Here is a 72,089-nt window from a genome sequence, read left to right as displayed (position 1 = left end):
TTTTTTTTTTGGGTGCGAAAAAAAAATGTTCTCCAATCTTCTTGAAACTCTGGATTTTGATAGAGGGCCATGGGACTTACACCTGAGTGCAAAAATGGAGGCTCTAGACCCTTCCAGAGCTGAGATATCGAAACTCAAAATTTCGACCAGAAAAAAAAACGACAGTGTTACCCCTTACGTTTTTTTTTGGGTGCGAAAAAAAAGTTTCTCCAATCTTCTTGAAACTCTGGATTCTGATAGAGGGCCATGAGACTTACACCTGAGTGCAAAAATGGAGGCTCTAGACCCTTCCAGAGCTGAGATATTGAAACTCAAAATTTCTACCAGAAAAAAAAAACGACAGTGTTACCCCTTACGTTTTTTTTGGGGGGTGCGAAAAAAAAGTTTCTCCAATCTTCTTGAAACTCTGGATTCTGATAGAGGGCCATGGGACTTACACCTGAGTGCAAAAATGGAGGCTCTAGACCCTTCCAGAGCTGAGATATCGAAACTCAAAATTTCTACCAGAAAAAAAAACGACAGTGTTACCCCTTACGTTTTTTTTGGGGGTGCAAAAAAAAAGTTTCTCCAATCTTCTTGAAACTCTGGATTCTGATAGAGGGCCATGGGACTTACACCTGAGTGCAAAAATGGAGGCTCTAGACCCTTCCAGAGCTGAGATATCGAAACTCAAAATTTCTACCAGAAAAAAAACGACAGTGTTACCCCTTACGTTTTTTTTTGGGGGGTGCGAAAAAAAAGTTTCTCCAATCTTCATGAAACTCTGGATTCTGATAAAGGGCCATGGGACTTACACCTGAGTGCAAAAATGGAGGCTCTAGACCCTTCCAGAGCTGAGATATCGAAACTCAAAATTTCGACCAGAAAAAAAAACGACAGTGTTACCCCTTACGTTTTTTTTTGGGGTGCAAAAAAAAAGTTTCTCCAATCTTCTTGAAACTCTGGATTCTGATAGAGGGCCATGGGACTTACACCTGAGTGCAAAAATGGAGGCTCTAGACCCTTCCAGAGCTGAGATATCGAAACTCAAAATTTCGACCAGAAAAAAAAACGACAGTGTTACCCCTTACGTTTTTTTTGGGGGGTGCGAAAAAAAAGTTTCTCCAATCTTCTTGAAACTCTGAATTCTGATAAAGGGCCATGGGACTTACACCTGAGTGCAAAAATGGAGGCTCTAGACCCTTCCAGAGCTGAGATATCGAAACTCAAAATTTCGACCAGAAAAAAAAACAACAGTGTTACCCCTTACGTTTTTTTTTGGGGTGCAAAAAAAAAGTTTCTCCAATCTTCTTGAAACTCTGGATTCTGATAGAGGGCCATGGGACTTACACCTGAGTGCAAAAATGGAGGCTCTAGACCCTTCCAGAGCTGAGATGTCGAAACTCAAAATTTCGACCAGAAAAAAAAACGACAGTGTTACCCCTTACGTTTTTTTTTTGGGGTGCGAAAAAAAATGTTCTCCAATCTTCTTGAAACTCTGGATTCTGATAGAGGGCCATGGGACTTACACCTGAGTGCAAAAATGGAGGCTCTAGACCCTTCCAGAGCTGAGATATCGAAACTCAAATTTTCGACCAGAAAAAAAAACGACAGTGTTACCCCTTACGTTATTTTTTTGGGTGCAAAAAAAAAGTTTCTCCAATCTTCTTGAAACTCTGGATTCTGATAGAGGGCCATGGGACTTACACCTGAGTGCAAAAATGGAGGCTCTAGACCCTTCCAGAGCTGAGATATTGAAACTCAAAATTTCGACCAGAAAAAAAAACGACAGTGTTACCCCTTACGTTTTTTTTTTGGGGGGTGCGAAAAAAAAGTTTCTCCAATCTTCATGAAACTCTGGATTCTGATAAAGGGCCATGGGACTTACACCTGAGTGCAAAAATGGAGGCTCTAGACCCTTCCAGAGCTGAGATGTCGAAACTCAAAATTTTGACCAGAAAAAAAAACGACAGTGTTACCCCTTACGTTTTTTTTTTGGGTGCGAAAAAAAAATGTTCTCCAATCTTCTTGAAACTCTGGATTTTGATAGAGGGCCATGGGACTTACACCTGAGTGCAAAAATGGAGGCTCTAGACCCTTCCAGAGCTGAGATATCGAAACTCAAAATTTCGACCAGAAAAAAAAACGACAGTGTTACCCCTTACGTTTTTTTTTGGGTGCGAAAAAAAAGTTTCTCCAATCTTCTTGAAACTCTGGATTCTGATAGAGGGCCATGAGACTTACACCTGAGTGCAAAAATGGAGGCTCTAGACCCTTCCAGAGCTGAGATATTGAAACTCAAAATTTCTACCAGAAAAAAAAAACGACAGTGTTACCCCTTACGTTTTTTTTGGGGGGTGCGAAAAAAAAGTTTCTCCAATCTTCTTGAAACTCTGGATTCTGATAGAGGGCCATGGGACTTACACCTGAGTGCAAAAATGGAGGCTCTAGACCCTTCCAGAGCTGAGATATCGAAACTCAAAATTTCTACCAGAAAAAAAAACGACAGTGTTACCCCTTACGTTTTTTTTGGGGGTGCAAAAAAAAAGTTTCTCCAATCTTCTTGAAACTCTGGATTCTGATAGAGGGCCATGGGACTTACACCTGAGTGCAAAAATGGAGGCTCTAGACCCTTCCAGAGCTGAGATATCGAAACTCAAAATTTCTACCAGAAAAAAAACGACAGTGTTACCCCTTACGTTTTTTTTTGGGGGGTGCGAAAAAAAAGTTTCTCCAATCTTCATGAAACTCTGGATTCTGATAAAGGGCCATGGGACTTACACCTGAGTGCAAAAATGGAGGCTCTAGACCCTTCCAGAGCTGAGATATCGAAACTCAAAATTTCGACCAGAAAAAAAAACGACAGTGTTACCCCTTACGTTTTTTTTTGGGGTGCAAAAAAAAAGTTTCTCCAATCTTCTTGAAACTCTGGATTCTGATAGAGGGCCATGGGACTTACACCTGAGTGCAAAAATGGAGGCTCTAGACCCTTCCAGAGCTGAGATATCGAAACTCAAAATTTCGACCAGAAAAAAAAACGACAGTGTTACCCCTTACGTTTTTTTTTTGGGTGTGGAAAAAAAATGTTCTCCAATCTTCTTGAAACTCTGGATTCTGATAGAGGGCCATGGGACTTACACCTGAGTGCAAAAATGGAGGCTCTAGACCCTTCCAGAGCTGAGATATCGAAACTCAAATTTTCGACCAGAAAAAAAAAACGACAGTGTTACCCCTTACGTTTTTTTTTTGGGTGCGAAAAAAAAGTTTCTCCAATCTTCTTGAAACTCTGGATTCTGATAGAGGGCCATGGGACTTACACCTGAGTGCAAAAATGGAGGCTCTAGACCCTTCCAGAGCTGAGATATCGAAACTCAAAATTTCTACCAGAAAAAAAAAACGACAGTGTTACCCCTTACGTTTTTTTTGGGGGGTGCGAAAAAAAAGTTTCTCCAATCTTCTTGAAACTCTGGATTCTGATAAAGGGCCATGGGACTTACACCTGAGTGCAAAAATGGAGGCTCTAGACCCTTCCAGAGCTGAGATATCGAAACTCAAAATTTCGACCAGAAAAAAAAACGACAGTGTTACCCCTTATGTTTTTTTTTGGGGTGCAAAAAAAAAGTTTCTCCAATCTTCTTGAAACTCTGGATTCTGATAGAGGGCCATGGGACTTACACTCGAGTGCAAAAATGGAGGCTCTAGACCCTTCCAGAGCTGAGATATCGAAACTCAAATTTTCGACCAGAAAAAAAAACGACAGTGTTACCCCTTACGTTTTTTTTGGGGGGTGCGAAAAAAAAGTTTCTCCAATCTTCTTGAAACTCTGGATTCTGATAGAGGGCCATGGGACTTACACCTGAGTGCAAAAATGGAGGCTCTAGACCCTTCCAGAGCTGAGATATCGAAACTCAAAATTTCGACCAGAAAAAAAAAACGACAGTGTTACCCCTTACGTTTTTTTTTTTTGGGTGCGAAAAAAAAGTTTCTCCAATCTTCTTGAAACTCTGGATTCTGATAGAGGGCCATGGGACTGACACCTGAGTGCAAAAATGGAGGCTCTAGACCCTTCCAGAGCTGAGATATCGAAACTCACAATTTCGACCAGAAAAAAAAATGACAGTGTTACCCCTTACGTTTTTTTTTTTTTGGGTGCGAAAAAAAAATGTTCTCCAATCTTCTTGAAACTCTGGATTCTGATAGAGGGCCATGGGACTTACACCTGAGTGCAAAAATGGAGGCTCTAGACCCTTCCAGAGATGAGATATCGAAACTCAAATGTTCGACCAGAAAAAAAAACGACAGTGTTACCCCTTACGTTTTTTTTTTTTGGGTGCGAAAAAAAAGTTTCTCCAATCTTCTTGAAACTCTGGATTCTGATAGAGGGCCATGGGACTTACACTCGAGTGTGCAAAAATGGAGGCTCTAGACCCTTCCAGAGCTGAGATATCGAAACTCAAAATTTCTACCAGAAAAAAAAACGACAGTGTTACCCCTTACGTTTTTTTTTTTGGGTGCAAAAAAAAGTTTCTCCAATCTTCTTGAAACTCTGGATTCTGATAGAGGGCCATGGGACTTACACCTGAGTGCAAAAATGGAGGCTCTAGACCCTTCCAGAGCTGAGATATCGAAACTCAAATTTTCGACCAGAAAAAAAAACGACAGTGTTACCCCTTACGTTTTTTTTTTGGGTGCGAAAAAAAAGTTTCTCCAATCTTCTTGAAACTCTGGATTCTGATAGAGGGCCATGGGACTTACACCTGAGTGCAAAAATGGAGGCTCTAGACCCTTCCAGAGCTGAGATATCGAAACTCAAAATTTCTACCAGAAAAAAAAACGACAGTGTTACCCCTTACGTTTTTTTTTTGGGTGCAAAAAAAAAGTTTCTCCAATCTTCTTGAAACTCTGGATTCTGATAGAGGGCCATGGGACTTACACCTGAGTGCAAAAATGGAGGCTCTAGACCCTTCCAGAGCTGAGATATCGAAACTCAAAATTTCTACCAGAAAAAAAAACGACAGTGTTACCCCTTACGTTTTTTTTGGGGGGTGCGAAAAAAAAGTTTCTCCAATCTTCTTGAAACTCTGGATTCTGATAAAGGGCCATGGGACTTACACCTGAGTGCAAAAATGGAGGCTCTAGACCCTTCCAGAGCTGAGATATCGAAACTCAAAATTTCGACCAGAAAAAAAACGACAGTGTTACCCCTTACGTTTTTTTTTGGGGTGCAAAAAAAAAGTTTCTCCAATCTTCTTGAAACTCTGGATTCTGATAGAGGGCCATGGGACTTACACCTGAGTGCAAAAATGGAGGCTCTAGACCCTTCCAGAGCTGAGATGTCGAAACTCAAAATTTCGACCAGAAAAAAAAACGACAGTGTTACCCCTTACGTTTTTTTTTTGGGGTGCGAAAAAAATGTTCTCCAATCTTCTTGAAACTCTGGATTCTGATAGAGGGCCATGGGACTTACACCTGAGTGCAAAAATGGAGGCTCTAGACCCTTCCAGAGCTGAGATATCGAAACTCAAATTTTCGACCAGAAAAAAAACGACAGTGTTACCCCTTACGTTTTTTTTTTGGGTGCAAAAAAAAAGTTTCTCCAATCTTCTTGAAACTCTGGATTCTGATAGAGGGCCATGGGACTTACACCTGAGTGCAAAAATGGAGGCTCTAGACCCTTCCAGAGCTGAGATATTGAAACTCAAAATTTCGACCAGAAAAAAAAACGACAGTGTTACCCCTTACGTTTTTTTTGGGGGGGTGCGAAAAAAAAGTTTCTCCAATCTTCATGAAACTCTGGATTCTGATAAAGGGCCATGGGACTTACACCTGAGTGCAAAAATGGAGGCTCTAGACCCTTCCAGAGCTGAGATGTCGAAACTCAAAATTTCGACCAGAAAAAAAAACGACAGTGTTACCCCTTACGTTTTTTTTTTGGGTGCGAAAAAAAAATGTTCTCCAATCTTCTTGAAACTCTGGATTTTGATAGAGGGCCATGGGACTTACACCTGAGTGCAAAAATGGAGGCTCTAGACCCTTCCAGAGCTGAGATATCGAAACTCAAAATTTCGACCAGAAAAAAAAACGACAGTGTTACCCCTTACGTTTTTTTTTTGGGTGCGAAAAAAAAGTTTCTCCAATCTTCTTGAAACTCTGGATTCTGATAGAGGGCCATGGGACTTACACCTGAGTGCAAAAATGGAGGCTCTAGACCCTTCCAGAGCTGAGATATTGAAACTCGAAATTTCTACCAGAAAAAAAAACGACAGTGTTACCCCTTACGTTTTTTTTTTGGGGTGCGAAAAAAAAGTTTCTCCAATCTTCTTGAAACTCTGGATTCTGATAGAGGGCCATGGGACTTACACCTGAGTGCAAAAATGGAGGCTCTAGACCCTTCCAGAGCTGAGATATCGAAACTCAAAATTTCTACCAGAAAAAAAAACGACAGTGTTACCCCTTACGTTTTTTTTTTGGGGTGCAAAAAAAAAGTTTCTCCAATCTTCTTGAAACTTTGGATTCTGATAGAGGGCCATGGGACTTACACCTGAGTGCAAAAATGGAGGCTCTAGACCCTTCCAGAGCTGAGATATCGAAACTCAAAATTTCTACCAGAAAAAAAACGACAGTGTTACCCCTTACGTTTTTTTTTGGGGGGTGCGAAAAAAAAGTTTCTCCAATCTTCATGAAACTCTGGATTCTGATAAAGGGCCATGGGACTTACACCTGAGTGCAAAAATGGAGGCTCTAGACCCTTCCAGAGCTGAGATATCGAAACTCAAAATTTCGACCAGAAAAAAAAACGACAGTGTTACCCCTTACGTTTTTTTTTGGGGTGCAAAAAAAAAGTTTCTCCAATCTTCTTGAAACTCTGGATTCTGATAGAGGGCCATGGGACTTACACCTGAGTGCAAAAATGGAGGCTCTAGACCCTTCCAGAGCTGAGATATCGAAACTCAAAATTTCGACCAGAAAAAAAAACGACAGTGTTACCCCTTACGTTTTTTTTGGGGGGTGCGAAAAAAAATGTTCTCCAATCTTCATGAAACTCTGGATTCTGATAGAGGGCCATGGGACTTACACCTGAGTGCAAAAATGGAGGCTCTAGACCCTTCCAGAGCTGAGATATCGAAACTCAAAATTTCGACCAGAAAAAAAAACGACAGTGTTACCCCTTACGTTTTTTTTTGGGGTGCAAAAAAAAAGTTTCTCCAATCTTCTTGAAACTCTGGATTCTGATAGAGGGCCATGGGACTTACACCTGAGTGCAAAAATGGAGGCTCTAGACCCTTCCAGAGCTGAGATGTCGAAACTCAAAATTTCGACCAGAAAAAAAAAACGACAGTGTTACCCCTTACGTTTTTTTTTTTTGGGTGCGAAAAAAAAATGTTCTCCAATCTTCTTGAAACTCTGGATTCTGATAGAGGGCCATGGGACTTACACCTGAGTGCAAAAATGGAGGCTCTAGACCCTTCCAGAGATGAGATATCGAAACTCAAATTTTCGACCAGAAAAAAAAACGACAGTGTTACCCCTTACGTTTTTTTTTTGGGTGCGAAAAAAATTTTTTTCCAATCTTCTTGAAACTCTGGATTCTGATAGAGGGCCATGGGACTTACACTCGAGTGCAAAAATGGAGGCTCTAGACCCTTCCAGAGCTGAGATATCGAAACTCAAAATTTCTACCAGAAAAAAAAACGACAGTGTTACCCCTTACGTTTTTTTTTTTGGGTGCAAAAAAAAGTTTCTCCAATCTTCTTGAAACTCTGGATTCTGATAGAGGGCCATGGGACTTACACCTGAGTGCAAAAATGGAGGCTCTAGACCCTTCCAGAGCTGAGATATCGAAACTCAAAATTTCGACCAGAAAAAAAAACGACATTGTTACCCCTTACGTTTTTTTGGGGGTGTGCGAAAAAAAAGTTTCTCCAATCTTCATGAAACTCTGTATTCTGATGAAGGGCCATGGGACTTACACCTGAGTGCAAAAATGGAGGCTCTAGACCCTTCCAGCGCTGAGATATCGAAACTCAAAATTTCGACCAGAAAAAAAAACGACAGTGTTACCCCTTACGTTTTTTTTTGGGGTGCAAAAAAAAAGTTTCTCCAATCTTCTTGAAACTCTGGATTCTGATAGAGGGCCATGGGACTTACACCTGAGTGCAAAAATGGAGGCTCTAGACCCTTCCAGAGCTGAGATGTCGAAACTCAAAATTTCGACCAGAAAAAAAAACGACAGTGTTACCCCTTACGTTTTTTTTTTGGGTGCGAAAAAAAATGTTCTCCAATCTTCTTGAAACTCTGGATTCTGATAGAGGGCCATGGGACTTACACCTGAGTGCAAAAATGGAGGCTCTAGACCCTTCCAGAGCTGAGATATCGAAACTCAAATTTTCGACCAGAAAAAAAAAACGACAGTGTTACCCCTTACGTTTTTTTTTTTGGGTGCGAAAAAAAAGTTTCTCCAATCTTCTTGAAACTCTGGATTCTGATAGAGGGCCATGGGACTTACACCTGAGTGCAAAAATGGAGGCTCTAGACCCTTCCAGAGCTGAGATATCGAAACTCAAAATTTCTACCAGAAAAAAAAACGACGGTGTCACCCCTTACGTTTTTTTTGGGGGGTGCGAAAAAAAAGTTTCTCCAATCTTCTTGAAACTCTGGATTCTGATAGAGGGCCATGGGACTTACACCTGAGTGCAAAAATGGAGGCTCTAGACCCTTCCAGAGCTGAGATATCGAAACTCAAAATTTCGACCAGAAAAAAAAACGACAGTGTTACCCCTTACGTTTTTTTTTTGGGTGCGAAAAAAAAGTTTCTCCAATCTTCTTGAAACTCTAGATTCTGATAGAGGACCATGGGACTTAGACCTGAGTGCAAAAATGGAGGCTCTAGACCCTTCCAGAGCTGAGATATCGAAACTCAAAACTTCGACCAGAAAAAATAACGACAGTGTTACCCCTTACGTTTTTTTTGGGGGTGCGAAAAAAAAGTTTCTCCAATCTTCTCAAAACTCTGGATTCTGATAGAGGGCCATGAGACTTACACCTGAGTGCAAAAATGGAGGCTCTAGACCCTTCCAGAGCTGAGATATCGAAACTAAAAATTTCGAGCAGAAAAAAAAACGACAGTGTTACCCCTTACGTTTTTTTTTTTGGGTGCGAAAAAAAAGTTTCTCCAATCTTCTTGAAACTCTGGATTCTGATAGAGGGCCATGGGACTTACACCTGAGTGCAAAAATGTAGGCTCTAGACCCTTCCAGAGCTGAGATGTCGAAACTCAAAACTTCGACCAGAAAAAATAACGACAGTGTTACCCCTTACGTTTTTTTTGGGGGTGCGAAAAAAAAGTTTCTCCAATCTTCTCAAAACTCTGGATTCTGATAGAGGGCCATGAGACTTACACCTGAGTGCAAAAATGGAGGCTCTAGACCCTTCCAGAGCTGAGATATCGAAACTCAAAATTTCGACCAGAAAAAAAAACGACATTGTTACCCCTTACGTTTTTTTGGGGGTGTGCGAAAAAAAAGTTTCTCCAATCTTCATGAAACTCTGTATTCTGATGAAGGGCCATGGGACTTACACCTGAGTGCAAAAATGGAGGCTCTAGACCCTTCCAGCGCTGAGATATCGAAACTCAAAATTTCGACCAGAAAAAAAAACGACAGTGTTACCCCTTACGTTTTTTTTTGGGGTGCAAAAAAAAAGTTTCTCCAATCTTCTTGAAACTCTGGATTCTGATAGAGGGCCATGGGACTTACACCTGAGTGCAAAAATGGAGGCTCTAGACCCTTCCAGAGCTGAGATGTCGAAACTCAAAATTTCGACCAGAAAAAAAAACGACAGTGTTACCCCTTACGTTTTTTTTTTGGGTGCGAAAAAAAATGTTCTCCAATCTTCTTGAAACTCTGGATTCTGATAGAAGGCCATGGGACTTACACCTGAGTGCAAAAATGGAGGCTCTAGACCCTTCCAGAGCTGAGATATCGAAACTCAAATTTTCGACCAGAAAAAAAAACGACAGTGTTACCCCTTACGTTTTTTTTTTTGGGTGCGAAAAAAAAGTTTCTCCAATCTTCTTGAAACTCTGGATTCTGATAGAGGGCCATGGGACTTACACCTGAGTGCAAAAATGGAGGCTCTAGACCCTTCCAGAGCTGAGATATCGAAACTCAAAATTTCTACCAGAAAAAAAAACGACGGTGTCACCCCTTACGTTTTTTTTGGGGGGTGCGAAAAAAAAGTTTCTCCAATCTTCTTGAAACTCTGGATTCTGATAGAGGGCCATGGGACTTACACCTGAGTGCAAAAATGGAGGCTCTAGACCCTTCCAGAGCTGAGATATCGAAACTCAAAATTTCGACCAGAAAAAAAAACGACAGTGTTACCCCTTACGTTTTTTTTTTGGGTGCGAAAAAAAAGTTTCTCCAATCTTCTTGAAACTCTAGATTCTGATAGAGGACCATGGGACTTAGACCTGAGTGCAAAAATGGAGGCTCTAGACCCTTCCAGAGCTGAGATATCGAAACTCAAAATTTCGACCAGAAAAAAAAACGACAGTGTTACCCCTTACGTTTTTTTTGGGGGTGCGAAAAAAAAGTTTCTCCAATCTTCTCAAAACTCTGGATTCTGATAGAGGGCCATGAGACTTACACCTGAGTGCAAAAATGGAGGCTCTAGACCCTTCCAGAGCTGAGATATCGAAACTCAAAATTTCGAGCAGAAAAAAAAACGACAGTGTTACCCCTTACGTTTTTTTTTTTGGGTGCGAAAAAAAAGTTTCTCCAATCTTCTTGAAACTCTGGATTCTGATAGAGGGCCATGGGACTTACACCTGAGTGCAAAAATGGAGGCTCTAGACCCTTCCAGAGCTGAGATATCGAAACTAAAAATTTCGAGCAGAAAAAAAAACGACAGTGTTACCCCTTACGTTTTTTTTTTTGGGTGCGAAAAAAAAGTTTCTCCAATCTTCTTGAAACTCTGGATTCTGATAGAGGGCCATGGGACTTACACCTGAGTGCAAAAATGTAGGCTCTAGACCCTTCCAGAGCTGAGATGTCGAAACTCAAAACTTCGACCAGAAAAAATAACGACAGTGTTACCCCTTACGTTTTTTTTGGGGGTGCGAAAAAAAAGTTTCTCCAATCTTCTCAAAACTCTGGATTCTGATAGAGGGCCATGAGACTTACACCTGAGTGCAAAAATGGAGGCTCTAGACACTTCCAGAGCTGAGATATCGAAACTCAAAATTTCGAGCAGAAAAAAAAACGACAGTGTTACCCCTTACGTTTTTTTTTTTGGGTGCGAAAAAAAAGTTTCTCCAATCTTCTTGAAACTCTGGATTCTGATAGAGGGCCATGGGACTTACACCTAAGTGCAAAAATGGAGGCTCTAGACCCTTCCAGAGCTGAGATGTCGAAACTCAAAACTTCGACCAGAAAAAATAACGACAGTGTTACCCCTTACGTTTTTTTTGGGGGTGCGAAAAAAAAGTTTCTCCAATCTTCTCAAAACTCTGGATTCTGATAGAGGGCCATGAGACTTACACCTGAGTGCAACAATGGAGGCTCTAGACCCTTCCAGAGCTGAGATATTTGCTCTTTTCCAAACCATATACTTCCCTATTGGTTAGTATGGGAAAAAGAGAAAGAGTATGTATGAATCCAAAAGAGTAGGCGAGAATTACCTGGGTGACGTACTAATTTGTTATTTGTAAATCTATAAAGTAACTAAACATGATACATATTTAATTTGTCCCTTATTAGTGTTGATAATTTTAGGAACATTTAAGATGGATAAAAAGTGAGTTAACACATCAACCTCAGCCTGTAAATGCAGTGTTGAGCTCATAAATCACAGAAGTAATGTGAATCTGTCTGTATGTTAGAGGGACAGAAGAACACACGTGTTTATCCGGTGAAGAGAGGTTCATGATGCTGAATGCTGTCATCAAAGGCTTTGAGTGTGTATACTACAGAAATGGATAACAAAATCTATTAAATCTTAAGTTGTAGTTCACTTGAATTATTGTAATATCAAACAGAGAAATTACAACACTTTTCTGAGTCTTGATTTCTGTGCATTTGCTGCAGAGCTTTTGTGGTGGAGCAGGACCTGCAAGGAAAGATGATGCAGCATTTGTTTGGGGGGGGAAAAAAGTTTTTAGGGATTTTACTCAAATATAAAGTAAGGTTATTTTTAAGACATAAATCAAAGGACATTGTGATGTTAAAATGACTGTTTTTGTGTAATGTTTGTGCATTTTTGCAGGATCTGAAATGTCTGCAGACTCGTGTGAGCACTGAGGATGAGGAGCCCAGAGCTGAATCCTGGAAGTGGTGCCATGGATGAATCCCTCCATCTCTCCATCTGCCCTTACAAGACTCTCCATCTCTCCACCTGCCCTTATTGCCTCAGTTTGTGAAGCGCAGTGCAGCAACAAGCTCCGGCACGAAGGCACAGTCACTTGTGGTGAATTCAGTAGAATAAAGCTGCAGAATGGGAACCGCTGAGTTGAGATGGCAGTAGGGTTTTGGGTTCAGCGCCTGTAAATACATGCTTGTAGGTTGAATAAAGCTTTGTTTCATGTGTTGTTGAACGTGTATATGCATTTGTTTATTGTGCTGGTTACTTTATTTGTTCTTTTACTCATTTATTCATGTTTCTTATTGTTGTCCATATATAAAATATACTGTAATTATTGAATTAATGTATGCATTAATTCATCGATTGACTGACAATTGAGATGTTTCACTGCATTTAGAAAGATAAATGTATTTATGCATAACTTATGTCATATGACAAAACAAATTACATTTTGCTTGTTATATTGAATTATATTTTTTGTATATAAAAAGTTATATAATTAAGTATTGGTCAGCATTTAATATTATTATTTTGTTAGTATATGTTATTTTTAGTATAAAATCAACAGTTTTCTCCAAAAGAGATCTCTGCCCGTCTCCTTTGTGCAGACATTGCAAACGCAGAGGAAAACTGTTCTATGTTGTGCTGTCGAGTTACTGATGTTATGAAGTGTTAGTGCACCTGTCGCTCATATAATTTAAACTTATAAACTTATTACATACAAGATCATGGAAAGATACCATTACAGTCATAATGACAAAACAGAAAGCATAAAGATCATTGGTGTGTGTACACCATAATATGACATCATAATATAATATTTATACACAGGAAAAAGGGACAATAACAAGGCTATATATCTTTAAATAGTTCTTCAAAATACATAAAAAATGTTGTTGTTGTTATAAATCTGAGGGATGAAACGAGGTAAATTCATCAAGAAAAGGAGTAAAACTTAAAGGAGAAACTTTTTGGGTACAAAATAAAGAAATTAACAACATATATTCAAGAGGTGACTATTTGGGGGTTTCTTAATAAAAAAAATCGTTATAAGAATAACACTGTTGGTCACATTAGTAGGGTTTAAAATAAAACAACTCAAATCAACCTTAAATGTATTCACAAAGTAAATGGGCAGCTGTTTCTTCAACAATACCACAACAAAATTAGCAAGTTTCATCAATATGTCGAGATTTTATAGATAGATGAATTAAACGTATCGTTCATATGTTTAAAGGTGTTGCGCTTGTGATAACGCGTCGGAGGTCACATGATAACATCAACATGGCAGATGTCCGGTTCACATTCATACTCAACGAGATTTGGTTATAAAGTACCTACTCTTTTAGCGCTCGTTGAGTAAGTACTTGTTGAAATTATGTACCTACTCATTGAGCATGCGGTTTGGAACGCAGCCATCGAGATCCCACGTAGCCCGCCTGCAATCTATTGAATGGGGATTTGGATAGTGCAATTTTGGACATTTTAATTAAAGTTCCTGTCATGATAAAACTATTTTACTACACTCAGGGGGGTCCCCTGAGTCTGTGGCACCAAGCCCCATCCCATAATTCCACCGTCCACGAACCCACTATTTTTATAATGGCATAAATGCTATGTGGGATCTCAATATCTCAGCTCTGGACGGGTCTAGAGCCTCCGTTTTTGTACTCAGGCCTAAGTCCCATGACCCTCTATCAGATTCCAGAGTTTAAAGACGATCAGAGAAACTCAAAATTTCGACCCAAAACAAAAAACGACAGTGTTACCCCTGTCGTTTTTTTTTTCGGTGCGAAAAATTAAGTTTCCCCAATCTTCTCAAAACTCTGGATTCTGATAGAGGGCCATGAGACTTAGACCTGAGTGCAAAAATGGAGGCTCTAGACCCTTCCAGAGCTGAGATATCGAAACTCAAAATTTCGACCAGAAAAAAAAAACGACAGTGTTACCCCTTGCGTTTTTTTTTTGGGGTGCGAAAAAAAAGTTTCTCCAATCTTCTTGAAACTCTGGATTCTGATAGAGGGCCATGGGACTTACACCTGAGCGCAAAAATGGAGGCTCTAGACCCTTCCAGAGCTGAGATATCGAAACTCAAAATTTCGACCAGAAAAAAAACTACAGTGTTACCCCTTACGTTTTTTTTTTTGGACGAAAAATTAAGTATCCCCAATCTTCTTGAAACTCTGGATTCTGATACAGGACCATGGGACTTACACCTGAGTGCAAAAATGGAGGCTCTAGACCCTTCCAGAGCTGAGATATCGAAACTCAAAATTTCAACCAGAAAAAAAAAACGACAGTGTTACCCCTTACGTTTTTTTTTTTGGGGGTGCGAAAAAAAAGTTTATCCAATCTTCTTGAAACTCTGGATTCTGATAGAGGGCCATGGGACTTACACCTGAGTGCAAAAATGGAGGCTCTAGACCCTTCCAGAGCTGAGATATCGAAACTAAAAATATCGACCAGAAAAAAAAAAAACGACAGTGTTACCCCTTACGTTTTTTTTTTTTGGGGTGAAAATTAAGTTTCCCCAATCTTCTCAAAACTCTGGATTCTGATAGAAGGCCATGAGACTTAGACCTGAGTGCAAAAATGGAGGCTCTAGACCCTTCCAGAGCTGAGATATTGAAATTCAAAATTTCGACCAAAAAAAAAAAACGACAGTGTTACCCCTTACGTTTTTTTTTTTGGGGCGAAAAATTACGTTTCCCCAATCTCCTCAAAACTCTGGATTCTGATAGAGGGCCATGAGACGTAGACGTGAGTGCAACAATGGAGGCTCTAGACCCTTCCAGAGCTGAGATATCGAAACTCAAAATTTTGACCAGAAAAAAAAACGACAGTGTTACCCCTTACGGTTTTTTTTTGGGTGCGAAAAAAAGTTTCTCCAATCTTCTTGAAACTCTGGATTCTAATAGAGGGCCATGAGACTTAGACCTGAGCGCAAAAATGGAGGCTCTAGACCCTTCCAGAGCTGAGATATCAAAACTCAAAATTTCTACCAGAAAAAAAAACGACAGTGTTACCCCTTATGTTTTTTTTTTTTTTGGACGAAAAATTAAGTATCCCCAATCTTCTTGAAACTCTGGATTCTGATACAGGGCCATGGGACTTACACCTGAGTGCAAAAATGGAGGCTCTAGACCCTTCCAGAGCTGAGATATCGAAACTCAAAATTTCGACCAGAAAAAAAAACGACAGTGTTACCCCTTACGTTTTTTTTTTGGGTGCGAAAAAAAAGTTTCTCCAATCTTCTTGAAACTCTGGATTCTGATAGAGGACCATGGGACTTACACCTGAGTGCAAAAATGGAGGCTCTAGACCCTTCCAGAGCTGAGATATCGAAACTAAAAATATCGACCAGAAAAAAAAAACGACAGTGTTACCCCTTACGTTTTTTTTTTTTGGGGTGAAAAATTAAGTTTCCCCAATCTTCTCAAAACTCTGGATTCTGATAGAGGGCCATGAGACTTAGACCTGAGTGCAAAAATGGAGGCTCTAGACCCTTCCAGAGCTGAGATATCGAAACTCAAAATATCGACCAGAAAAAAAAAACCGACAGTATTACCCCTTACGTTTTGTTTGGGGGGCGAAAAATGAAGTATCCCCAATCTTCTTGAAACTCTGGATTCTGATAGAGGGCCATGAGACTTAGACCTGAGTGCAACAATGGAGGCTCTAGACCCTTCCAGAGCTGAGATTTTGAAACTCAAAATTTCGACCAAAAAAAAAAACGACAGTGTTACCCCTTACGTTTTTTTTTTTGGGGCGAAAAATTACGTTTCCCCAATCTCCTCAAAACTCTGGATTCTGATAGAGGGCCATGAGACGTAGACGTGAGTGCAACAATGGAGGCTCTACACCCTTCCAGAGCTGAGATATCGAAACTCAAAATTTTGACCAGAAAAAAAAACGACAGTGTTACCCCTTACGTTTTTTTTTGGGTGCGAAAAAAAGTTTCTCCAATCTTCTTGAAACTCTGGATTCTGATAGAGGGCCATGGGACTTACACCTGAGTGCAAAAATGGAGGCTCTAGACCCTTCCAGTGCTGAGATATCGAAACTCAAAATTTCGACCAGAAAAAAAAACGACAGTGTTACCCCCTACGTTTTTTTTTTTGGGTGAAAAATGAAGTATCCCCAATGTTCTCAAAACTCTGGATTCTGATAGAGGGCCATGAGACTTATACCTGAGTGCAACAATGGAGGCTCTAGACCCTTCCAGAGCTGAGATATTGAAACTCAAAATTTCGACCAGAAAAAAAACGACAGTGTTACCCCTTACGTTTTTTTGGGGTGCGAAAAAAAGTTTCTCCAATCTTCTTGAAACTCTGGATTCTGATAGAGGGCCATGAGACTTAGACCTGAGCGCAAAAATGGAGGCTCTAGACCCTTCCAGAGCTGAGATTTCGAAACTCAAAATTTCGACCAGAAAAAAAAACGACAGTGTTACCCCTTACGTTTTTTTTTTTTGGGTGCGAAAAAAAAGTTTCTCCAATCTTCTTGAAACTCTGGATTCTGATAGAGGGCCATGAGACTTAGACCTGAGTGCAAAAATGGAGGCTCTAGACCCTTCCAGAGCTGAGATATCGAAACTCAAAATTTCGACCAGAAAAAAAAACGACAGTGTTACCCCTTACGTTTTTTTTTTGGGGGCGAAAAATTAAGTTTCCCCAATCTTCTCAAAACTCTGGATTCTGATAGAGGGCCATGAGACTTAGACCTGAGCACAAAAATGGAGGCTCTAGACCCTTCCAGAGCTGAGATATCGAAACTCAAAATTTTGACCAGAAAAAAAAAACGACAGTGTTACCCCTTACGTTTTTTTTGGGGGGGCAAAAAATTAAGTATCCCCAATCTTCTTGAAACTCTGGATTCTGATAGAGGGCCATGAGACTTAGACCTGAGTGCAACAATGGAGGCTCTAGACCCTTCCAGAGCTGAGATATTGAAACTCAAAATTTTGACCAGAAAAAAAAACGACAGTGTTACCCCTTACGTTTTTTTTTTTTTGGGTGCGAAAAAAAAGTTTCTCCAATCTTCTTGAAACTCTGGATTCTGATAGAGGGCCATGGGACTTACACCTGAGTGCAAAAATGGAGGCTCTAGACCCTTCCAGAGCTGAGATATCGAAACTCAAAATTTCAACCAGAAAAAAAAAAGACAGTGTTACCCCTTACGTTTTTTTTGGGGGGTGAAAAATTAAGTTTCCCCAATCTTCTCAAAACTCTGGATTCTGATAGAGGGCCATGAGACTTAGACCTGAGCGCAAAAATGGAGGCTCTAGACCCTTCCAGAGCTGAGATATCGAAACTCAAAATATCGACCAGAAAAAAAAAACGACAGTGTTACTTACCCCTTACGTTTTTTTTTTTGGGTGCGAAAAAAAAAGTTTCTCCAATCTTCATGAAACTCTGGATTCTGATAGAGGGCCATGGGACTTACACCTGAGTGCAAAAATGGAGGCTCTAGACCCTTCCAGAGCTGAGATATCGAAACTCAAAATTTCGACCAGAAAAAAAAAACGACAGTGTTACCCCTTACGTTTTTTTTTTTTGGGCGAAAAATTAAGTTTCTCCAATCTTCTTGAAACTCTGTATTCTCATAGAGGGCCATGGGACTTACACCTGAGCGCAAAAATGGAGGCTCTAGACCCTTCCAGAGCTGAGATATCGAAACTCAAAATTTCGACCAGAAAAAAAACTACAGTGTTACCCCTTACGTTTTTTTTTTTGGACGAAAAATTAAGTTTCTCCAATCTTCTTGAAACTCTGGATTCTGATAGAGGGCCATGGGACTTACACCTGAGTGCAAAAATGGAGGCTCTAGACCCTTCCAGAGCTGAGATATCGAAACTCAAAATTTCAACCAGAAAAAAAAAAAACGACAGTGTTACCCCTTACGTTTTTTTTTTTGGGGTGAAAATTAAGTTTCCCCAATCTTCTCAAAACTCTGGATTCTGATAGAAGGCCATGAGACTTAGACCTGAGTGCAAAAATGGAGGCTCTAGACCCTTCCAGAGCTGAGATATTGAAACTCAAAATTTCGACCAAAAAAAAAAAACGACAGTGTTACCCCTTACGTTTTTTTTTTTGGGGCGAAAAATTACGTTTCCCCAATCTCCTCAAAACTCTCGATTCTGATAGAGGGCCATGAGACGTAGACGTGAGTGCAACAATGGAGGCTCTACACCCTTCCAGAGCTGAGATATCGAAACTCAAAATTTTGACCAGAAAAAAAAACGACAGTGTTACCCCTTACGTTTTTTTTTTGGGTGCGAAAAAAAGTTTCTCCAATCTTCTTGAAACTCTGGATTCTAATAGAGGGCCATGATACTTAGACCTGAGCGCAAAAATGGAGGCTCTAGACCCTTCCAGAGCTGAGATATCAAAACTCAAAATTTCTACCAGAAAAAAAAACGACAGTGTTACCCCTTACGTTTTTTTTTTTGGGTGCGAAAAAAAAGTTTCTCCAATCTTCTTGAAACTCTGGATTCTGATAGAGGGCCATGGGACTTACACCTGAGTGCAAAAATGGAGGCTCTAGACCCTTCCAGAGCTGAGATATCGAAACGAAAAATATCGACCAGAAAAAAAAAAAAAAGACAGTGTTACCCCTTATGTTTTTTTTTTTTGGACGAAAAATTAAGTATCCCCAATCTTCTTGAAACTCTGGATTCTGATACAGGGCCATGGGACTTACACCTGAGTGCAAAAATGGAGGCTCTAGACCCTTCCAGAGCTGAGATATCGAAACTCAAAATTTCGACCAGAAAAAAACAACAACAGTGTTACCCCTTACGTTTTTTTTTTGGGTGAAAAATGAAGTTTCCCCAATCTTCTCAAAACTCTGGATTCTGATAGAGGGCCATGAGACTTAGACCTGAGCACAAAAATGGAGGCTCTAGACCCTTCCAGAGCTGAGATATCGAAACTCAAAATTTCGACCAGAAAAAAAAACACGACAGTGTTACCCCTTACGTTTTGTTTGGGGGGCGAAAAATGAAGTATCCCCAATCTTCTTGAAACTCTGGATTCTGATAGAGGGCCATGAGACTTAGACCTGAGTGCAACAATGGAGGCTCTAGACCCTTCCAGAGCTGAGATTTTGAAACTCAAAATTTCGACCAAAAAAAAAAAACGACAGTGTTACCCCTTACGTTTTTTTTTTTTGGGGCGAAAAATTACGTTTCCCCAATCTCCTCAAAACTCTGGATTCTGATAGAGGGCCATGAGACGTAGACGTGAGTGCAACAATGGAGGCTCTACACCCTTCCAGAGCTGAGATATCGAAACTCAAAATTTTGACCAGAAAAAAAAACGACAGTGTTACCCCTTACGTTTTTTTTTGGGTGCGAAAAAAAGTTTCTCCAATCTTCTTGAAACTCTGGATTCTGATAGAGGGCCATGGGACTTACACCTGAGTGCAAAAATGGAGGCTCTAGACCCTTCCAGTGCTGAGATATCGAAACTCAAAATTTCGACCAGAAAAAAAAACGACAGTGTTACCCCCTACGTTTTTTTTTTTGGGTGAAAAATGAAGTATCCCCAATGTTCTCAAAACTCTGGATTCTGATAGAGGGCCATGAGACTTATACCTGAGTGCAACAATGGAGGCTCTAGACCCTTCCAGAGCTGAGATATTGAAACTCAAAATTTCGACCAGAAAAAAAACGACAGTGTTACCCCTTACGTTTTTTTGGGGTGCGAAAAAAAGTTTCTCCAATCTTCTTGAAACTCTGGATTCTGATAGAGGGCCATGAGACTTAGACCTGAGCGCAAAAATGGAGGCTCTAGACCCTTCCAGAGCTGAGATTTCGAAACTCAAAATTTCGACCAGAAAAAAAAACGACAGTGTTACCCCTTACGTTTTTTTTTTTTGGGTGCGAAAAAAAAGTTTCTCCAATCTTCTTGAAACTCTGGATTCTGATAGAGGGCCATGAGACTTAGACCTGAGCACAAAAATGGAGGCTCTAGACCCTTCCAGAGCTGAGATATCGAAACTCAAAATTTTGACCAGAAAAAAAAAACGACAGTGTTACCCCTTACGTTTTTTTTGGGGGGGCAAAAAATTAAGTATCCCCAATCTTCTTGAAACTCTGGATTCTGATAGAGGGCCATGAGACTTAGACCTGAGTGCAACAATGGAGGCTCTAGACCCTTCCAGAGCTGAGATATTGAAACTCAAAATTTTGACCAGAAAAAAAAACGACAGTGTTACCCCTTACGGTTTTTTTTTTTGGGTGCGAAAAAAAAGTTTCTCCAATCTTCTTGAAACTCTGGATTCTGATAGAGGGCCATGGGACTTACACCTGAGTGCAAAAATGGAGGCTCTAGACCCTTCCAGAGCTGAGATATCGAAACTCAAAATTTCAACCAGAAAAAAAAAAGACAGTGTTACCCCTTACGTTTTTTTGGGGGGGTGAAAAATTAAGTTTCCCCAATCTTCTCAAAACTCTGGATTCTGATAGAGGGCCATGAGACTTAGACCTGAGCGCAAAAATGGAGGCTCTAGACCCTTCCAGAGCTGAGATATCGAAACTCAAAATATCGACCAGAAAAAAAAAACGACAGTGTTACTTACCCCTTACGTTTTTTTTTTTGGGTGCGAAAAAAAAAGTTTCTCCAATCTTCATGAAACTCTGGATTCTGATAGAGGGCCATGGGACTTACACCTGAGTGCAAAAATGGAGGCTCTAGACCCTTCCAGAGCTGAGATATCGAAACTCAAAATTTCGACCAGAAAAAAAAAACGACAGTGTTACCCCTTACGTTTTTTTTTTTTGGGCGAAAAATTAAGTTTCTCCAATCTTCTTGAAACTCTGTATTCTCATAGAGGGCCATGGGACTTACACCTGAGCGCAAAAATGGAGGCTCTAGACCCTTCCAGAGCTGAGATATCGAAACTCAAAATTTCGACCAGAAAAAAAACTACAGTGTTACCCCTTACGTTTTTTTTTTTGGACGAAAAATTAAGTTTCTCCAATCTTCTTGAAACTCTGGATTCTGATAGAGGGCCATGGGACTTACACCTGAGTGCAAAAATGGAGGCTCTAGACCCTTCCAGAGCTGAGATATCGAAACTCAAAATTTCAACCAGAAAAAAAAACGACAGTGTTACCCCTTACGTTTTTTTTTTGGGGGTGCGAAAAAAAAGTTTATCCAATCTTCTTGAAACTCTGGATTCTGATAGAGGGCCATGGGACTTACACCTGAGTGCAAAAATGGAGGCTCTAGACCCTTCCAGAGCTGAGATATCGAAACTAAAAATATCGACCAGAAAAAAAAAAAACGACAGTGTTACCCCTTACGTTTTTTTTTTTGGGGTGAAAATTAAGTTTCCCCAATCTTCTCAAAACTCTGGATTCTGATAGAAGGCCATGAGACTTAGACCTGAGTGCAAAAATGGAGGCTCTAGACCCTTCCAGAGCTGAGATATTGAAACTCAAAATTTCGACCAAAAAAAAAAAACGACAGTGTTACCCCTTACGTTTTTTTTTTTGGGGCGAAAAATTACGTTTCCCCAATCTCCTCAAAACTCTCGATTCTGATAGAGGGCCATGAGACGTAGACGTGAGTGCAACAATGGAGGCTCTACACCCTTCCAGAGCTGAGATATCGAAACTCAAAATTTTGACCAGAAAAAAAAACGACAGTGTTACCCCTTACGTTTTTTTTTTGGGTGCGAAAAAAAGTTTCTCCAATCTTCTTGAAACTCTGGATTCTAATAGAGGGCCATGATACTTAGACCTGAGCGCAAAAATGGAGGCTCTAGACCCTTCCAGAGCTGAGATATCAAAACTCAAAATTTCTACCAGAAAAAAAAACGACAGTGTTACCCCTTACGTTTTTTTTTTTGGGTGCGAAAAAAAAGTTTCTCCAATCTTCTTGAAACTCTGGATTCTGATAGAGGGCCATGGGACTTACACCTGAGTGCAAAAATGGAGGCTCTAGACCCTTCCAGAGCTGAGATATCGAAACTAAAAATATCGACCAGAAAAAAAAAAAAAAGACAGTGTTACCCCTTATGTTTTTTTTTTTTGGACGAAAAATTAAGTATCCCCAATCTTCTTGAAACTCTGGATTCTGATACAGGGCCATGGGACTTACACCTGAGTGCAAAAATGGAGGCTCTAGACCCTTCCAGAGCTGAGATATCGAAACTCAAAATTTCGACCAGAAAAAAACAACAACAGTGTTACCCCTTACGTTTTTTTTTTGGGTGAAAAATGAAGTTTCCCCAATCTTCTCAAAACTCTGGATTCTGATAGAGGGCCATGAGACTTAGACCTGAGCACAAAAATGGAGGCTCTAGACCCTTCCAGAGCTGAGATATCGAAACTCAAAATTTCGACCAGAAAAAAAAACACGACAGTGTTACCCCTTACGTTTTGTTTGGGGGGCGAAAAATGAAGTATCCCCAATCTTCTTGAAACTCTGGATTCTGATAGAGGGCCATGAGACTTAGACCTGAGTGCAACAATGGAGGCTCTAGACCCTTCCAGAGCTGAGATTTTGAAACTCAAAATTTCGACCAAAAAAAAAACGACAGTGTTACCCCTTACGTTTTTTTTTTTGGGGGCGAAAAATTACGTTTCCCCAATCTCCTCAAAACTCTGGATCCTGATAGAGGGCCATGAGACGTAGACGTGAGTGCAACAATGGAGGCTCTACACCCTTCCAGAGCTGAGATATCGAAACTCAAAATTTTGACCAGAAAAAAAAACGACAGTGTTACCCCTTACGTTTTTTTTTGGGTGCGAAAAAAAGTTTCTCCAATCTTCTTGAAACTCTGGATTCTGATAGAGGGCCATGGGACTTACACCTGAGTGCAAAAATGGAGGCTCTAGACCCTTCCAGTGCTGAGATATCGAAACTCAAAATTTCGACCAGAAAAAAAAACGACAGTGTTACCCCTTACGTTTTTTTTTTGGGTGAAAAATGAAGTATCCCCAATGTTCTCAAAACTCTGGATTCTGATAGAGGGCCATGAGACTTATACCTGAGTGCAACAATGGAGGCTCTAGACCCTTCCAGAGCTGAGATATTGAAACTCAAAATTTCGACCAGAAAAAAAACGACAGTGTTACCCCTTACGTTTTTTTGGGGTGCGAAAAAAAGTTTCTCCAATCTTCTTGAAACTCTGGATTCTGATAGAGGGCCATGAGACTTAGACCTGAGCGCAAAAATGGAGGCTCTAGACCCTTCCAGAGCTGAGATTTCGAAACTCAAAATTTCGACCAGAAAAAAAAACGACAGTGTTACCCCTTACGTTTTTTTTTTTTTGGGTGCGAAAAAAAAGTTTCTCCAATCTTCTTGAAACTCTGGATTCTGATAGAGGGCCATGAGACTTAGACCTGAGTGCAAAAATGGAGGCTCTAGACCCTTCCAGAGCTGAGATATCGAAACTCAAAATTTCGACCAGAAAAAAAAACGACAGTGTTACCCCTTACGTTTTTTTGGGGGGGGCAAAAAATTAAGTATCCCCAATCTTCTTGAAACTCTGGATTCTGATAGAGGGCCATGAGACTTAGACCTGAGTGCAACAATGGAGGCTCTAGACCCTTCCAGAGCTGAGATATCGAAACTCAAAATTTTGACCAGAAAAAAAAAACGACAGTGTTACCCCTTACGTTTTTTTTTTTTGGGTGCGAAAAAAAAGTTTCTCCAATCTTCTTGAAACTCTGGATTCTGATAGAGGGCCATGAGACTTAGACCTGAGTGCAAAAATGGAGGCTCTAGACCCTTCCAGAGCTGAGATATCGAAACTCAAAATTTCGACCAGAAAAAAAAACGACAGTGTTACCCCTTACGTTTTTTTTTGGGGGGCGAAAAATTAAGTTTCCCCAATCTTCTCAAAACTCTGGATTCTGATAGAGGGCCATGAGACTTAGACCTGAGCACAAAAATGGAGGCTCTAGACCCTTCCAGAGCTGAGATATCGAAACTCAAAATTTTGACCAGAAAAAAAAAACGACAGTGTTACCCCTTACGTTTTTTTGGGGGGGGCAAAAAATTAAGTATCCCCAATCTTCTTGAAACTCTGGATTCTGATAGAGGGCCATGAGACTTAGACCTGAGTGCAACAATGGAGGCTCTAGACCCTTCCAGAGCTGAGATATTGAAACTCAAAATTTTGACCAGAAAAAAAAACGACAGTGTTACCCCTTACGTTTTTTTTTTTTGGGTGCGAAAAAAAAGTTTCTCCAATCTTCTTGAAACTCTGGATTCTGATAGAGGGCCATGGGACTTACACCTGAGTGCAAAAATGGAGGCTCTAGACCCTTCCAGAGCTGAGATATCGAAACTCAAAATTTCAACCAGAAAAAAAAAACGACAGTGTTACCCCTTACGTTTTTTTTGGGGGGTGAAAAATTAAGTTTCCCCAATCTTCTCAAAACTCTGGATTCTGATAGAGGGCCATGAGACTTAGACCTGAGCGCAAAAATGGAGGCTCTAGACCCTTCCAGAGCTGAGATATCGAAACTCAAAATATCGACCAGAAAAAAAAAACGACAGTGTTACCCCTTACGTTTTTTTTTTTTTGGGTGCGAAAAAAAAGTTTCTCCAATCTTCATGAAACTCTGGATTCTGATAGAGGGCCATGGGACTTACACCTGAGTGCAAAAATGGAGGCTCTAGACCCTTCCAGAGCTGAGATATCGAAACTCAAAATTTCGACCAGAAAAAAAAAAACGACAGTGTTACCCCTTACGTTTTTTTTTTTTGGGGCGAAAAATTAAGTTTCTCCAATCTTCTTGAAACTCTGGATTCTGATAGAGGGCCATGGGACTTACACCTGAGCGCAAAAATGGAGGCTCTAGACCCTTCCAGAGCTGAGATATCGAAACTCAAAATTTCGACCAGAAAAAAAACTACAGTGTTACCCCTTACGTGTTTTTTTTTGGACGAAAAATTAAGTATCCCCAATCTTCTTGAAACTCTGGATTCTGATACAGGACCATGGGACTTACACCTGAGTGCAAAAATGGAGGCTCTAGACCCTTCCAGAGCTGAGATATCGAAACTCAAAATTTCAACCAGAAAAAAAAACGACAGTGTTACCCCTTACGTTTTTTTTTTTGGGGGTGCGAAAAAAAAGTTTATCCAATCTTCTTGAAACTCTGGATTCTGATAGAGGGCCATGGGACTTACACCTGAGTGCAAAAATGGAGGCTCTAGACCCTTCCAGAGCTGAGATATCGAAACTAAAAATATCGACCAGAAAAAAAAAAAACGACAGTGTTACCCCTTACGTTTTTTTTTTTGGGGTGAAAATTAAGTTTCCCCAATCTTCTCAAAACTCTGGATTCTGATAGAAGGCCATGAGACTTAGACCTGAGTGCAAAAATGGAGGCTCTAGACCCTTCCAGAGCTGAGATATTGAAACTCAAAATTTCGACCAAAAAAAAAAAACGACAGTGTTACCCCTTACGTTTTTTTTTTTGGGGCGAAAAATTACGTTTCCCCAATCTCCTCAAAACTCTGGATTCTGATAGAGGGCCATGAGACGTAGACGTGAGTGCAACAATGGAGGCTCTACACCCTTCCAGAGCTGAGATATCGAAACTCAAAATTTTGACCAGAAAAAAAAACGACAGTGTTACCCCTTACGTTTTTTTTTTTGGGTGCGAAAAAAAGTTTCTCCAATCTTCTTGAAACTCTGGATTCTAATAGAGGGCCATGATACTTAGACCTGAGCGCAAAAATGGAGGCTCTAGACCCTTCCAGAGCTGAGATATCAAAACTCAAAATTTCTACCAGAAAAAAAAACGACAGTGTTACCCCTTACGTTTTTTTTTTGGGTGCGAAAAAAAAGTTTCTCCAATCTTCTTGAAACTCTGGATTCTGATAGAGGGCCATGGGACTTACACCTGAGTGCAAAAATGGAGGCTCTAGACCCTTCCAGAGCTGAGATATCGAAACTAAAAATATCGACCAGAAAAAAAAAACGACAGTGTTACCCCTTACGTTTTTTTTTTTTGGGGTGAAAAATTAAGTTTCCCCAATCTTCTCAAAACTCTGGATTCTGATAGAGGGCCATGAGACTTAGACCTGAGTGCAAAAATGGAGGCTCTAGACCCTTCCAGAGCTGAGATATCGAAACTCAAAATATCGACCAGAAAAAAAAAACGACAGTGTTACCCCTTACGTTTTGTTTGGGGGGCGAAAAATGAAGTATCCCCAATCTTCTTGAAACTCTGGATTCTGATAGAGGGCCATGAGACTTAGACCTGACTGCAACAATGGAGGCTCTAGACCCTTCCAGAGCTGAGATTTTGAAACTCAAAATTTCGACCAAAAAAAAAAACGACAGTGTTACCCCTTACGTTTTTTTTTTTTTGGGGCGAAAAATTACGTTTCCCCAATCTCCTCAAAACTCTGGATTCTGATAGAGGGCCATGAGACGTAGACGTGAGTGCAACAATGGAGGCTCTAGACCCTTCCAGAGCTGAGATATCGAAACTCAAAATTTTGACCAGAAAAAAAACCGACAGTGTTACCCCTTACGTTTTTTTTTGGGTGCGAAAAAAAGTTTCTCCAATCTTCTTGAAACTCTGGATTCTGATAGAGGGCCATGGGACTTACACCTGAGTGCAAAAATGGAGGCTCTAGACCCTTCCAGTGCTGAGATATCGAAACTCAAAATTTCAACCAGAAAAAAAAACGACAGTGTTACCCCTTACGTTTTTTTTTTTTGGGTGAAAAATGAAGTATCCCCAATGTTCTCAAAACTCTGGATTCTGATAGAGGGCCATGAGACTTATACCTGAGTGCAACAATGGAGGCTCTAGACCCTTCCAGAGCTGAGATATTGAAACTCAAAATTTCGACCAGAAAAAAAACGACAGTGTTACCCCTTACGTTTTTTTGGGGTGCGAAAAAAAGTTTCTCCAATCTTCTTGAAACTCTGGATTCTGATAGAGGGCCATGAGACTTAGACCTGAGCGCAAAAATGGAGGCTCTAGACCCTTCCAGAGCTGAGATTTCGAAACTCAAAATTTCGACCAGAAAAAAAAACGACAGTGTTACCCCTTACGTTTTTTTTGGGGGCGAAAAATTAAGTTTCCCCAATCTTCTCAAAACTCTGGATTCTGATAGAGGGCCATGGGACTTACACCTGAGTGCAAAAATGGAGGCTCTAGACCCTTCCAGAGCTGAGATTTCGAAACTCAAAATTTCGACCAGAAAAAAAAACGACAGTGTTACCCCTTACGTTTTTTTTTTTTTTGGGTGCGAAAAAAAAGTTTCTCCAATCTTCTTGAAACTCTGGATTCTGATAGAGGGCCATGAGACTTAGACCTGAGCACAAAAATGGAGGCTCTAGACCCTTCCAGAGCTGAGATATCGAAACTCAAAATTTTGACCAGAAAAAAAAAACGACAGTGTTACCCCTTACGTTTTTTTTGGGGGGGCAAAAAATTAAGTATCCCCAATCTTCTTGAAACTCTGGATTCTGATAGAGGGCCATGAGACTTAGACCTGAGTGCAACAATGGAGGCTCTAGACCCTTCCAGAGCTGAGATATTGAAACTCAAAATTTTGACCAGAAAAAAAAACGACAGTGTTACCCCTTACGTTTTTTTTTTTTGGGTGCGAAAAAAAAGTTTCTCCAATCTTCTTGAAACTCTGGATTCTGATAGAGGGCCATGGGACTTACACCTGAGTGCAAAAATGGAGGCTCTAGACCCTTCCAGAGCTGAGATATCGAAACTCAAAATTTCAACCAGAAAAAAAACGACAGTGTTACCCCTTACGTTTTTTTTTTTGGGGGTGCGAAAAAAAAGTTTATCCAATCTTCTTGAAACTCTGGATTCTGATAGAGGGCCATGGGACTTACACCTGAGTGCAAAAATGGAGGCTCTAGACCCTTCCAGAGCTGAGATATCGAAACTAAAAATATCGACCAGAAAAAAAAAAACGACAGTGTTACCCCTTACGTTTTTTTTTTTGGGGTGAAAATTAAGTTTCCCCAATCTTCTCAAAACTCTGGATTCTGATAGAAGGCCATGAGACTTAGACCTGAGTGCAAAAATGGAGGCTCTAGACCCTTCCAGAGCTGAGATATTGAAACTCAAAATTTCGACCAAAAAAAAAAAAACGACAGTGTTACCCCTTACGTTTTTTTTTTTGGGGCGAAAAATTACGTTTCCCCAATCTCCTCAAAACTCTGGATTCTGATAGAGGGCCATGAGACGTAGACGTGAGTGCAACAATGGAGGCTCTACACCCTTCCAGAGCTGAGATATCGAAACTCAAAATTTTGACCAGAAAAAAAAACGACAGTGTTACCCCTTACGTTTTTTTTTTGGGTGCGAAAAAAAGTTTCTCCAATCTTCTTGAAACTCTGGATTCTAATAGAGGGCCATGATACTTAGACCTGAGCGCAAAAATGGAGGCTCTAGACCCTTCCAGAGCTGAGATATCAAAACTCAAAATTTCTACCAGAAAAAAAAACGACAGTGTTACCCCTTACGTTTTTTTTTTTGGGTGCGAAAAAAAAGTTTCTCCAATCTTCTTGAAACTCTGGATTCTGATAGAGGGCCATGGGACTTACACCTGAGTGCAAAAATGGAGGCTCTAGACCCTTCCAGAGCTGAGATATCGAAACTAAAAATATCGACCAGAAAAAAAAAACGACAGTGTTACCCCTTACGTTTTTTTTTTTTGGGGTGAAAAATTAAGTTTCCCCAATCTTCTCAAAACTCTGGATTCTGATAGAGGGCCATGAGACTTAGACCTGAGTGCAAAAATGGAGGCTCTAGACCCTTCCAGAGCTGAGATATCGAAACTCAAAATATCGACCAGAAAAAAAAAACGACAGTGTTACCCCTTACGTTTTGTTTGGGGGGCGAAAAATGAAGTATCCCCAATCTTCTTGAAACTCTGGATTCTGATAGAGGGCCATGAGACTTAGACCTGAGTGCAACAATGGAGGCTCTAGACCCTTCCAGAGCTGAGATTTTGAAACTCAAAATTTCGACCAAAAAAAAAAACGACAGTGTTACCCCTTACGTTTTTTTTTTTTGGGGCGAAAAATTACGTTTCCCCAATCTCCTCAAAACTCTGGATTCTGATAGAGGGCCATGAGACGTAGACGTGAGTGCAACAATGGAGGCTCTAGACCCTTCCAGAGCTGAGATATCGAAACTCAAAATTTTGACCAGAAAAAAAACCGACAGTGTTACCCCTTACGTTTTTTTTTGGGTGCGAAAAAAAGTTTCTCCAATCTTCTTGAAACTCTGGATTCTGATAGAGGGCCATGGGACTTACACCTGAGTGCAAAAATGGAGGCTCTAGACCCTTCCAGTGCTGAGATATCGAAACTCAAAATTTCAACCAGAAAAAAAAACGACAGTGTTACCCCTTACGTTTTTTTTTTTTGGGTGAAAAATGAAGTATCCCCAATGTTCTCAAAACTCTGGATTCTGATAGAGGGCCATGAGACTTATACCTGAGTGCAACAATGGAGGCTCTAGACCCTTCCAGAGCTGAGATATTGAAACTCAAAATTTCGACCAGAAAAAAAACGACAGTGTTACCCCTTACGTTTTTTTGGGGTGCGAAAAAAAGTTTCTCCAATCTTCTTGAAACTCTGGATTCTGATAGAGGGCCATGAGACTTAGACCTGAGCGCAAAAATGGAGGCTCTAGACCCTTCCAGAGCTGAGATTTCGAAACTCAAAATTTCGACCAGAAAAAAAAACGACAGTGTTACCCCTTACGTTTTTTTTGGGGGCGAAAAATTAAGTTTCCCCAATCTTCTCAAAACTCTGGATTCTGATAGAGGGCCATGGGACTTACACCTGAGTGCAAAAATGGAGGCTCTAGACCCTTCCAGAGCTGAGATTTCGAAACTCAAAATTTCGACCAGAAAAAAAAACGACAGTGTTACCCCTTACGTTTTTTTTTTTTTGGGTGCGAAAAAAAAGTTTCTCCAATCTTCTTGAAACTCTGGATTCTGATAGAGGGCCATGAGACTTAGACCTGAGCACAAAAATGGAGGCTCTAGACCCTTCCAGAGCTGAGATATCGAAACTCAAAATTTTGACCAGAAAAAAAAAACGACAGTGTTACCCCTTACGTTTTTTTTGGGGGGGCAAAAAATTAAGTATCCCCAATCTTCTTGAAACTCTGGATTCTGATAGAGGGCCATGAGACTTAGACCTGAGTGCAACAATGGAGGCTCTAGACCCTTCCAGAGCTGAGATATTGAAACTCAAAATTTTGACCAGAAAAAAAAACGACAGTGTTACCCCTTACGTTTTTTTTTTTTGGGTGCGAAAAAAAGTTTCTCCAATCTTCTTGAAACTCTGGATTCTGATAGAGGGCCATGGGACTTACACCTGAGTGCAAAAATGGAGGCTCTAGACCCTTCCAGAGCTGAGATATCGAAACTCAAAATTTCAACCAGAAAAAAAAAACGACAGTGTTACCCCTTACGTTTTTTTTGGGGGGTGAAAAATTAAGTTTCCCCAATCTTCTCAAAACTCTGGATTCTGATAGAGGGCCATGAGACTTAGACCTGAGTGCAACAATGGAGGCTCTAGACCCTTCCAGAGCTGAGATATTGAAACTCAAAATTTTGACCAGAAAAAAAAACGACAGTGTTACCCCTTACGTTTTTTTTTTTTGGGTGCGAAAAAAAGTTTCTCCAATCTTCTTGAAACTCTGGATTCTGATAGAGGGCCATGGGACTTACACCTGAGTGCAAAAATGGAGGCTCTAGACCCTTCCAGAGCTGAGATATCGAAACTCAAAATTTCTACCAGAAAAAAAAAAACGACAGTGTTACCCCTTACGTTTTTTTTTTTTTGGGTGCGAAAAAAAAAGTTTCTCCAATCTTCATGAAACTCTGGATTCTGATAGAGGGCCATGGGACTTACACCTGAGTGCAAAAATGGAGGCTCTAGACCCTTCCAGAGCTGAGATATCGAAACTCAAAATTTCGACCAGAAAAAAAAAAACGACAGTGTTACCCCTTACGTTTTTTTTTTTTTGGGCGAAAAATTAAGTTTCTCCAATCTCCTCAAAACTCTGGATTCTGATAGAGGGCCATGAGACGTAGACCTGAGTGCAAAAATGGAGGCTCTACACCCTTCCAGAGCTGAGATATTGAGATCCCACGTAGCATTTATCCCACTATAAATATCTCAATATGGGTCTAAATGGGTTAAGCAGACCACAAACCATCGACACAGATTAGACTCTCTCTCTCTCTCTCTCTCTCTCTCATTCTCTCTGACTCAACACAACTGTAACCTCTTCTACAGCCGATAAATCATCCTGAAGGTGTGTGTTTCTGTTTCCTCGCCCTGATAAATCAAAAATGAATTCTGGAAATGCAGCACTCTATATAAACATGTAAATTACACTCTGAATTAATCACCGTCTAGTCTACTGTGTGTGTGAGAGAGAGACAGTGAGAGAGCATCGTCCCCGGCGGTTGCAGACTCCTGGCGGCTCATCACGTCACATATACAACACACTCTACAGTATCACACACACACACAAACACACAACAGTTCTGACAGTTTTTCTTGCAATTCTGTGAATAAAAGTCTGAATTTTGAGATAAAAAGTTCCATGTAAATTGCATTTAAATTGTTAGATGAAAACTTGCAATTGTAAGAAAAAAAATCTGCATTGTGTGATAAGTTTTTTATTCCATGATGAAAAAAAACACTGCATTGTGAGATTTCAGAATTCCAAGAAAAAAATATCTGAATTTTCAAAATGTAAACTCACAATTTTGAGAAAAAAACAAAACAAACAAACAAAACAGAATTTCTAGATGTCAACAATATTCTGAAATTCACAATATTCTGAAAAAAAGTCACAATTACTTTTTTTTTTTTTTGTGGTGGAAAAAAAACCTGAATTGTGAGATGTAAACTTGTCAGAATTGCCAAATGTAAACTTGTAATTGTACGAAAAACATCAAAGCTGTCCAAATAAAAACTCATAATTCTGAGGACAAATGTTTGTCTTGTGATAATTTTATTCTGTGGTGGAATGAAGAAAAAACAACACAGAATTGTAAAATATAAATGCAATAGATATAAAGGTGACTTATCTTACAGTTCTATTTATATCCGAGAATTTTAATAATATTTAATGAACTTTGCATTGCCTTTTAAAGTCACTACATTCATAAAATACATTCATTTCAACCAGAATTGCAAGACCTGAAAAACGTTAATTAATTAACAAAGTAAATTGAGATTTTAATTCCATGTCGATGCAACAGAAGAATTGCAGGTGCGTTTGAAAAAACGTTTATTGAAATACACACATTCTTTGATTGACATCATGCTTTTGCAGAACGTATAACAGACAGAAACACACACTGGGATCATGCGGGAGTGAATGAAATGAACACACACGCTTTGAGAATTACAGCAGCTTCAGACTCTATTATCACCTCATTGACCCACAGAGATCTGATCCAGGACACCAAACCCAATTAAAAACATGACAGAAAGCACAGTGTCATCTTCTCAAGATCACTGGAAAAACAAATCATGAGCTTATGAAACCACCGTGGAAGGATCATCGTAACGCCTGCCGTCTATAATTGGAAACAATCATTATTTTTGCAATCTCACTTGTTGCCACTTTCATTTTTTTCGAAGAACTGAAACGAACCTTGTTCTCACTCAGTGTTTCTGTCTTGTTTCCAGTCCAAATATCTAAAGATTCTTAAATCGAGATGCACTGACTAGACGAGTGAAATGCCATAAGATATCACGGGATTGACTGCAGTGTGAATGCGGGAGCTTTTCGGATGAGCTTTGATAGATTGTTTTAGTGTGGCAGCAGCACGAGTCGTGTGTGTGTGTGTGTGTGTTTGAGTGCACTACTTCTGAACCGCGTCAGTCGATGCCGCCGCAATTAAACAATCAATCAAAATTCATCCGAAAAGCTCCCGCGTTCACACTGCAGTCAATCCAGAGTCACTCCTCTTCACTATTCACGTGACAAACGAATATTCATTAAATATATATGATTTTTTAACACCTGGTTGATTTGCGTCTGAATTTGTCGGATTTCTGTGCAAATGTTGCAGTAAAGAACTATTGAGTGTTCATCGCCTGTTTTCAGATCAGTTGTAGACATTAGAACCTTTACAAGAAAGTACTAAAAATGTACAGTATATTACACATTATTTAAACATTTATTGTGATAAATCGCATTCTTACTATGTAAATATGATGGCATATGGTAATAATTTAGCACCATGGCGTATATTGAAGTATTGCAGTACCATGGTATATTAGTGGAAACACTTTTCTTGAAGCCTTAACATAGAAAGTATTTTTAATGCATTCATTATCCCTTGTAAATGCGCCTTATAATGAATTGTATGATTTCACTAATAATTGTGACCACAGTTATAATACTTTATAAAAGCAAAAAAAAAAATATTTTAATTAAAATATCTTAACATTCTTAAATCAAGATCCAGAAAGCAAAACAACTTAAGATATGAAGTCTTGTCTTCTGAAAACTTGATCAACTTTTAGTGAATTAAAAAAAAAACAAGGAAACAATATCAGCATTTTTTGCAGTGAACTACTTTTTTTCCAGAAGGTAAAACTGAATATATAAACACAGTTTAAATGTTTTTCTGTAACTTTAGCAGTCGTGCACTGATGTAATGCTGAGTGAGCGGCATACGCAGAAGAACACCGCAAAACATGCTTTCTTACTCTGTGTTTCCAGTTCTAATATTAAAACTTCTCAGTTAAATCAAGATGCATTTACTAAAGTAATAAAATGCCATAAGATATTATGCCTTGTTTTTCTGAGGAAATAAATCAAAATTAAGTGAGTTTTTGCTTAAAACAAGCTAAATTATCTGCCAATGGAGTTAGAAAAATAATCTTTCTGTTTGAGTTATATCATTTGCAGATCATGTTGCTTGTTTTATACGGAAGCGTATTGCATTCACTTGAAGAAATAAAATCTGTTTTTCTGAATTAACGAGTTCATCAGAATTAAAAGATAATTTTTCATGGAAAAAAAGTTTTGCTGTGTTTTTCTGAATTAATGACTTGATTATCTAAAAAGCTCATTAATTCCTAAAAACAGAGTGAAGAAAAAAAATTCAAGAAAAATACATCTCATAACTCTGAGTTAATTAACTCTTTAATTCAGAAAAACAGCAAAGACTTTTGCATGAAAAATTATCTGAGATAATAAACTTGTTCATTCAGAAAAGTAGATGGTAGAACAAGACTTAATATCTTATGGGATTTTACTACACAGTAAATGCATCTTAAATTACAAATTTTTAGATATTTGGTCTGGAAACAAGACAATAACACTGAGTAGAAAAGCATTTTGCAGTGTGTGCAGCTCACATCGGACATACTTTGTTCTCCGGAATGGGGATGTGTGCGAGCGATCTCCGTTCTCCGGGATGCTCCTGTGATTTCTCCGGGATGGATCCGTGTTTGGGGATTCGCGAGGCGATGGTGGACATCTCTCCGGTCTGGCTCTCGTTGGTCATGCCTTGGCGTTCGCTGCTCTGGATGGCGTTTCCCTCGATGAGAGAGCCGTCTCTGCATCTCAGGAGCTGAACCAGACACTTCCTGAACTGGGGAAACACAGGCGACAGTCACGGCGGATCCTCCATCCATCACACAGTTCAGTTTCCCATTAATAAAGTGAGAAGATACAGTGAAAAACAAAATTCACATGTATATGAAATATGAAGCTCAAATCTTTCCAAAACATTGCCACAGCTTGCCAGGATCAATTCTGTGAGTATTTTATAAGACACGTCCTTCATTGTGTTATAAACACAATTCCCATGCTTTGACCCAAGAGATATCACCAAATATAGAAGAGTGAATCTTACAGAACAAAGAGCATCTCTTATATCATAGCGCTACCTCTTTGTTTATCTGGTGATTGAACGTTTTGTAGAAATTCAGAATATGATAAGAAATATCTAACCAACTGTATTATAATCCCTTCACTGAACCAAGTTATAATTAGAATAGTGATTTGTTTAGAAGAACTCCCTCTTGCAGCATCTCTTCTCTTCTCATGTGGGCGGGGCTATAACCTGTCACTCACAGGAGATCAGCCAATAGCAAACCACAACCATCCAATCAATTCCCCACAGACAGTCAAGCCCCGTCCCGTTTCACTCGATATCTGACACCGTAGAGGAGAAAAACTAGTGAAACTGCCAAACATTTTAGCTCATCTGAGCTAGAAAACATTCTTGCAATTAATTTGACCTGCACTGAAAAACACCAAAACTCAAGATTAGCGTTAAACGTAGCTGAATTTTTCCTAAAGGAAATGTGTTTTTGGTCCCAATTGTAAGACGCTTGACTACGGTCAGATTTTAACTAACAGATCAATTGACCATTTAACATGATGATGTAATGTGTGTCGCATCACAGCTCGAGCAATCATGGTTAAAGTATATACAAGTAAATATAATTTTGTTGTAAATGTCGCTGGTTTGTCTAGATCAGACTCATATTCCTCGGCTGGATCATGTCGAGACTCTGAAGCTGCACTGAAACTCACATCTGACCTTCGACCCGTTGGACCCCATTGAAGTCACTGTATGGAGAACAATCCTGAAGTGTGTTCAGTGCTCAGAGAAGTTCATCCGGCACTAAACGAGCGCTGACATCGAGCGCTTCACTTCTGACGGCTGAAACTGCAACACGCGCTACAATTAGTCAATCATGATGAGGTCATCACTGCAGTGATCATTAGTTGTTTCCACATTAGCCAGCGGCTCACATCGCCCCTCTCATTAGTTCTAGTCATTAAACTACAGAGTCCGATAGACACTAATTAGTTTGTGACCTAAAGTCCCGTAGTGTCTCTTCAATCCTAAGAATGAAGCTTCGGTGTTTGTTTAGATGGGACACATCATGTCTGAAAGTTCAAACTCTGAATTTGATCATGCAATAATTCACTAAAAATTAGTGAATCAATAAAAAAAATCTGAATTTTATCATGCAATAATTCACTAAAAATGAGTGAATCAATAAAAAAATCTGAATTTTATCATGCAATAATTCACTAAAAATGAGTGAATCAATAAAAAAATCTGAATTTTATCATGCAATAATTCACTAAAAATGAGTAAATCAATGAAAAAAAATCAGAATTTTATCATGCAATAATTCACAAAAAATTAGTGAATCAATAAAAAAATCTAAATTTTATCATGCAATAATTCACTAAAAATGAGTGAATCGATAAAAAAAATCTGAATTTTATCATGCAATAATTCACTTCAAATGAGTGAATCAATAAAAAAATCTGATTTTTTTCATGCAATAATTCACTAAAAATGAGTGAATCAATAAAAAATCTGAATTTTATCATGCAATAATTCACTAAAATTAGTGAATCAGTTAAAAAAATCTGAATTTTACCATGCAACAATTCACTAAAAATGACTGAATCAATAAAAAAATCTGAATTTTATCATGCAACAATTCACTAAAAATGAGTGAATCAATAAAAAAAATCTGAATTTTATCATTCAATAATTCACTAAAATTAGTGAATCAGTTAAAAAAATCTGAATTTTATCATGCAATAATTCACTAAAAATTAAATAAAATAAATAAAAATAAGCACAGTTTGGTTCATTTTGAACTATATTTTCCAGAAAACGACTTGATATGTTAACTTGGTTCTCAATTAAATACATCTTGATGTGAGAATGTTTAGATATTTATTTGTGAAAACAAGACAAAAAAAAAAATCACTGAGGAAGAAACAAGTTTTCTCACCGTGAGCATTTGAACATTTCTAGACTCTGTCAGTTACTAATTACTCATGGACATTTCTGATATTTAGCGGCGTAACGATACATCGAGTCACAATAATAAAAATGCAACAATATGTTCCGTCGATAGAGACAATATATTGTGCATATTCACCAAAAATAATTATTGTGAGAAAAAAAAATGCAAGTTTATGGATTTTTAGTGTGAGTAAAAGTGACCAACATTGTTTTAAATAAACGTCAGTGACAGTGAAAGCATCTTCGTCTGAAATAATTCTGTTTTCAGCTTCAGAACCATGAATATTGTTATTCTGGTGTCTCTATAGTCCTTTGCTTTGGGTTATTAACACCAACATCGTGACATGAGAGTATCGTACACCCGTACTAATATTGCATTCTTAAAAGATATCTATTTATTATCCTAAATCTATTCCAATCTATTTTTTAACCCGTTGACGACCTGAATCAAACTGATGGATCAAATCATATTCATCTGATGATTGACAATGTAATTAATCGGTCACTGAGACAAAAGCCAAAGCAACGTTGTGTTTTCGTGCTCTTCTTTCTGCAGTTTCTGAGTAGGACACTCTTCACATGGAGTGTGTGTCAGTGTGTAAACGGACAGGAGATGATGGAGAGATGTGGCACTGCCCAACACTGTTTATGTCTATGCTCAATAATTCAGCAGCTTCTGCTTTGGAGAGCACCGGTTTGATCCACACTGCAGGTGTTTATTTATTTATTTCTATTTCAGTAATAGAAGTCAAATGTGTCAGCTCTAGTGAAGCCATGACAGCTTCAGGATATTTCCAAATCCATAAACTCTGTCATGAGCATGTGTATATGGGCAAGCAACTCTATTCACACTACTCTTTTCTAACACTCTATTCACACACACCACTCTATTGTATTCACAAGCAACTCTATTCATACTCTATTCACACAACTCTATTCTCACACTCTACTCTATTCACACTCTATGCATACACTCTATTCTATTTTCAATCGATGAAAGGAATTAAGCGTCTGGCTTGTGTGAGGACTTATTTCTGTCCGGCGACTCCTTCAAGGTCTCTCAGCTTCTGTAACCTATTTCCTTGTAACTGGGGCGCAGGAACGTTTCCCGCCGTGCCTTGAGATCCTCCTGCAGTATTATGCTTAAAATCAAAACTGAAGTACAAGCATCCTCAAAAAATCCCAGTTTAGCCAAGCACACTTGCAACGGCATCCGTCTTGATATAACGCTCGGTTAAAATCCAGTCACGTCTATTTCTGTAGCGCTTTATATGATACAGTAGAACTACAACTAAAGACGTTTCTGTTCATTTAAATAAAATTAAATATAAATATTAGTCTAAAGAATGTAATCACATAATGACTAGAAATGCCTTGGCAAAAAAAAAAAGGAAATAAGTTAATGTTGAAGCACTAAAATTAACTAAAACTGTAATAAAAATAAATTAAACCTAAAGCAACCATTAAAAAAAAAAAACGAATAAAATGTCAAAAGTGCCGATATATTACTAAAAATGTAACTAAAATAAACAAAAATTAAAAATGTAAAAGCACATTTAAAATATTAATAGAACCATTATACAGCTAAAATAAAAACTAAAATTAGTTTAAAACTATTATGAAACAAATTCAGTTTCAGATAATAAAGCAGCTCTACAGAAGACAGATTCAGGCAGTTCAGTTCAATAACGCAAAGTTTTATATTATATTTATATTGCATTAATATTTTTACATTTACATTATTCAGCTCAGTTCAGTTCTCGTTCTGTTCTCATCTGATGTTAAGTGCAAATAAATCAATAACACTAGTACACATTAATTGTTTTTAAAAAAAAGTTTTCTAATATTATAATTAGCTCATTTAACTGTATAATTGTGTTTTTCTGTCTGAATTGCATATTGATTGTAAATGCTTGAAACCCTGAAAATGCACAAAAAATATCGAATGTTGATGTAATATCACCGGAAATCAACATTAAAGTCATTCAAATGCAGATTTACACCGTCTGTCTGTTGTTCAGTATTGGATTATAAGCTTCTCTTATGATCAAAAGATCAAGTTTAATTCTTCAGACGTTTGAACTGTTTGTTAAATGATGTATTTATTTATAGAGCTTTGAGAAAGATGAAGCTTTAAAAAAAGCTTTAAAAAACGCTTCAAGCTGCATTTTACTTGTCATTTATTGATGATACATTTATTATTCATGATGAAACTGCCAACGAACTACAGCAGTCAGAGTGTGTGTGTGTGTGTGTGTGTGTGTGTGTGTGTGTCAGTCCTGATGTGTTAATAACACAAGATGATGAAGATGTATCTTCCCAAAAACTAAATGTGTGGAGAAAACTAGAAAACTAAACCTGATATTCAGAAGTTGCAGGTTTGATTCGTCTCCTTCAAGCTCATGATCCGGTTCGTTTATGACAATGGCTTCAATCTCCTTTAAACTCAAGAACTAACAAACATTCTCAAGAATTTAACTGATACTTTCAGCTCAAGTTTTTGATATATAGTACTCACATAGTCTGATATAGTGAGAATATGGAGAGAACAAAAACACTCAATTTCATTTAAAGACTCAAACTGAGCAAAGACGCAGATGCTGATATTCACATTCACAAAAACATGATGAAATTCTAATGCTAGTAATGTTAATAACTGAGATCTTTACAACAGTATTTGAAATACTTACATAAAATGATATAAATATCAATATTATGTGCCAATGATATATCTTTGTGCGATATTTAAATTATTGCTGGGCAATGATGAATCACATCCTAAATGAAAGTTTGTGTTTCCCTAATATGTGTGTGTCCTGTGTATAATTATTTTGTATAAAAAAATACATACTACATGCACCTAGAGATTGGCATGGGGTACTTTCCATAAGATCATCTTTCAATGCAAAGCAAACCAGCTATTAGGCTAACTGAAGTAAAACCATGCCAATCTCTAGGTGTGGTGAAGGTGTGTGATGATGTGGGGATATTTTAATCCCAAAGGTCAAGGGAACTTTATCAGGATGCATATTATCCTGGATCCATGAAATAACTGGCTTTTAAAAATAAAAATCTGCCTGACTCTATGGGAATTTAACATAGGGGTGCCCTGACTTATGCACCCTGTATTTTAAGGAAAAACATTTATTTATTTATGATACATTATTCATTCACAAAGAAAATTTGTGTCCTTAAAGGTTGGAGTTTTCCTCATTTTTCTAATTAAGGCATTAAGATCAATATCCAAAAGATGATTTTTTATTCCTCTTTTTAGGCAACTTTAGCATGGGTGTCCAAACTTATTCATACCACTGTATATATATATATATGCATAGGTGTGCATTTATTTATACAAAATAATTAAACAGTGCACACACATATATTATGTAGAATATATATACATTTATGAGAAAAATAATAGTTTTCCATTTGAATTAAGATTTTTTTTCTGACCCCGTTGGCAGATACTTTTGTTTATTTTAAGGAAAATCTTTAATAAAAAAAAACAATTTTTAAAAATTATATATATATATATATGATACATTATATATATATATATATATATATATATATGATACATTATATATATATCTGGACAGACACAGTGAGTGAGATGCATGAGTAAATCACCTGTTTGTTCATGAACACGTAGATGATCGGGTTGTAGACGGCGGCTGTTTTGGAGAAGAAGGCGGGAACGGCTGCCAGCCGCGGGTCCAGGTGGATTCTGGGATGAGCCGTGACCACGATGGAGAACGCGGCGTACGGAGTCCAGGCCACCATGAAGGCCACGATCATCACCACCACCATACGGGTCACCTGACGCTCGGGTTTCCTAGCGTTACCCAGCCGGCCGTGCGTGTTGGACACCTGCAAACACACGCAATGTGACCAAAATGACCAAATCAATGATTTTATCAAACAATAGTGTCATTTTTTTTTGCGGAATTCAATTGAATAACTGTCGATGCTGCAGAAAGTCAATAGTGTCATTATTCGGTTCAATTTAGTTCAAGTTTTCAAGTTCTCATCCAATGGTGTCAGTGCAGTGAATCAATAATATCACTGAGAATCATATATTAAGTGTCTTTAAAAAACAAAAATCTAAAAAAATATATATATGTTTTTTAACAAAAATATATTCTAAGAACGTTTTGCGAGCGTTCTCATTGAGTTTTACATTTCTGAATGTTTCCTGAATGCTCAAAAGTCCACAATGTTTTCTTTTGGTTATGAGAACGTTAACGGAACGCTTCGTTGTATCATTCTTCAAACATTCTTCTCAGAACATTCCGAAAGTGGTTACATTTAAAACATGTCCAACAGAAAAACACTCCATGACTGATGTAGAAACAATGCTTTTTGTTATTTGAACATTTTTAAAAGCCAGATAACTAATGTCCTGTTAATGTTAATGGAAGAACGTTTGTTCATAACGTTGCTAGAATAGCATTACTGTCTTCTGGAATCAGGTAATCAGACTCAGATGAGTTATGGTTTTCTGTGTCAGTTTGTTGTAATGATAGTTTGTTGGGAATCTCACGGATGTTGTGGAGCGACTGACCTTTCTCAGCTTCCGGATCAGTTTGCAGTAACAGACGACGATCACTCCCAGCGGAAGAATGAAGCAGGTGATGAAGAACGTGATGATGAAGGTGTGGTCGTGGAAGTTTCCCGAATACCTGCAGGGGGACACAAGCAAAACATCTGACGAAGATTTATTATATACAGGGTCACATTTACATATATATATATATATATATATATATATATATATATATTCACATACATACATACATACATACATATATATATATATATATATATAAAATGTAGTGTTTAACTTTTGTCCTGGAAACAGATTTGAGGTGATTTTATGTGTTTTCCCCAATGTGTTGCCAATCTGAAGTGTTATTTACGGATAAATGTTTCCGCTATGGAATCAAAAAATAAAACACAATTGTGACCTTTTTTTCTCTTCTCACAATTAACAATTTTCGCAATTGCAATTGCGAATTGCAATTCTGAGAGATAAAATCCAAATTGTGAGATATAATTATTTTCAAAATAAAATACTTTTTACTCGGCGTTGCAAGTTTCTCACAATTTCGAATTTTTTATTTTCCGATTTTTAACATTTGCAAGAAAAAGCCAGAATTTCAAGTTTGTAGCTTTTTTCTTAATAAATACAAAATTGAGAAATGTACATCTGACTTTATTTCTCAAAAATCTGAGATATAAACTCGCAATTGCAAGTAATTTAAACATTTCTCACATTAATAACTCATGCACATTTGTTAAAAAACATAAAGCTTTTTTCACAAAAATAACTTTTTATGGTAATGCATCTCATTTATAATATCTCTGAAAGGATATTGTGTCTGATGTAATGTTTGTATTTTTGACCAGTACAATAAAACGGCCCAAACTCTAGATATGTATTTTCTTCATATAGCCTATTTCTTAGTCTCTGGTTTGTCAGACTGACTAAAGCACACGATGAGTGTCAACGCTAAAGTGGAGTATGAATAAGAAAACCTGGTGTGTATTTCATAAGGCCAGAAAAATGAATTAAAATGAATTAGCATGTCAGAAAAATGCTGACATACTTGGATAAAAGGACTAATTAGTACAGAAGAGACAATAAATCTGATGGTTAATTATCCTGCTGGTTTAGGCTTTAATGGATGAAGCTTGTCAAACTTTCACCCAAGAGAGCTTTTCCTCTTCATTTAACTGGTATATTGTGGAATCCCTAGTTGGAAAATGAAACGTTTTTAGATCATTTTAGAAGATGTGCATATGAAGAATCCTCAGAGATTGAATCTGAAACAAGCTTGAAAAATTTTAAAGAGATTCTGCGCCCACACAATTATAATATTAATAATGTCCCGTCCACACAGTAGACGGATGATGAGACTGAAACACCAGCAGTTTAGGAACTGTCTACATAAAAGGCTGTTGGTGAAAGCAGCAAATATTGATGATTGAGACTTACAACAAACACTTTCTTCTGCAACACGTTACAACCTTTTACAGTCTATGGTTACAACAAGCTTCCACTTGTCCATTTATTAATATTGCTTAAAAGGATAGTTCACTGATATGTTTCAGCTTACCTCAAGGGATGTAGGTGTCATTGTTTCCACAGTATTTTCAATTTTGATATTTTTAGGTCAAACCGTTCTTTTCTGTCAGTCATATAATGCAGGTCTATGGTCACCACCTCAAAGAGCATGCACAGAGAAGTCCAGATTAAACATGATTTAATGACTCGTAAACGTAATTACACATTGATGGCCTAGGACACGAAACGAGCGGTTTGTGTGAGAAAACCAACAGTATTTATATAGTTTTTACCTCTTGTAGTGCAACCACAGCCACGTCCAAGTGATCTGAGGGTGCGGACGCTTCGGTCTCGCATGCGCCGGAAGTGATCTAAATATGGTTGTGACAAAAATTCAACATTGTCTGTTTATATATAGAAATCGTCTTCCATTGCGATTTCCTGTATATCTAAATATGTTTAGATCTTCACATTGAAGGATATCACTTCTGAAATCTGTGTAAACAATGAGTGACGTAGACGCGCTAGAGATCACTTCTGCCGCTTTCTGGCGCTTGCGCATTCTAGCGAAGCGTCCGCGCCCTCAGATCACTTGGATGTTGCTGTGGTTACAAGAGGTAAAAACGATATAAATACTGTTGGTTTTCTCACACAAACCGCTCGTTTCGTGTCTTAGGCCATCAATGTGTTCTTACATTCATAAGTCATTAAATCATGTTTAATCTGGACTTCTCTGTGCATGCTCTTTGAGGTGGTGACCATTGACCTCCATTATATGACTGATACGGTTTGATCTAAAAATGTCAAAATTGAAAATACTGTGGAAACAAAGACACCTACATCTTAGATGCTCTTGAGGTAAGCTGAAACATATCAAAAATTAATTTCAAAGTAAATTTCACACACACAAATATACATTTCTGATATGTACGTGTGCTATTAGGGTATGGTGGCCGATATATTGTGCTTCAGCCTGATATTTACAGATGCAATGTTTGCCTTTAAATATGTTTTAATAAAGTATTTTTTGGTTTGTAGAACCCTATTGTATTTCCTTTTTTCAGCTGTTTAATGTGCGCTATCACCAGTTCGATAGTCCCGCAGTGTGATAAATGGTGTTTGGGTCCTCACCAGTTGGGTTCGCAGGTGGTGCCGATCTTGCTGACGGTGTAACTGCTCCAGCCCAGCACCGGTGGGATGGTCCAGATGAAGGAGAAGGTCCACACGAACAGCAGACCCAGAGCCGCATGTTTGCCCTGCAAACGGATGTTCCCCATGGGGCGACAGATCACGAAGAAGCGCTCGAACGCCAGGACGGCCAGAGACCACAGCGCCACGATACCTGGAGGATCAGTCAGACTGATGAACGTTTTGAGAACACAGAGATGCAATTTTATGAGATCAGGCTGATAAAACTGTGTGTAGAATCCTTTCTAAAAGTGTACGTTCGCCCGAAATCCAAAAAAAGTTATGAAAGCGTGTGTACGCCAGAAACTGCGTGAATTCAACTTTATAATCCCAGTCAGAGGAAGATTGTATTCACTTGCGTCTCCTCCCCGAAATAAGCATATATGAATTTACAATGCCTCGTTTTACTACGCATATCCACATCTGCATATCATTGGCATACATATTTATGGGGTCTCGCTGTCGATGGCGGTCGATGCGATCTGAGGCTCCGGACCCTGGGCGGTCGATGCGGGACGAGGCTCTAGACCCTGGGCGATCTGGGCGGGACGAGGCTCTGGACCCTGGGCGGTCGATGCGGGACGAGGCTCTAGACCCTGGGCGATCTGGGCGGGACGAGGCTCTGGACCCTGGGCGGTCTATAAGGGATGAGGATCTGGACCCTGGGCGATCTGGGCAGGACGAGGCTCTGGACCCTGGGCGATCTGGGCAGGACGAGGCTCTGGACCCTGGGCGATCTGGCCAGGACGAGGCTCTGGACCCTGGGCGGTCTATAAGGGATGAGGATCTGGACCCTGGGCGATCTGGGCAGGACGAGGCTCTGGACCCTGGGCGATCTGGGCAGGACGAGGCTCTGGACCCTGGGCGATCTGGGCGTGACGAGGTTCTGGACCCTGGGCGGTCTATAAGGGATGAGGATCTGGACCCTGGGCGATCTGGGCAGGACGAGGCTCTGGACCCTGGGCGGTCTATAAGGGATGAGGATCTGGACCCTGGGCGATCTGGGCAGGACGAGGCTCTGGACCCTGGGCGATCTGGGCAGGACGAGGCTCTGGACCCTGGGCGATCTGGGCGGGACGAGGCTCTGGACCCTGGGCGATCTGGCCAGGAAGAGGCTCTGGACCCTGGGCGGTCTATAAGGGATGAGGCTCTGGACCCTGGGCGATCTGGGCAGGACGAGGCTCTGGACCCTGGGCGATCTGGGCGGGACGAGGCTCTGGACGCTGGGCGATCTGGCCAGGAAGAGGCTCTGGACCCTGGGCGGTCTATAAGGGATGAGGCTCTGGACCCTGGGCGATCTGGGCAGGACGAGGCTCTGGACCCTGGGCGATCTGGGCAGGACGAGGCTCTGGACCCTAGGCGATCTGGCCAGGAAGAGGCTTTGGACCCTGGGCGGTCTATAAGGGATGAGGCTCTGGACCCTGGGTGATCTGGGCGGGACGACGTACTGGACCCTGGGCGGGACGAGGCTCTGGACCCTGGGCGGTCTATAAGGGATGAGGCTCTGGACCCTGGGCGATCCGGGTGGGACGAGGCTCTGGACCCTGGGCGGTCTATAAGGGATGAGGCTCTGGACCCTGGGCGATCCGGGCGGGACGAGGCTCTGGACGCTGGGCGGTCGTTGTGCGGGACGAGGCTCTGGACCCTGGGCGATCTGGGTGGGATGAGGCTCTGGACCCTGGGCGATCTGGGCGTGACGAGGTTCTGGACCCTGGGCGATCTGGGCGGGACGAGGCTCTGGACCCTGGGCGATCTGGGTGGGATGAGGCTCTGGACCCTGGGCGGTCTATAAGGGATGAGGCTCTGGACCCTGGGCGATCTGGGTGGGATGAGGCTCTGGACCCTGGGCGGTCTATAAGGGATGAGGCTCTGGACCCTGGGCGGTCTATAAGGGATGAGGCTCTGGACCCTGGGCGATCTGGCCAGGAAGAGGCTCTGGACCCTGGGCGGTCTATAAGGGATGAGGCTCTGGACCCTGGGCGATCTGGGCGGGACGACGCACTGGCCCCCGGGCGGGACGAGGCTCTGGACCCTGGGCGGTCTATAAGGGATGAGGCTCTGGACCCTGGGCGATCTGGCCAGGACGAGGCTCTGGACCCTGGGCGATCTGGGCGTGACGAGGTTCTGGACCCTGGGCGATCTATAAGGGATGAGGCTCTGGACCCTGGGCGATCTGGCCAGGACGAGGCTCTGGACCCTGGGCGATCTGGCCAGGACGAGGCTCTGGACCCTGGGCGATCTGGCCAGGACGAGGCTCTGGACCCTGGGCGATCTATAAGGGATGAGGCTCTGGACCCTGGGCGATCTGGGCCGGGACGAGGTTCTGGACCCTGGGCGATCTGGGCAGGACGAGACTCTGGACCCTGGGCGGTCTATAAGGGATGAGGCTCTGGACCCTGGATGAGGCTCTGGACCCTGGGCGGTCTATGTGGGACGAGGGGCGATCTGGGAGGGACGAGGCTCTGGATCCTGGGCGATCTGGGCAGAATGAGGCTCTGGACCCTGGGCGATCTGGGAGGGACGAGGCTCTGGACCCTGGGCTCAGGGACACTCAGGAACCACATCACCCGCAGTACAGCGACGAGAATGGACACTGAATAAAGGAGAACACAGGTATACATGCTTGGGATAACAAAGGAAGATAATGGGGACACAGGTGAGAGACATGAACATTGGGAACAGGTGAATTAACTGAGGGATGACGAAGAGCGGGAAAACTGTAAACAGGACTGAACCAAACACACTAGGAAGGGGGAAACTAAGGAAAACAGACTCGAGACAAAACATAATCCTGACATAAACACTGAACAGAATTCATCAGAATAATGGCACTATTGTCTTCATTAGAGCTGCTTTATTATCGGAAATTGAATTTGTTTTGTAATTGAACTTTGGACAGATATTGAACTAAACTGAATAAACATTGAACAGAATTCATCAGAATAATGACACTATTGTCCTCATTAGAGGTGCCTTAGAGGCTGACATTGACTGTTTTAGAGTTGATGAACTGGACAGATATTGAACTAAATTGAATAAACATTGAACAGGATTCATCTGAATAACGACACTATTGTCTTCATTAGAGCTGTAATTTAAGTCAATTTATAATTCAGGCAACAGTTTCATTTTCCAGTGAAGTGGCATTGAAAGCATCTCTATTGTATAAAGCGCTATAGAAATAACGCTGACTTGACAGTGATGCATTAGAGCAGTGGTTCTCAAAGTGGGGTCCGCGAGCTAAAGCCAGGGGGTCCGCGAAATAATTTACAACCTAACGTTTTTTTCCATGCTATGAGTCATGTTTTCTTTATCATCTGAAAACATGCTGTTTATTCCTAAGTAACTTATATAAAGCATTTAACATAAAACAATACAAAGTAGACACTTAAAGTTTTCTATAGATAGATAATCTATGTCTTTGCGTCAAGTAGATTCGCTGCTGTTGATTTTGCGGGACGTGCGCCAGAAAGGAGACAGAGAGACGGCATGAACCCGCATCCGGTTCTTTTCTGTATTTTTAAAAGGCATGACATTTTGTAGTCATTTATAATGTAGCCTATACACAAATAAAAAATGGACACTTTACCGTTTCGGATGATGCACTCTTGTCTTATCTATGACCATAAATAAGAGTATTCCTGTTTCCACTGCTGAGGAAAAATTCCCATGTAATTGCGCGCCGGCGTCTCGCGTGCGCGCACAATAGTCAGTTCTAGCACTGCTACTGTAGATTTGACATTAGAAGTCTGATCATTATCAAAATAAAAGTGCATAGTGACAGGGCCGTACCCACAACTGAGGTTGCAAGGATGCACATCGCGATGATACTGACCTTCTCGTCTGAGGTGCTTCAGCAGACTAACAACGATAGCTCGTCAATGTCAAAATGTTTGAGTCGGAGTGAACTCAAAGTTCCCCGCACGACGTTTCAGTCAACGGTCATAAAGTGCGAGATAAGATGTAGGCCTTAATTAACATAAACTAAACAGCTGTTTTAGATAAAAGTTTTAAAAAACGACTGAAACAATCAGTTTGCAAAAGTATTAATCAAGCTCAACTTTAAAAAAGGAAAAAGCAGGTCAATAGAAACATACTGTGCCCATGAGATTAACATTATGGATTCATATATTTAACATATACTGTATGTTTTTTTTAGCTAATTACAGTAGCTCAAATTAACAACGCACGCACCTATTAAACATAATGCCATTATCATTGTATTTATAGGCTTATGGGCTTTATTTGTGTGCAGAATAGGCCTAATTATTGAAACATTTCTCTTTTAAGGCCATTCCTGATTGGAATATGTGATTGTGTTTCGTGACATCTTGACAAAAAAAAAAATGTATGCCACTGACTGACATGCTTCTACTAAATCTATAGTTATCCAATTGTGGGGCCTTAAAACACCTTAAAATGCACATGTGTAGATCAAGAACATCAAAAATTCCTAAGTGAGGGATCCTAACTAAGTGGTTCCTAGCAAGATCACTTTCGTTACCTCAGTAGGCTATTTAGAAATTCCTGCATAGTACCCTGGGTGGAGACCATTCATTTTGTGCAAAAATATTTAATTTGCCGCTCACACATTAACTTTGTGCTCAATAACTGTTATAAATATGAGGGGGGTCCTTGGAATTTTTTTTCCCCTGAAAGGGGTCCCTGGCACCAAAATGTTTGAGAACCCCTGCATTAGAGAGTAAAAAACCTTTCTGAAGACGACGTGCAACTCTTATAACTCAAATTGGACTCATGCATTGAAATCGAAACACTTTAATTCTCATTTACTGAGTTGGTCATCTTGTAGAGATCGTCTAAAACCACAGAACGTCCATTTCTTTTATGAATAATTTGTGTTGGGTCATTTATTTTTTTAGATATTATTCATATTTTAAGTGCACACAAAATTTAATTCATCTCAATATCTGAGACAAGAAAAGTGTCGATTCAGAACATTAAATGTGCTTCATGCTAAATAATAGCTTTTTTTTAGTTTTTTAGTCATAATTTCTAACTTCAGTGATTGAGCTTCTTATGACCAGATGTTAGATAACTGAGAACACTGTGTTGGACTGAACCGTCAGCAAGTTGATCATAATAATTCACTATAATTGCACTGAAGATACCAAACATCTGCAGACTGACATTAACAAATCATGACATTAATAAAACTTCACAATATTTTGACAGCATCATGTACAAACAACAGTTGCTCAATGAACAGAGGAAACAGACGGGACCCTTTAACCTCCGTGTGTCACTAAACAGACTGTAGAAACTCATTTCTGTGTGATTATCAAAACAGACCATAGTCATACTGATTAATAAAGAGCAATTACCTGGAAGAAAATCAAATGTGCTAAATGAATAATAATGTGATTGTGGGTGTAAGAAGACATGAATGGTGAATACTGACACCTGCAGTTCTCAAACAGACCTGAGACCAGCAGATGTCCATCTGGATTATTATTTACATGCATTTAAGATGCTTTTTATTATTATTATATTTCAGTATGGTTCTAAGATTGACTAGGCTCAGATACTTTTAAATAATGTCCATCTAATTTTCTATCATTGATTTGATCATTAGTTTTAGAGTTGAAACAATAGTGTTAAAGAAATAAAGCGGACTTAGTTTCAGCTTTTCTTGAACATCACTAAACATGGCAGGCTGTTTTAAAATGCTAAATCAGAAATGGGATTTCTACTAGTGACAATGGCATTTTTTGATATGAAAAATGCTATTTCTTGATGGTTGTATTTTAAATGTCACTATAGGTTGCCATTCAGATTCAAATGCTGATATCAAGAACTCAATTTTCACTAGTTAAAATGTTAATTATTGACTTTGATGTAAATTAATTTCAGCATGCTGTTATTTGTGATATCTAAAATGTATTTCTGATGTCAATAATTGGACAGTAATTTCAGATATCTAAAGTGACTTTCTTACCAGTAATAAATACATTCATGATTTCAGAAATAAACATTATCTCTACAATCGAAATATTGATATCAATTTTTTTTCTTGCTTTTTACTAGTAGCAATTCAGTTGCTGAAATCAGACATTTAATTGCACTACTTATATATACATATATATATATATATATATATATGTATATATTATTGATATCAACAATTGAATGACAGCCTATGGAGACATTTGGTAATATTATAAGGAAACATGGAATTAGTTTCCATTGTTATGCTGATGACACTCAAATATATATTTCATCACGGCCAGATGAATATGCTAAATTATCCAAATTGACAGATTTTGTTAAAGATATAAAAGATTGGATGGCGTGTAATTTTCTTTTATTAAATCCAGACAAGACAGAGGTAATACTTATCAGTTCTAAAAACCGTCCACAAAACCTTTCGCAGCACGACTTTAACATATTAGGATGTCCTGTTACTTTATCCACAAGACCTGGGTGTTATATTAGACTGCAACCTGTCTTTTGAAAAGCATATTTCATATGTTACAAAAACAGCCTTTTTCCACCTAAGCTACGTAACATGCTATCTGTCTCCGATGCACAAAAGTTAGTTCATGCATTCATTACCTCGAGACTAGATTACTGTAATGCTTTATTAGCTGGTTGTCCTGCATCCTCAATAAACAAGCTAGAGTTAGTCCAAAATGCAGCTGCTAGAGTTCTTACGAGATCAAGAAAATATGATCATATAACACCGATTCGATCATCACTTCATTGGTTAACTATAAAGTTCCGTATTAATTACAAGGTATTGCTTTTGACTTATAAAGCTCTAAATGGTTTAGCTCTTCTTACTCTTTAAGATCACTAAATTCGAGGCTTCTGGTCAGGATATCCAGATCCACCAAAGGAGGGAGAGCATTTTCACATTTAGCCCCGAAGCTCTGGAATAGCCTTCCTGATATTGTTCGTTGCTCAGACTCGCTCTCCCAGTTTAAAACTAGACTAAAGACGCATTTATTTAGCCTGGCATTCATATACAATTTTTTATCTTACAGTTACTGTAAATTTGGCCTCTAGTTCATAAACGCCAGAGGAGAACTGTTTTTTTTTCTCCATTGGGTCATCTGATGGAGTTTTAGGACACCATCGGGTCACTTGATGGAGTTTTTTGGTTCCTTGCCACTGTTGCCTTTGGCTTGCTCAGTTGGGGATATTCAAATTAAATGACCCATCATACCATTGATCAGCTCTACCAAACTTGATCATCTTTTTTCATGAATAAACAAACACTGTGATGTTATCTTGTTTGATACTGTGAAGCAGCTTTGATACAATCTGTATTGTGAAAAGTGCTGCTATATAAATATATTTGACTTGACTTGACATTTATCGAGTGACAATACAATTACAAATCAAAAATGATCTATGATGAAGTCAAGAATTAGCATTGTTACTAGTCTAGCGCAAAAGTATTTCGTTTAAAAATTGCATTTTAAATAGTGAAAAAGTAAATGCTGATATCAATAATTCATCTCGTGGAAAATTAATAAAAGTCTAAACGCTTTGCCTTACATGCACTTTTCATTATGCATTAAATACAGCGATGTTGATTTTGTTGAACACTGCGAAACTAAAGGAAAATACAAAACTGAGAACTTTTACTGTGTGTGCAATCTTAACAAGTTAAAACAGATTTGAATTATTCATATAGTTCTCTCTCTCTCTCTCACGCGCGTGTGTGTATATTACATATGCGTGTGATTTCTGAACCCCAGACAAAAGTAATAACATTATGCAGGATGTTTGAAATATGCATTTTAAAAGAAACATCTAAGACCCGAAATAAAACTATAGAACAGCAGCTCAACCCGTCTCTTACCGAAGAATGTGACCGCAAAGCCCTCCAAAACACAAGCCCATTTCCCCAAGAAGAAATACCCGTGATAGTTAGTTAAAAAACTGATAGTCCCCCCGGTCACCGACACGAGGAAGTCCGCCAGGGACAGATTAACGATGATATAGTTGAGAGGTCGTCGGAGTTGAGTAAAGCGAAAGGTGACCAGCATGACAGTGAAGTTCTCGCAGAGAGAAGCCGCGGTCACGATGAACATCAGCGCCGCCAGGACTTTATAGTTCCAGGGCGCGATGAACGTTAGAGGAGCGGAGAACGGGTCTTCTGCGTGGGAAACGCCGTTCACTGCCACCGGGAACGACTCCATCCCGATGAACGAGTCTAAACGAGTCTAAACACACTCCTACATCTGGAGGAAATCCCCGTGCATCGTGAATGCAGCGCGTGCACTGATGGCTCTCATCACTGAGTGCGTGTTACCCGCTGTCCTGAACTTGTTGAGCGAGAGTGCGGTGGGTTTGAGGAGTTCCTCTCGCTGCTGGTGGGGTTTATATAGGAGGCGAGTATCACAGGTCAGGTCAGACCTTCATCATCGTCATCGTCATCATCACTTCTGCGTTTGACTGGTAAAGAATCACTCACACACACACACGCCTTTCTCCACAACATGTTCATGCACACGCGAGAATCAGAAGATAACTTCATCCATTTTATGATGTTTATATAGGCGAGCTAGCATCACATGTCAGCCCTTCATCATCATCACCACATGTCAGGTCAGACTTTCATCATCATCATCTTCATCATTATAACTTCTGCGCGTGTAGACTGTCAAGGATTCGCTCGCTCCGCCGTTCTCTCCTGAAGGTTTTCATGCACACGCGCGTGATATTCAAAATAACTTCATCCATTTGCCTTTAGAAACACACGCGCGCGCGTAACGCAGAGTCGATGCGCGCGCTCCCTCAACTCCAGTCATTGAGCGGGCAAACGCGGCGGGACAGATAAAGGATTTCTTCGATAGTCTTTTATCTGAGCTGTATATGCTCCTTCTCCACGGAATAACTGGAGTGTGTGTGTGTGTGTGTGTGTGTGTGTTTAGAGAGAGAATCAATACCGGAGCGCGCGCACTGGAACAAGAGCAAGCTTGTCAATACAACGCAAAACACGATGATCATAGAGAATTATGAAAGATGCATCATAATATGACTTTATATAATTAAAACGATTCGTGTAGAGTAGCATGCGCATAATAAAATATCATATCAAGTTTTGGGTTTAGAAAGGGAAGCCTGTACTGCAGATTGTGTTATATTCATTCGTCAATTTGAAAAATAGGCTATACTTCAGGTTGGGTTTATAATCATTTTCTCTATAGGTGCAAATATTAAAATCACTAACATTTGGTCTGAACATTTCATGCACATTGAACCTTCTAGCGGGGCAAGTTGTCACCATACTGTGCTATTATTTGCTTTTAAAACAGTTATTTTTTAGTTAATTCAGCATATCATAAATATATAACACAACAATATTGGTCAACAGATAATATCTTTAATGTACAATCTCTGTTGGCCAATGCACATATTAGAAAGCAGATGCAACGAGATGTAAATAAAGTCTAAATCAATGCAACAAAACAGAACAAACAGCAGAACCGTTAGTGTTATTCCTCAAAGTGTGGTCAATGAGTACATGATTCCCTTAGTTATTAGTCATTAATTTAGTGCTTTGGAAAATTAAATCAATTAGCATTTTGAGCAAGGATGGATTTGTTGATCCGATCTCATTTGATTGGCGTACACTGTCTTTATTCTGATTCTCCGGGCCAAAACATGACGTGCTTCCTCAGTTCTTCTGTCCAGTTTTCCATTATTAATATCTACAAATCCATAAATCAAGATACATTTTATACTAGAGAAGCAGAATGACAAGATCACAAGTGTTGTTTCCTGAAAAATGTATTTGACTCCATTGACAGATATTTGTTTTTGTTTCATTCATTTAGCTTCTTCTCTCCAGTAATGCGTCTTGATTTAAGAGTGTTTGGATGTTTGAGCTGGAAAGCAGCAGAAACACGGAGGAGGAGCATCGCTGCTGCTGTGGACGGCTAAAGGTGGAATATTGGCTTAAAATGGAAGAGGAAACACTTTGTTTTTAGTACATTTTTAGTTTTCCACTTGATTTAAAGTTGAAGGAGTTCGTAATATAAACTTGTGAATGTTTTTTCGTCCTCTGTAGGTTGAGCTGCAGTACAGCTTATAAAGGTTACACACACACACACACACACACACACACACACTGAAAACCTGCAAATGAGCCGCAGGTCCGTCACAGGCAATAAATCTTCATCTTTGCAGTGCTGACGGGATTCGTGATCAAAGCAGGACCAGCTGAACCAACAGAACTGCGATAACCAGCAGAACTGGGAGAACCAGCAGAACTGGCAGAACTGGGAGAACCATCAGAACTTGGAGAACCAGCAGAACCGACAGAACTGGGAGAACCAGCAGAACTGCGAGAACCAGCAGAACTGGCAGAACTGGGAGAACCATCAGAACTTGGAGAACCAGCAGAACTGGGAGAACCAGCAGAACCGACAGAACTTGGAGAACCAGCAGAACTTGGAGAACTAGCAGAACCGGCAGAACTGGGAGAACCAGCTGAACCGACAGCACTGCGAGAACCAGCAGAACTGGGAGAACCAGCAGAACTTGGAGATCCAGCAGAACTGGCAGAACTGGGAGAACCATCAGAACTTAGAGAACGAGCAGAACCGACAGAACTGGGAGAACCAGCAGAACTGCGAGAACCAGCAGAACTGGCAGAACTGGGAGAACCATCAGAACTTGGAGAACCAGCAGAACCGACAGAACTGGGAGAACCAGCAGAACTTGGAGAACCAGCAGAACTTGGAGAACTAGCAGAACCGGCAGAACTGGGAGAACCAGCTGAACCGACAGAACTGCGAGAACCAGCAGAACTTGGAGATCCAGCAGAACTTGGAGAAGCAGCAAAACTGACAGAACTGGGAGAACCAGCAGAACTGGGAGAACCAGCAGAACCGACAGAACTGCGAGAACCAGCAGAACTTGGAGATCCAGCAGAACTTGGAGAAGCAGCAAAACTGACAGAACTGGGAGAACCAGCAGAACTTGGAGATCCAGCAGAACTTGGAGAAGCAGCAAAACTGACAGAACTGGGAGAACCAGCAGAACTGGGAGAACCAGCAGAACTTGGAGAAGCAGCAGAACTGACAGAACTGGGAGAACCAGCAGAACTTGGAGATCCAGCAGAACTTGGAGAAGCAGCAAAACTGACAGAACTGGGAGAACCAGCAGAACTGGGAGAACCAGCAGAACTTGGAGAAGCAGCAGAACTGACAGAACTACGAGAACCAGCAGAACTTGGAGATCCAGCAGAACTTGGAGAAGCAGCAAAACTGACAGAACTGGGAGAACCAGCAGAACTTGGAGATCCAGCAGAACTTGGAGAAGCAGCAAAACTGACAGAACTGGGAGAACCAGCAGAACTTGGAGAAGCAGCAGAACTGACAGAACTGGGAGAACCAGCAGAACTTGGAGAACCAGCAGAACTTGGAGAAGCAGCAGAACTGACAGAACCGGGAGAACCAGCAGAACTGACAGCACTGGAAGAACCAGCAGAACCTGACTTAGTTGCAATTAATGAACACACCAAAGCCGTGACAATAATAGAAATTGGCTGCTCTTCTGGTGCATATGTGGACACATGCTGTGCTTCAAAACTGCTGAAATACCAACCATGGTACAATGTCCTCAATGACCTTGGCTATTCTTGTAAAGTTATCGCCCTTATTTTTGGTAGTTTAGGCCATGTGCACAAGTTGTGTGTAAGCGGAACAAGGCCAAAACACTGAAAGATCTTGTTCTGTACATATGGAGGCGTAGGTCCACCTTCACCCTTAAATGAGCATGATGGACGGAGACACTGGCTGCTGTTCTACACCTTTTTGTCAAATTTGGATAATGCCGTGATATTTGCTTATCTTTTAATTTAAATGAAGAATTGAAATGTGTGCGAGTGAGAGAGAGAGAGAGTGAGTGCGAGTCTTTAGGGGATCCAGTAAATTGAGGTCTTCATGTTACACATCATGACACATTAAGAGAAGCATTTAAACACAATAATGAGCGAACGAACACGGCCCAGACGCTACAGTCTACAGTGCGCTGACATTTACTGTAACTAGCAGGCGTTCGTAAAGGTTAATCTCTCATTCATGCTATAGTTCATAAAGGCTGCATGACAAAGGCTTGTGATCGACGATAAGGGTTCATCCGTTTCATAAAGAGTGAACTGCATTAATAGGGACCTGGCAGATTTAAAGGGTCTGAGAAGAACCATGAAGTCTTTGTTTCACACACGTTTATAACCTGCTCTCAAATGTCACAGAAACGCTTCCGCCGTCAGACCTGGAGTAATGTACACTAATAAACATGAGCAATCGTTTCCAGACGCTCCAGATGGGATTATGAACGCGGTGTGAAACTATATATTCCCTATGGAAGCTTGTGTAGGAATAAAACATTTTTAAAGATAATTGCAACATTTTATCTAACAATTGTGGGTTTATATCACACAATTTTGAGATAAAAAGTCAGAGATAAAGCAGAATTTAAAAGCTTATATATCTTGACATGATAAGATGCTCATTGCACATGTCAAACGGATCATACGTTGATATTTGTGTCTTTCATGGTCGACTGCATCCGAGTTTGAATAAACCTGAGCCGCACAACCGTCTGCTTTCTTACCTTCCCATGATGCCGAGTTCTGTTGCATGATTCCTGACAGCTGCCATCAGACACCGAGAGAAGAGGAGCTTCATCTCAGATTCAGCGTGTTTCAGCGGACGTGACCTCTTGACCTCTGCGTAACTGCGTGCCGATACTGGATGAGAGTAAATCAATGATTTAATAGACTGCCGACAAGTTTATACTTCCTTTCCTCAAGCCGTGTAATAGCTGTTATTAAAGCCCGTGACCCATGACAGCAGAACATGAGGTCAGCTCGACTGTAAACTAGGATGGGTTTCCACAGAAAAACACCATCACCATTTATATTTTCTATGTGTAAAAAGAGTTGCTACATCAAATCAAAGAACTATCTTCTACCTCGTTTCCAGCACAAATTTTTAAACATTCGTAACCCTTCGCGTGTCGGTCAAAAATGACCGAATTTTGTTTTTATTTCAGTTAAATAAATCTACTTGCCTATACTTTAGTTCGATTATGTTTACTTTTTTTATTGAATATTTTGTATTTTTAGGAGATTTGATGGTTCTAAATTATATTTCCGCTGTATTTATAATCCCTTTATTCACTTTTTGAGCAACTTAAACTGTGGTAAATCTTGAATGCTTTGGATCGAAGACGTAAGTTTGATCTGTTTTCAAAGACTACACTTGGCAGATTATTGCTGAAGTGGAAAAAGTAAAAAAAAAAATGAAATTACTGAATTTGACATTTATTGTTATGATGTTACGTTATGATTATGGCTTACACACTCTGAGTTGGGTTGTTTTAACCCAACTTTGGGTTAAATATGGACAAACCCAAATGGGTTAAAAATGTAATTTAAAACTTTAACCCAACGTTTGGGTTTGTCCATATTTGACTCGTTGGGTTGAAACAAACCAGCATTTTTTTTTTAAAACGTTTTCACAATATTCATCAAAATTATAACTAATAAAGGCTTGAGATATCTCACTTTGCATGTAATGAGTCTATATAATATATTAGTTTCACCTTTTAAGTTGAATTACTGAAATAAATGAACTTTTGCACCATATTAACATTTTTTTGAGTATTACCTGTTGAAAAAAAGCATGAAAATGAAGTAAGTTTATGCTTAAAACAAGAACAGATCTCTGCCAATGGAAAATAAACCTCATTCAAAGAGAAAACAAGATTATTTTACTGTCTCCATTGGCAGATATTTGTTCTTGTTTAAGCATTTTTTAAGAATGTTCAGATATTTGTGCTGGAAAACCGGACAGAAACAGAGAGGAAGAACAGCATTTTCTGCAGTGCAGACAAAAACACAAATCTTACGCTGCAAACACATGTGATGCGCGTCTCAAACCACAGGACTCAAGGACATAGATCTTCTTACAAATGTCTTATTATTCAGGTACCCACATATATGTTAATGTACAATTTCCCACTTTAATTAACTTTCTTTAACCGAGTTGAGCTGAATGAGAAAAGCCGCATGGAAGACAGTCTGTGTGACGAAGCTGCAAAACAGGTTTTGTTAGCAGTGACAGTTTCATTAAAATCTCCTTATTGGGTCTTACATGAATGTAATGAGAGAGAAAGATTGAATACTGCGAATTACAAAGAAAATTAATACTGTGATAAAAAAAAAATGCTGTTCTTCCTCAGTGTTTCTGTCTTGTTTTCCAGCACACACGTCGAAACATTCTTAAATCAAGATGCATTTACTTGAGAAGCAGAATGACTGAAGATAACTGTATCCCTTAAAACTCATCTTTGTCCAAAATGACATATTTTAAAGCATTTTCCTTGCAAAAAAAAAAATCTTCATGCCTTAAAATATCATCTTGAATGTAACTTGACACCCTTGCCTCATTCAGTATGCGTGGCTCTATGAATATGCAAATGAGCCCCGCCCCCACTCACTCACTGGTTGATGATCACGTGTTGATCTGATTGTTTAAAAGGTCGTGTGTGACATCAGAAACACCAGCGATTTCACCGTTTAACCTGCTAAAAACATCAAGATTACATTAGCTACTATTCCCCACCAATTCACAAGGTATTCACAAGGGTTTTCTATTTGTCCATTCTATTGGCTCTATTCTATTTTGAAGACCTGTGCTGGCTGGACAAGTCTATTTTAAGGCCCTCACAACAAATAAATAGTATGGGTAGGGGTGTGCATTGGCACTGGCCTAACAATTCGATTCGATTACGATTCACCAGGATTCGATTCAATTCAGTTTGATTCTATGATGCATCAAAATTCTACTGCCAACGATCAACGTGGTTCGTGAAGTTAGTTGTATTGCCAATAGGGTTGGGTATCGTTTGAATTTGAACGATTCTGATTCCGATTCCTTGTTTCGATTCCGATTCCTAATGATTCTTGATTCCGATTCTTTTAAGAGGCAGGGTCAAAAAAGTTTAGCTAACCTTGCTAACCAACGGCCTTTCTGAAGGAAATACTCCTTCTGTAAAAATACTCCTTTTGTCACAAATTTTGCATTTTGCCGAGATTTTGTTATTTTTAGAAAAGCGAAGCCACACTTTGGATCGCCGACGTAAGCTACTCATGTTCGACTCGCGTGGTTATGCCAACACTTCCGGTAGACGCTTCTTCGTTGGTGTTGTTCAGCGGTTTCTTCTTCCGCTCGGCGGACTGTGAATATCGAAACTAGGAATCGAAATTTTAACTTTTGAACGATTCCGGGAAAAACGAAAAGTTAGTCTCGGTTCCAATCGTTACTCGATTCTCGATGCTCAACCCTAATTGCCAACGCGTTTGATTTCAGTGTGGCAGGTTTTACACACTGCGTAAGTCTTATCTAGTTTCCCATTAACTTCGTAGAGTCCGAAATGTGCCCAGATGTCCGCTTTCCAAGCTTTGGGTGTGTTTTTGATTACCCGTCTATCGCGATCATCTCCCTCCACCTCAGCCATAATAGATTTATTGCTATTATGCCCCTGGAAGTAATTGAAACTTCAAAACTTTATTGTCAAAGGCCAGAAAATAAACAGTGACGTAATCGATTATTGTTGACACCACTAATGGGTATATTATTTTCATCAGAGAACTAGAGTTGTTAGGTTTTGTGTCCCTGGTGTTCTTTCTCTGTGTTTCGCTTCATTTTGATACATTTTTCAAAAACAATAAATTTTTGTCATCCATGATGTCCATGTCTTTCTTTCTTCAGTCCAAAAGAAATTAAGGTTTTTGATGAAAACATTCCAGGATTTTCTCCATATAATGGACTTCAATGGGGACCAAAAGACAGTTTCAGTGCAAACTGTTCAAAGGGCTTTAAACGACACCAGACGATGAATAAGGGTCTTATCAAGCGAAACGATCGCTCATTTAATAAATAAATAACAAAGTTTAAGTTTTATAAGCTCAAATGCTCGCCTTGGACCATTCTGTGATGCGCGTTCGTGACTCTCCTGTTCGAACTCGTTCATCAAAATGAACAAATCTTTTGACTCGGAAAAAGATTCGTTCATTTTGATGAACGAGTTCGAACAGGAGAGTCACAAACATTCGTCAAACGTTCGTCCTTCGTTAAAGACGAAGATTTCTTCAAAACCAGAAACATTGATATAAACCTGCGTAAAAATGCAATTCCCCGTATCTTTGGTGATGGGACACAATGGCATTAGGCCATTGCATAGAGTATTATGAAAACTCTAAACAATGCTGGGTTGTTTGGGTCAAATATGGACAAACCAAAATGTTGGGTTTAAAATGCAATTTCAACTTCAACTTTCAACAGTACATTACATTTTCAACCCAACATTTGGATTTGTCCATATTAAATGCAAATTTGGGTTGAAACCACCCAGCATTGTTTAGAGTGCAGATATACTGTAAGAGTTCAGAAGAACAATACTTTCTGAGATATATGCACCCTTTGCCTTTCCATAAATCATTCACAGTCGAGGGTTTGACAGGACGAGCCGAGAGCCTGTGTTCTGCTCTTGAATCTGAATACTTGATCAGGCTGTGGCTTGTGGGATTCACACACGTCTCTCCAGGAGGTTTCGCTACACGGGTCATCAAATGCACGTATTGGTCATGAAAATGCTCAAATCAATCAATCAAAAACGTCTTTCAGGACGAGGCAGCCACATAGGTGATGCCGAACAGACGGCCCGGATCCCGAACGGAGAGAGGAATAAAAGACGACAGCAAAGACAACTGGAAAGATTCATTTCCATTTCAAAGGATGGATGCTGGAGGATGCGATGGCGTCTCACACTGCGGCTCTGTTGTGAAGAAGTCCGAACACAAGTTCAGCGCTCTTGTAATATCAGATGTGAGAACTTGCGTTTGTCTGTTTCTGAGGACAATCTCACTTGTTAGTTAAAGCTACTTAAACTAGGGACTTTTTTACATGTAGTTACCAGAACAATGATGGAAGCTCAAGTAGTCCACGTTTGAAGAGGATCAAAACCTTTCATCAAAGTTACACGAGAATTTTTGAAAAATACACGTTTTTGTCTCTGGACAACTTTTTTTATTCTCTTCAAATGTTGAATATTGAAGGTTAAACTGCTTTTATCTCAATGAGGCCTATTTTGTACATGGCTGTGAAACATCAATACATACACTTGTGATGGCATCTTTGTAGTTCATATCAGCTCAGGTCCATTAAATAACAGATTTTGGATAACAGAACGATGGATTAACGCTGTAGTCGATAATGAAGTCAAACCTGTTTTTTGTATCCCTTAAAACTCATCTTTTACCAAAATATATATTTAAAGTTTGTTACTTGAAAAAAAATGTAACTCGATACCCTCTCCTCATTTAGTATGCGCGGTTCTATGAATATGCAAATGAGCCCCGCCTCCACTCACTCGCTTGGCGATCACACGTTGATCTGATTGGTTACAAGGTGGTTTGTGACGTCAGAAACACCAGCGATTTCAAAGCGTGTTTTTGAGACTGTCTTTGGTTCACTGCAGTTTTAAGGAGGAAATACTCAGCAATGCTGTCCACTTATCAACGCACACACGGTGTGTGTTAAAGCGGATTAAAAACACAATATTAACAACATTAGAACAAACCCCCCCTGATTCCTTGACTGAAGTCGATTCAAGTCTATTACATCATGAAAAAATATCCGCCATGTTGATTTTTTTTAAACTAGTTTTTCGAACCGTTTAGTTTTTTTAAGAACTAGTTTTTTGTAACGAGTGATCCGAAACAAGAATTACACGAACGTTTCAGCGCAGTGCCACCTAGTGGACAGGAGATATGAAAATGTGACTTTTTTTGCTAATAACATCTGAATGCTTCAGCCAAAAAAAAAAGAATAAAAAAAATTCACAAAACTGGTCTCTTTATATTCAGCGCAGCTTGCTGTGTTTTCCCAATCGGTCATTTTAGGCATTGGCCACTTTGAATTTTGTCGTAAAATACTATATTGTACGAACGCATTGGCGTATCATTCAGAAACTCGGTATGTGTCATCGGCACCAGTTTTGGTTAATGAAACTGATGTCTTGGGTCATGCAGAGATAGTGGTACGAACTTCTTGTCCGCCATTTTGAATGTTTTTAAAAACATTTTTTAACGTTTAAAGCACGAGGATGTTAAAAAAGGAGGTTTTAAAAAACAAATGCTGTAATTGGCACCAAACTTTGCATGTATCATTGTCACCTTACTCTGACCACACAACATCAATTTGGTCACAGCGCCACCTATTGGTCGAAAGTGATTAAATCATATTTATAGTGACTGTCTCTGTGATTTTTCAGTCATTTAGCCTACAATCATCTTGTTGTTAAAGCACAATAGAAATGTCAAACATATGTATTAGAGTTTATGAGAGCATGTGAACTGCGGAGTTAAAAAGAGGCACGTGTTTTTGACAACAGCGGTTAAGCAGTCTCAATTAACTGAACACGGAAGCGTCTTTCTAATGTAACACATCTCATCTAATGTAACGGTTGTCATGGCAACCCGCCACTTTCCTTCGTTAGTCTTAGATAATTATGTTTCTGAAAGCGTGGTGTTCATGTGAGGACAAAGTGAGGCTGACAGCCGTTTATCCCTCTGTGACAAAGCCATGCAAACACCTGAAAATCACTGGCGGAGTCGGAGAGAGAGAGGCTGTTTGCAAATAATTCACACTGAAATGTCCAAGTTCACATCCTTAAAACAAGCTTTACAAAGTAAAAAGTCAATATGTATTTTTCATTGTACACATCGTGATCAAATTATAAAGTTACGTTACAAATAATCCATATCCGTCATATGACTGCCTGATTGAGCTTTAAAGTGTCCTTTATATTCTCATGTCCAGACTTTAAGACAATAATATAACTCTTGTGGCAAGATCTCTTTCACTTCACTTTCCTCTTTATCCCGATGAAAAATCCTGTATGAAAGATGACATCATGTCCTGTTCATCCGTGTTCTGCTCTCCCGATTTCATTACGATATATTCCAACAATAATCCACTGGAATGCTCTGAATTTCTCCCGAAATCCTCACGTCTCTTTCACTTCTACTCTGTTACAATGACGGAAATCACTTTGAGTAATTATCCCTCAATAATAACAGACAGTATTATTTAACATGTCTGTAATATTGCTGTGGAGATAATCAGGGTTTTTCATGGTAATGTGTTAATGCTTTTACACTTTTAAATGTGTTTTTAATGTTCGATTGAGGGATTTTGGCCAATACCGATAACCCTTTAGCCTATATTTGAAAGCCGATAACCGATATATCGGCTGATAAATAAAAAATACAATTTATATCATTTTTGAGAGCCTGATTACAAAAACAAAAGTCTCATCATGTCCCAATCACACGATTATAATGTTGTTCTCGTCATAATGTTATGAAGCCGATACGACAGACTTGCACACGAGTCGTTTCAGTGTATTTTCCTTTTTGAAGTGTTTCAAACCCCTCATGTTGAGCAGTGCAAATCTGAAGAGTCTCATCTGAAGGAAATAATACATTATTTATCAGCTTTAATATATATATGACGAATTATAGGGCCGATACCGATAACATTAAAAGTAAACGTATATGGTCCGATACGGATACGGTGGCCGATATATAAAGCACATGCAGGACACGTACAAGAATGAACATCTGGAATCTTTAAACACCTCGTGTCACAATTCATTTACAGTGCCACGATTACATCCACAGGCTCCATATCAGGTCGGATGTATTGTAAGAGTTGTATTGAACTCCGCTCTACTGAAACGCTCCACACGTCAGGGTTTGTCGGAGGCCAGACCTTATTTATTTACTGCGCAGAGAGACTCATGAGGGTAAACACAGATATTATACAGGCCTTTATAGCCTTACATACATGATATCTGTGCCTCAACAAGCCGTCCACTGTTGATGACGAGACGAGCGCCTGATTATACCAGCAGATCTCAACCAATCACAGCCGCCGCTTTCACGATTTACAGTTTTACTTCATACATCTGGAGCTGCACTGCAAATAAGGCCACACTGACTTTCTAACACCACATGTAATCCAGATAAGCAATGTGAAAGATATTTTTTGAAGTTCTTTTAAAAAAAGAAACAAAAAAAAAAACCTTTTGATTAAGGTTGAAATAAACTATAATATACAGTATATACTCTGAATTGGACATGAACATTTGAAGAAAAATTTTCTAAATATATATACACATTATATAAATTAAAATACATATTTTTTCTACTCTCTCGCGCTCTCTATATATATAAGAAAATATGTTTTAATATATTTATATATATATATATATATATATATATATAAACATTTAGGCTGTATATATAAATGTTTATATATATACATAGTATAAATATATATATATGTATATATATATATATATATATATATATAAATAATATATATTATATATATATATATATATATATATATATATATATTCAATACTCTGAATTGGACATGAACATTTGAAGAAAAATTTTCTAAATATATATACACATTATATAAATTAAAATACCTATTTTTTCTACTCTCGCTCTCTTTTCTCTTTATATATAATAAAATATGTTTTAATATCTATATATATCTATATACAGTACATACATGCATATAGTGGAAAATATATTTTGTATTATTTTATATTAAAAAAAAATTTTTTTCTACTATACACTGTAAAAAAATTTTTTCAAGATTTCTTATCACAACGTTTTTTCTTTTGTCAAATCAACTTAATGTAGTTCAGATAACTTATTATTTTGAGTTTCTGATTATGAAATCAATCTCCTTAATTGTATTAACTCACTTTTTCCATTTCAATCAACTTAAAATTTTACAATACAAGTATATATGTATAAATTAAAATCGGCCTAAATGTTTATATATATATATATATATATATATATATATATATATATACGTATATATATTAATATATATATATATATATATATATATAAACACTTAGGCCGTTTATATATATGTGTTTATATATACAGTATATACACCAATTTCTTTTTTCCAGTGTAGCAACATCACAAAACTAGATCAATAAAGTGACGTGTTCACATTGGATGCAGATTCACCGTTTATATTTTTGCGTGTTATAGGCTAATTTGTCATTATATTTTTTTTTTGCAGATCACACTCCACAAGCTCACAGCTCGGCTATAATTACAGGATTTATTTCGCCATAATGCTCAGATTATATTAGTTTAGTCTTGTGTTATTTCTTCATAGATGTGATGTTCTAAAGAGCATTAAACATGATCAGACACAGTTTACGAGTGTTTATGATTCAGACCCAGGGACACTAAACTGATTTTACACGCACAAACGCTTCAAGAGAACATCTTGCTTTGGAGGCCAGTTTCATTTGCTTGAGCTTTGTTATAGGAAATGAGAAGACATGATGTAATTTGAGAATCCGAAATCCAGACATTAAGAAAACAGGCTCCTGCTCCAAAACTCGGGAAGTCTCGCAGTCAGGTGACGGTACACCCAAAAAATAATGGGTTGTTTTAACCCAACTTTGAGTCAAATATGGACAAACCCAAATGTTGGGTTAAAAATTTAAAATATTTAACCCAATGGCTGGGTATGTCCATATTTGACCCAAAGTTGGGTTAAAACAACCCATCATTTTTAGAGTGTAATGTCTCTGCAATGAGTCAATGGGGAACGCCAAAACCTTCTAGACTTCTCTTGGGAACGCTTTCTTCTCTTATAGTTGAGTTAAAACTGCACAAATGCTTTACTCACTTAGTGCTTTTGTCTGGTTTCCCGTCCAAATATCAAACAATTCTTAAATCAAGACGCATTTACTAGGCGAGTAAAATGACATAAGAAATTATATCTTGTTTTCTGGGGAATTAATCAAAATTAAGTGAGTTTTTGCATAAAACAAGCAAAATGATCTGCCTTGATTTTGATTAATTCCCCTGGAAAACAAGACATAATATCTTATATCATCTATAAATGCTTTGAATTTTCGATATTTGGACTGGAAACAAGACAAAACACTATTTTTGCAGTGCAGAAAGTCATCGAGCACCAGTTGCTGAAAGAGAAGGTGTTGTTTCCCCTTTCTCTCAGTCTAATATGTCTTCATTTTGAAGATGCAATATTAATGCAATCGCGAAGAGTGAAATTGATTGCGAGAGACCAGAGGTCCCGTCTCCGAGCCGGACCAGTTCATCTCCATCAGGGAGCCAATGAGCCGTCGGGAGCACAGAGCCGCTCTAATGGGGATGAATGGGATCCGGACTCAAGCGGAGAACCGACAAGCAAACGCCTGGGGAAAATCAATAACCTCCACGCTAATGAGCGTTTAACAGCTAATGTATGTTAGTCACTAATTACACATCGAGGCTGGCTGATAACAGGAATAAGCTGTAAATAAATGGATGCTTGAGAGGGAAATAGTTTGTAAAAAGACTGAAAAAGAAGATTGGCACCATGGGTTATTATAGTTAACTAAAATAAAACTATAAAAAAAAACTTTACTTGAAGGGGTGTGCATAAGACTGACGACCTCATGAATATGAAGGAGGTTTTATGCATGTTTATGATAACTTTAAGTGTCTTTCACTCATGACATTTTTAATGCAAATATGACATTGTTTGAGATGTCTTTGTTATGACACCTTGACATTAACAAGACAACATAAAGTGTCATAAACATGACATAGCAGATTAATTATCAAACTTAAAAAAACACTTAGCTTTATGGGTAACATTACTATGAAAGGAGTAGTTCACTTTTCAAAAAACTTTAGCTGATAATTTACTCACCCCCATGTCATCCAAGATGTCCATGTCTTTCTTTCTTCAGTCGAAAAGAAATGAAGGTTTTTGATGAAAACATTCCAGGATTTTCTCCATATAATGGACTTCAATGGGGACCAAACGGTTCAAGGTCCAAAAGACAGTTTCAGTGCAAACTGTTCAAAGGGCTTTAAACGATTCCAGACGATGAATAAGGGTCTTATCAAGCGAAACGATCGCTCATTTAATAAATAAATCTCAAAACGCTCAAATGCTCGCCTTGCTCTGTTCTGTGATGTACGTTCGTGACTCTCCTGTTCGAACTCGTTCATCAAAATGAACAAATCTTTTTTCGAGTCGTGACTCGAAGGGTCCTTGATAAGACCCTTATTCATCGTCTGGAGTCGTTTAAAGCCCTTTGAACAGTTTGCACTGAAACTGTCTTTTGGACCTTGAACCGTTTGGTCCCCATTGAAGTCCATTATATGGAGAAAATCCTGGAATGCTTTTATCAAAAAACTTCATTTCTTTTCGACTGAAGAAAGAAAGACGTGGACATCTTGGATGACATGGGGGCGAGTAAATTATCAGCTAAAGTTTTTTCAAAAGTGAACTACTCCTTTAAAAATAGTCGCTAAACTAGCAAAAGTGGATTCGGACTTGTGTCGTGCGCTTTAGATCATGAGCTTAGATCTTTAAAATAATACACCCCGTGCGCTTTCAGTCGGGCCCCAAACACTGTTGAGTAAATGAACATCCGAAACACAAACACGGAAAAGTTTTCCAGATTGTCATGAGACTTTCTAAAGCAAAGGCTGGTTCACATTGAGGCGTGTGTGTGCAGCATCCATCACACCGACCCGTGAGCGTCTGCAGTCTGACTCGGGAACACACCAGGGTCGACCCGGCGCTGAAACACAATCCAGTACATCCATTATCAGTGTGTGACACCAGTAAGAGTTCACCGCGTCCGACTGAATGTTAATAATAAAGCGGAGAGCCGAGAAACTCCTGCTTTACACTCGCTCGCAGTGTCCTTGTGCTGACAGATCAAACTCCAGAAGGACTTTACACACACACACACACACACACACAGACTCTCTCTCTCACACACAAACTCCAGAAGAAGGACTTTACACACATACACACACACACACACACACTGGACGCAGCGGTGAAGTGTTTATCGGGTGTTGTCGACGCCTGTGTGTGTTACACGTGTGCATGCGATATGAAATCATCATCATCTTCATCATCATCATATCTCTCACTGATGTCTCCAGCTGATGAATGAGCGATTTACACTCTCCAGCACCAGTTTGGAAAAGTTCTGTCCAAAATGATGTTTTTTCAAGTACAAGCATCTAAACCTCCTTAAATCGAGACACTTTTACTGGAGAAGAACAGAACGACTGAAGATATGAAGTCTTGCTTACGGAGAAATCGATTTAACAAGAACTGGGCGTTTCTTCAAAGGGAAAACAGGGTTATTTTTCTGACCACACTGGCAGATATTTGTTCTTGTTTTTATAAAACTTCAGTCATTTTGCTTCTCCAATATTTAAGAATATTTCGATATTTGTACTAGAAAACAAGCTAAAAGCACAGAGGAAGAGCGTTCATGTTACGCTGAAGGAAACAGTCACGTGGTTCGAAATCACATCTTGCTGAACTATTCCTTTAAAATATATATAGTTTTACAACAAAATGATCAAGATAAATGTCAGACTTGTGATTTAGTGAGTCAGAAGTGCAGCGATCAGCAGAGGCCCGAGGGAAGGTCAGATTCTCTATAGGATTCATCCAACGCTTTACTGTACAAACTGCATATAATATGTGCATTTAAGCGCTTTGAAGGCAAAGATGCGTCTCTGCCCTTGAGAAAGTCCTGGTCTTTCCTCTGTCAGGCTGATCAAAGATGTGCTGTGAATCTAAAGCACTGAATCTTTGTCTGAAACTGTATCGTACAGCGTTTCTCCTTCACATCGGGCCGCAGGATCTGATTCCATTAAGATTTATTTACGTTGTACTGTATACATGTGGGATTACTGAAGCTCAGGGGTATGAAGAGAATATATGAACAGTAAATCTTTTCAATCCGAGTGAAAGTCCCCCAGAGTCACACACACACACACACACACACACTGAGGAAAACAGTCATGAGTTCACATCTGATCTACAGAAACGCACAATTATTACAACATACTGTAAACGGTGGAGCAGTGGAAACTGAACGCTTCTATTTTATCAGAAAATTCAAAAAGTCTAAACAGTGAAATTGCTTTTATTTGATCATATTCAAAACATCTGAGCAGTGAAAAATGCTACATTTCTTTTTAAGTAAATTAATAAATGTATTCTATTTTCATTATTTTCTAAAAGTCAGGACTGAACAGTGAAACTTGTACTCTATCATTAAATTCAAAAGGTCTGAGCAGTGAAATTGCTTTTATTTGATCATAATCAAAACATCAGAGCAGTGAAAAATGTTTCATGTTTTTATTAGATGCAAAGAAATTTTATTGTGTATGCAAAAAATCTGAGCAGGGAAAACTACTTCAAAAATGTATTCAATTTTCATTAGATTCAAAAAGTCTGACCAATGAAATTTACTTGTATTTTATTATTAAACACAATGTCTCAGCAGTGAAAATTACTTGTATTTTATCATTAAGTATCAAAAGTTTAAGAGGTCTGACTGAGCTGCTTTTTTATTTTTATAAATTCAAAAATGTATTCTATTTTCATTATATACAAAAAGTCTGGCCAATGATAATTGCTTGTATTTTATTATTAAATAATGTCTCAGCCATGAAAATTACTTGTATTTTATCATTAAGTATCAAAAATTCAACAGTTCTGAGCAGCTTTTTTTATTTTTATTAATTCAAAAATGTATTATATTTTTATTATATACAAAAAGACTGGCCAATGATAATTACTTGTATTTTATTTTCTTAAATGCAATATCTGAGCAGTGAAAATTATTTGTATTTTATTAAAAACAAAAGCTGAGCAGTGAAAATTACTTGTATTTTATTATTAAACGCAATATCTGAGCAGGTGAAAATTACTTGTATTTTATTATTAAGTATCAAAAGTTTAACAGTTCTGAGCTGCTTTTTTTTAGTTTTATAAATTCAAAAATGTATTCTATTTTCATTATATTCAAAAAGTCTGGCCAATGATAATTGCTTGTATTTTATTAAATAAAAACAAAAGCTGAGCGGGTGAAAATTATTTGTATTTTATTTTTCATTTACTCGCCAGCTGTGATTTCTACTCTCATTAGGCGGTTGGTGAGTGTTCATTTTAGGCCCTACTTGAAAGTGTTGAAGACATTTCGCATTTTTTGGCATAAAGAGTTATTTAAAATTGAGTGCATTTTCAAGAGTGTATTTCTCAATAAACTTTAAAATTGCAATTTATCAGCACAACCGTTTGAAACATGAATTCCCAATTCAACTGATGTGAATGCTTTAATAATAGCAGCACTGAGCCTTATGAACAAAAGCATTATTTGAGATCTGTTCAAGCGCACACAGTCACTTATTTACTAACATCTGATAGAAACAGAGCAATGCATTTTAATATTTTCACAAATAAACTTGAAAAAAGTTACTGTATGAGATTCAGTGTGCACTAATATTGAACAGAAGTGGATCAACATTGAACTGACTCGATCTGAATAATAACAGCGGTACGTCAACAACACGCAATGCATTTTCATCTGTGCCAGACAGACCGGTGACTAATCAATAGCTCCTGTTTGGACACTGTTTTCAGTGTATTTTTCTGAGAATGTCATATCTGTTTACTCTCTATCCGCTGGATGAGACGTGGGAGTCGCCGTGCCTAAACAGAAACCAATAACAGGGCCGTAGCCTCCATGCCAAGCCTCTCCAGGGGGATATCAGTGTAAAATTTCCGGTGGCTGATCTGATGCCTGGAGATCTCTTTATATCTTAGTGGACCGAGTCTGTGTGTGTCAGAGGCTTTTCCCGATGAGCCAAACGTTCATTGCTGAGATGAGCCAGGCATCAGAGAATAATGTTATTGCAGCTGCTGGCCAATCCTCAAGCGCTTCAGAAACACAGAACTGTAATTTACTCTCAAAACACCGAAACACTCCTCGTTCAGGTCATGGAAATAAAGTGCTTGACATCACAGAACACACCAGCTCCAGGGACTGGAATAGCCATAACATCATTTGTCAAATTATTTTTGTGAAAGTTGCTTATATTTTATTATTAAATTTGAAAAGTCTGAGCAGTAAAAATAGCTTATATTTTTATAATTAATTTAAAAAGTCTGAACATTAAAAAAAAAGTTTAAATTGCATTGTTAAATTCAAAAAGTCTGGGCAGTGAAAATTGTTAGTATTTTATCATTAAGCAAAAAGTTTGCACAAAGCAAATTACTTGTATCATTCAAAACGTCTAAGCAGTAAAAATCCTTTTATTTAATCATTAAATTAAAAAAAAATGTCTGAACAGTAAAATGTACTTGTATTTTATCATTAAACAAGGCATGGTATTCCCAGCTGATCGTGAGTTACAGGATAAGGATTTTGAAAAATATATTTTAATCACAATTATCACCTAAATTTTAGAGCTTGGCTTAGCACTGATAATTGCTTGTATTTAATCATTAAATTAATGTTTAGAAAATCAAAGCCATAAATCTAAACAAGTTGTGTTCTGCATGTGAGTTTGATCTCTTAGTAAACGAGCGTTCAGTGAGTGTGTGTTCGGCTGCAGTTCCACACACTTATATTTATTAGCACAGTCTACTACCCGCCGAAATGTGAAATTAAGTTACCTAGGCAACCGAGAGCACCGGTCCACACGACAATCACGCAAATGAATTTACGTTACCTGCCGCTGACACTCATCACTACAGAAA

The 72,089-nt window shown here is 39.0% G+C and overlaps 1 protein-coding gene and 1 long non-coding RNA gene across 2 annotated transcripts; one reads left to right on the top strand and one right to left on the bottom strand.

Annotated features, from left to right (window-relative positions):
* Positions 1–11,478: 11,478 nt before the first annotated feature.
* LOC148977102 (uncharacterized) lies at positions 11,479–12,351 on the top strand. The gene is made up of 3 exons (XR_016145630.1): positions 11,479–11,935; positions 12,066–12,159; positions 12,244–12,351. It is a non-coding gene; the product is annotated as an uncharacterized LOC148977102 (long non-coding RNA).
* Positions 12,352–33,140: 20,789 nt separating this feature from the next.
* Positions 33,141–52,827, bottom strand: valopa (vertebrate ancient long opsin a). The gene is made up of 5 exons (XM_039648418.2): positions 52,217–52,827; positions 44,332–44,542; positions 41,698–41,815; positions 40,764–41,003; positions 33,141–34,940 (listed from the first exon to the last, which is right to left on the bottom strand). Exons 1-5 carry the CDS (start codon positions 52,554–52,556, stop codon positions 34,701–34,703), a joined length of 1,149 nt encoding a protein of 382 aa, XP_039504352.2. The 5' UTR covers positions 52,557–52,827; the 3' UTR covers positions 33,141–34,700.
* Between the last annotated feature and the right edge of the window lie 19,262 nt (positions 52,828–72,089).

This window comes from Pimephales promelas, chromosome 11, assembly GCF_988280905.1.
Source record: "Pimephales promelas chromosome 11, fPimPro1.hap1.1, whole genome shotgun sequence".
Lineage (NCBI taxonomy): Eukaryota > Metazoa > Chordata > Actinopteri > Cypriniformes > Leuciscidae > Pimephales > Pimephales promelas.
The sequence above is the reverse complement of the archived record's forward strand: the minus strand, read 5'-3'. Positions and strand labels throughout refer to the sequence as shown.

Bases quoted from the DNA above. Each gene is read 5' to 3' on its own strand.
- valopa (XM_039648418.2), bottom strand. From the start codon at position 52,556: ATGGAGTCGTTCCCGGTGGCAGTGAACGGCGTTTCCCACGCAGAAGAC. The intron at 41,816-44,331 runs GTGAGGACCCAA...GTCCCCCTGCAG, and splicing joins ACCACCTGCGAACCCAACTG to GTATTCGGGAAACTTCCACG. The intron at 34,941-40,763 runs GTGATTTACTCA...GTGTTTCCCCAG, and splicing joins ACGTGTTCATGAACAAACAG to TTCAGGAAGTGTCTGGTTCA.